Source organism: Oryctolagus cuniculus, chromosome 5 (genome assembly GCF_051225735.1).
Source record: "Oryctolagus cuniculus isolate XC-2025 breed Fujian yellow rabbit chromosome 5, ASM5122573v1, whole genome shotgun sequence".
NCBI lineage: Eukaryota > Metazoa > Chordata > Mammalia > Lagomorpha > Leporidae > Oryctolagus > Oryctolagus cuniculus.
Genome location: NC_142871.1, coordinates 170,399,191 through 170,455,238, shown reverse-complemented (window position 1 = coordinate 170,455,238; position 56,048 = coordinate 170,399,191). Strand labels below are relative to the sequence as shown.

The window sequence follows — 56,048 nt, the reverse complement described above, 5'->3', positions numbered from 1 at the left end:
AGACAGGTCGATAATGACTGGGGGCTAAGGTAGACCATTGGGAACAACACAGAACTGAGTCAAGACTGATTAGTTTTTCCCTAGAAGAAAACATGGGTAAATCTTCATGAAATTGTGACAGAAAATATGATTAGAAGAATGATAAGAAAACCAAACAAGAAATGTTACAAATGTGGATAAATATTCTCATAAAATCATGTAATACCTTAAACAACATGCAACATATAATCTAAATGAGTGCATAGATCCAGATGCTTTGGCCCCACCCAGCCAAGCATAGGATCTTGAGTCCTTGACCTCCCCAGGCAGACTCAGAAGAGCAGCAGTGAGAATAGCTCCAGCCAGATCCTCTCCATCATAAGGCTGTGTTTATGAGATCTTAGAAACTTAAAATCACTCAAAAAAAAAAAAAAAGAGAAACTATAGAACTAGCCAAAAATGTATCATAGAATAAAGAAATCAAGGTTCAGTGGAGATGGACATTTAAAAAATATATTACAAAATCTGTCTCTTGCTTTGTGGATGGTTTTTCATACACTTATAATTGATGTGATAACTGTGGACCATGAATTCTTCATATTCCATTAAACTTCTATTTCTTTTTTTAATCTATTTTTTATTTATTTGAAAGGCAGAGTTACAGAGAGGCAGAGGCAAAGAGAGAGAGGTCTTTCATCTGCTGGCTCACTCCCCAGATGGCTGCAATGGCCAGAGCTGTGCTGGTCCGAAGCCAGGAGCCAGGAGCTGCTTCTGGGTCTCCTACATGGGTGCAGGGGCCCAAGGACTTGAGCATCTTCTACTGCTTTCCTAGGCCACAACAGAGAGCTGGGTCAGAAGTGGAGCAGCCAGGACTCAAACTGGCACTCATATGGGATGCCGGCAGTGCAGATGGTGGCATTACCAGCTACACCACAGTGCCAGCCCCACTGCCTTCTATTTCTAAATACCTGAAATCCAGGCTGCCCCCAAATACCATCTGTACTTTAAATAATGATCAATCTCAATATATGGGGCTCTTACAAGGTTTTGAACACCAGGCTGGTCTTGGAGTCAGGAGGTCTAGGGCACTGTCTTCTTTACACATCCTTGTGAGCTCCTTTAACACATTTGTCTGTAGCAAACAACTGATTTATATTTGGTATCTGTAAAGCTGCAATGAAATACATGGAATGCTCACATAAATGTTATTATGAAAATCATTCATGTCTGTGATTGTCTTCCTTCCCACACTTTGTAGTTTTAGAAATTTGACGTCTTGTGTATGGAAGGTATTCTCATCTATATCTTCACTATCCCTGCATAAGGCTGCAATCATGGGAGGCTCTTTAGCTATGATAATAATCACATATATTGTAATTAATTAATCTATTTATTATTTGTTTGAAAGCAAAGAGACAAATAGAGAGCTCCCACCTGCTGGCTCACTCTCTAAGTACCTGCATTAGACAGCAGCTCCTTGAGGAAGAAAGGACCCGGTTTCAGGAGCTACTGGCCAGTCCAGCCTACAGAGCCAGCCCCCTGCTGGCCATCGGGCAGCAACTGGCCCACCAGCTACAGCTGGAAAGCAGCAGCCAGCTGTGACCAGCACACCAGTTTGTCCTGAGTTCCGCAGGACACACACGGACCGTGTCTCAAGCCTGGAAGAGGGAAAACACAACACCCCTCCTGGGAGCACACACACACACACACACACACACCCCTCCTGGGAGCACACACACACACACACCCCTCCTGGGAGCACACACACACACACACACACACACACACCCCTCCTGGGAGCACACACACACAGAGAATGCCTCTCCTGGGAGCGCGTGCACACACACACACACACAGGTCTCTGACAGCTGGGCTGGGGGGCAGGAGGCCTGGCTGTGAGGGGCTGCAGTGCACTGTGGGCTCACTTCCTCATCCCAGAGGCCCCTACACTCACAGCCCTCCCAGGAGAGGGGTGCCGACGTCACGTGTCTGGGAAGGCCGCCTGTGGGTGTAGATGTCTCATCCGTGAGTGGTCCAGGGACCTGTTGCTGTCACTGATGGAGAGAGCACCTAGGGGCAGGGCTTGCTGCTTGGCTGTCTTCCGGTGGCCATGTCTTGGCTTTCAGCTCCACTGCCTGCAGTGGCCCGGTCGGCTCCAGCCCACCCAGTTGCCTCAGTCACCAAAGTCCACCCCATCATTGGCTCCTCGTGCCCTTTTCTGGACTCCCTCTGGCCTCGGTGGTGCTGAGCCCCAGCTGCCTCTGCTGACTATGGCAGAATGCCCTCCTGGTCCAAGGGGATCGGAGCAGACCCAGCCTGGCCTTGGACCCTCCTGCTGAGTCTGAGGGGGACAGCATTCCTTGTGTCCCTGAAGCCTCCGTCAGCCAGGAGACAGTCCACTGCCTGACAGAAGCCCTTAATGAAGCAGCATTGATGACAAGCCCATGACTGCGGTGAGGTAAGCGTCGGGCCCAGAGCCAGGCCTGGTGCAGAGCCCACAGTGTGCCTGGAGCGGGCTCATCTGAGCTGTGTCAGCCCGTGCAAACCAGAGTCCACATGGGTCTGTCCTGGGCCTCTCCTGGGGCTGTCTCCAGATCTGGGGTCAGCACCAGGGCCCCTGAAGGCTCGTCCTTGGCTGGGTTAGTGTTCTGAGAAACACCCCCACCCCACCCCACCCCACCGGCTTCCCAGGCTCCAGGGGACTCCAGTCTGACCGTGGCTTGTGCCCACCTGCTCCTGACACTTGGAACCAGAACTCATGACTCCGGTGTAGAAACTGGTGCCTCCCCTCGGGGGTCCTTCATGGGAGAACAGACCACGTGCGGCCAGGATGGGGCCTCAGCCAGGGGATATTGCAGCCGGCCCCTGCGGAGTCTGCTGGGCGTCGACAGGCCTCGCCACCGGGTGCTGGCCACGCTGTGTGGAATGGCCCTGGAGGAGCAGGATTGCTGGGCAGAGAGGCCTGGGAAGGAGCCCACGCTCGCTCTGCCTGGGCACAGACATCCCAGGACGGCGGGGACACGGGCTGGGGACTACCGTTGTGCGTTTCTAATAAATCCGAGAGGGGCTTTGTGGGGAAAAAAAAAAGTAAGTACCTGCATTAGAAAGAGCTGATAGGGGACTGGCAGATTCAGCCGATGCCTGGGTGCCTACATCCCATATGATCCTCAAGTCTCCACTTCCCATCCAGCTCCCTGCTAATGTGCCAGGGAAAAGAACGGAAGATGGCATATTACTTGGGCCTCTGCCACCCATGTAGGAGACCTGGATGGAGTTCCTGGCTCCTGGATTTGGTCTGGCCCAGACACAGTTGTTGCAGCCATTTGGGGAGTGAACTGGTGTGTGGAAGCACTCTCTCTCTCTCTCTCTCTCTCTACCTCTCTCTGTCATGCTGTCTTCCAAATAAATACACGAATCTTTTAAAAAAGGAGCTGATAGAGCTTAATAAAATTGGCTCCTCGGTAGTGTTTAATCCATTATTCAATGTGTGTTCATCTTCTCACACGTACGAAGCAGACACTTGAGAAATCCATTGTTTGTTAGGAAATTTCTGACACCTAAATTTCCTCTGTGTCTGTACAGAAGCTCCACAAACAGAGGCTGTGTGATTGTGACCCAGTTGCACACTGGAGTTCGCAGGGAGTGCACACAGCACACACAGGGGCTCTAAGAACTGAGCAGGAGCCATGTGAGTGAGGGACTGTGTCCCCAGCCCCAAGCAGGCCTGGCTGAGCCCAGTGGTCAGAGAGGTCCAGACAGCAGCAGAGGCCGCTGGGCTGTGCAGCTCAGGAGTGGGTAAGGAAACCCTGGGTCTGCCATCAGATCAGCTCCACTGGGCCCTCCTCCTCCCACCTCCACTAACCTGGCACAGCTGCTCCTGTGGCTGGGACAGTGTCACCTGAACGTGAGGTCACTGTGTGTCCATGCAGGGCAGCACATTCCCTTGCAGCAGGGCCTGGGCTGGGCTCTGAGGAAGGGGGTGGGTGGGTGGGGATGAGAGCAGTGCCCCCAGGCAAGTCTGCACTGCAGGGGGTGCGGGGTGTCAGCCTGGCTGCTGCCTTCTTGCTGTCTGCTGGACAGATGAGAAAGAGGCCATCTCTGAAAGGCTTGAGGGCCCCAGAGCTGATGGGTGATCCTGAGACCAAGGCCACACGGCACCCAGTGAGCTCTGGACCGTAACTGCAGAACTGGAGCATCCAGCGCAGTGGCATTATGATGCTTTGGAAGTGAACATTTAAAGAGCTGGACACACAGAGAAGGGCAGACAGCTATGGGCTGTAATCCTGATTCTCTGCATGCAGCCAGCACTGGGCAAGGAAACAGTGGCAGCACCCAGGAGCCCCTTTTCTTCTACACAGGATGGCCCCTGATTCTAGCACTCAGTGGCTTTTCCACAATGTAGAGTACTTTTAAATGTTCAGAAAGTATATTTGTAAGCTGCCTTTAAGATAATATATTAGAAAAAAGCTATTCTAAGGAGTAGCGACCTGTAAACACAGCTGCAGAATCTGTGGACCTTTCTTCCACATTACTTTCCAGGCTGGTGCAGATAAAAGACACAATGACAGTCCCAAAACAACTTGTCAGCACAACACTACTTGAACTTTGCCTTCCCAGAGCACAGATTGGCAGATATAAGTGCTTGTGGTAGATGGTTAAAAATTACAATCAAATTATGAAAAACCTCTTTTTGCTAATTCACACACTGATGGATATTAACTGACTTTATATCAGTGCAGCTCAAAAATACACAAAAAACAAAGTCAAATGGGAAAAACAGAAATGCAAGTTTATCTTCATATACATCTTTAAGACCTTTCTACTCACGATTGACATTGGATAACACTAAAATGTGTTAGCAGATTGGGAACTTCGGTGAAAGTTGTACAATTAATCAACTTGAATTCTGTTCTTGACACTTTTTTTAGAAATAAAAACAAATGGCAAGCTTATAAAAGGTTGAGAGAGTCACCATTTCTAACTTTCAGAGACTGCTTCCCAGCTGGTCCTGAGCTTCAGTGGTGAGTGGAGGGGGTGGGATGAGAACATAATCAGGTCCCAGGAACCCAGAGCCCTCTGCACCTGCTCCTCACCCAGCTGCCTTCTGCTCATCAGGGCAGGTTCACCACAATTAGGACCAGGAGGATTCTGGGCTCAGCAAATGAGGGCCCAGCAGGGAGAGGGCAGAGCCGGCCCCAATGTTCCACAGCGTGCACAAGGAGCCTTTTCCCCTGGCAGAGCCAAACTCCTGACACTGACATGTTGACAGCAGTGAGAGTGTCCCTGAGCGCTGGGACTCAGGGAAGGATAAAGAGGCCTGGCTGTGCTGCTCTCCACAGCTCCTGCCAGAGCCCCTGCACACTGCTCAGGTGAGTGATGCTGAGTGCCAGGGGGGCTGCCCCAGGCAGGGCTGGTCAGGGGCAGGTGGGGAGAGGGGGGGTCTCAGCTCCCCTGTGCCTGTGGAAGAGGAAGGTGTGAGGACCCAGGGAGAGCATGGGGATCCCTTCCCAATGCACCCAGCAGTGTCTGCTTGTCTGGCCCTGGAGGGAGCTGCTGTGCAGCAGCACCACTGATGCTCTGAGCCCAGGGCTGCTGGGTTTCCCAGGCATGAGGGAGGCTGGGGGCATCAGGCAGCAGTGGGCTTTCAGCCTGCAGTGGGGAGCTCTTCCCCCAGGCTCCCTGCCCTTCTGCACTCTCCCTCCCAGCACTGGGATTTTTTCCATTAAGTGTGTATCTTCCTTATGGTATCCTTAAGTCTTTTTAGGATGGAACATTTTTGGCTTATTTATTATGATTTCTTTTTCTGAATTTTTCCCTTCATTAGGCTTTCAACATTGCAGAGTATGTAATTATAGAGACTTCAGAAACGCCACAACCACTGTGAAGACACGCAATGACACTGAAAATTGCATCTAGAAAATCAGTCTTTTCTTCTTGCAGGGCACTGACATAAGCTTTATATACATGTGCTCATTTAGTCCTCACAGTGGATCCAGTTGGTACAAAGCATCATCCCATTTAGAGATAAGAACATTGGTTCTTAATGAGACCAGGTAGTATTTCCAAGGTCTTACGTATGATTGTTCTTGGGAGAAATGAAGAGTAAGGACAGAGTAAGCAGGGAAGAAAGGAAGGAAGGAAGGAAGGAAGGAAGGAAGGAAGGAAGGAAGGAAGGAAGGAAGGAAGGAAGAAAACAGAAAGAAAAACTTGCATGCTATCCCACCCGGAGGAAGAGCAGGACATGTGCCTTAGCCCAGCCAGTCCTACCTCAGCTATCCTCTCCCTCTGTGTTACATACCTGCAGAGAGTTTGGGGAGATGGTAAGCTACTCCTTATGGTGAAGTACAATTCTTTTTTTGGAAATTCGCCATTCACATATATGTGATTTGTTAGTACACTTTGTATTTTTATTAACACATATCAATTGTACAGATTTGTGGGGTCCAGCATGACATTTCAATACCTGAATACAATGTGTAATGATCAGAGCATGCTAATTATGATGTCCAAATACTTCATATATTTATCATATCTTTGTGTTAGGAACATTCAAAATGCTCTCTACTGCCTATTCTGAAAAAGAAGATCAACTGCTGTCATAGATATCTTGCTGTGCTGTAGAACATTAGAAGTTACTCCTCTTCTTCCCCATTAACCTTTCTCTCTCCATCCTTGCAACCCTCTACAGCCTTCCCAGCCTCTGGTAACATCGCTTCTATTGTCTATTTGTTTGAGATGAACTTTTTGGCTTCCACATATAAATGAGAACATGTGGTGTTTTTCTTTCTCAATAATCATTTCAGGGCTGGTAATGAGGATGTGAGAGGCACCAGCACTGCCCAGTTGGGTTGGTTTTTGAGTGAAAGCGATAAACGGGGAAGGTCCTTAGGATCATGCCTAAGGATCATGATGGAGTGACATTATTCATAGTCAGTGGTTTTCTAGGGAACAAGTCCTCGTGTACATAAATGAAATATAGAAAGTTCTTGTGGAAAGGCAGATAGATACAATAATACAGAGTTTACATTTAAAGTGATATTATCACTATCTCTGTATTAACAGAAGCAAGACAAATGCAAGAAAGAGACCAAGGAAGAGATGAGAGGCCTGCTAGGAAAGAAGAGAGAAGTATGGGCTTTTACTTATTTTAGACACTGTTGTCTTCACTAAACCACAGACCTGAAGTTGATAACCTCTTTTTCTTCATATACCTCAAAAGGTTTTCCTTAGCTCCATCCATGAAGGCAGAGATGACTTGGAATGACCTTATCAAGAGAATAATCTTCCTTTCTCTCATTTGGCCTGGAATTGTGGGGAACTTCCTTGTGCTTGTGAAATATGTACATATGTTTGTCATGGGTCCTGAAAAAAAACTCACAGATGTTATCCTCATCCATGTGGCTTTTTCAAATTTAGCCATTATTTGCACCACAGGGGTCAGAGTCATAACCATAGTCATTTATTTCAGTAACTTCCTAGGTGACATTGGTTGCAAAGCTGTGATTTACCTGAACAGGGTGGCTCGGAGCCTCTCCATCTGCACCACCTGCCTCCTCAGCGTAGTCCAGGCTGTCACTGTCAGTCCCAGGACCACCTGGTGGAGAAAACTCAAACCCCGCAGTGCACAGCAGCTTCTTCCCTACCTCCTCCTCTTCTGGGTCGTTAGTCTTCTCATAAGCTCTAACCTGCTCCACTACATCACAGCAGTCAACAGCGTGAATGAGTCTGGAGTTAGAATGTATGCTGAATATTGCTACATGCTACCAGCTGGGCAAATAGTCAGGTGGCTTTTCCTCTCCCTCATGGCCCTTCGGGACCTCACCTTTCAGAGTGCCATGGGCTGGAGCAGTGGGCACATGGCTCTCCGTCTGTACAAACATCACAAGCGCGTCCTCTACCTCCAGAGCTCCAGGACTGCAAAACATCCCAGCCCAGAGGTCAGAGCTACTCAGAGCACTCTCGTTCTCATGACCTGTTTCCTCTTCTCCTATTGGACAGATTTCATTTTCTCCTTCTACACAGGGTCCACCCTGACCAGGGATTCCACAATTTTAAATATTAAAATACTTCTAGAACTCAGTTATGCCTGTCTCAGTCCTTTTGTTCTGATTAGCAGAGATGTTCACTTTGTTGAATGCTGGAGAGCTCACTGAGGAATGCAGGTAACTTGTTCTGTACTGATTCCTCCAGGTACAAAGATATATTTCTAGGGATTGCCTTTCCTGACATACATCAAAACATTAAATTCATCAGGGCTAATGCAAATAGACTTTATTTTAAGAATAAATCTGGTAGCAGGCAATCTAAGCTGGTTCAGTGCTTCCAGGAGCCTAGAAAGAGAGATCTTGCCAACTTCCCATTCTGCCATACCTGCCAGGTGACTTTTCTTTTATGGCTTGCACAGTTGTTGTTGTATTTTAATCAGCATTCTGATCATGAAGGAAAAAATAAAGTAACAGAGAAAAAGTGTGTATTCACACACACACACACTTTAGGAAAACAAAACCTTTTTTAGAAATCCTCAGCAAATATTTGAATATAATGGTAAAACTATACTACTTGACAACCTCTAAATGTAAGCTTGATTGAAGAACATTGTTTTCTACTGGCACGTGTTCTTTTACTAGTCAGGCTGCCAGCTCTCTGCATGGAGACGTACGTGACTCATGACCCTGGCTCTCACGAGATCAGTCATTTTGGAAGGAGAGGAACAAAGAAAAACGTGAAAACTGTGATCCAGGGATACATGAATCTGTCTTCAGAAGCTACTATTTATCTGAGACATATCTTCAATCAATTTAAGTTGTTGTAATAGTGATTGACCCAAAGTGACAATGGATTATTTAGTCATTAATAACTAATGCAGATTATTAGGCATGAATTATCAGAAAATGAAGTTTCAATAAAAGCCAGGATGGAAATATGCATAGATAGGAAGATATGAAATGGAGAGGGGAATGTTGTGTGCGGTGAGAAATTACAGAAAAGGACTGGCAGACTTGAAATTCCAGGAAAGAGCAGCACATTGTGATGGTCACAGTGAGACTTCTTGTGTGAAAACTGGAGCACAAAGAGTGGAGCTTGGGTATCTGGTGCTGTGCTCTCTGGATACTGAAAGAATCTTGGTATCAGACGGAAAGCATGGTTTAGGCCAACAACTCAGGTTCCAGCTTTCCTCTGTCAATGTACTGTAAGAGTAATAAACCTCATTACACTTTACTTTAAAAAAAACTTTTTGTATTAACAACAATACTAATGCATATTTATGGGCTTCAGTGAGACATTTCAATGCATATATACAATATGTTATCATCAAATCTAGGTCCCCTTCTTTGACATTACTCGATGATTATAGCCCTGGAGCTCCTTTCTTCTGTTTGCCCAGAAAATATGTCATAAGTTATTGTGAACTGTACTCACTCCACTATGCTGTGTAACACTAGAAATCTATTCCTTCAAGGTAACTCTGATTTGGCCTCATTTACTCATATTCCCTCTGTGTCCCCATAGATCTTCAGTCTCTAGTAATTACTATTCCGTGTTCAGACTGAGTTTTTTTACCTTCTACATCTGATGTAAAATGCTGTATTTGTCTTCCTGTGTCTGATTTATTTCACTTAACTTAATGTCCTCCAGTTCCATCGATTTTGCTACCAATGACAGAATTTCATTTTTATGGCAGGATAATATTCCATTGTGTATACATACTACATTTTATTCACCCATCTATCAGATAATAGACACATTGGTTGATTCTGTATCTTGGCTTTTTTGAAAAGTGCTGCCATTAACATGGTGGAGCAGGCGTCTCTATGCTACAATGATTTCATGTCTTTTGGATGTACAGCCAGTAGAGGGATTGCTAGATCAAATGGCAGTTCTATTTCTAGTTTTTATAAGAATCTCCATGCCGTTTTACATAGGGGCTGCACTAATTTACATTCTCACCCACAGTGAATGAGTTCCCCACTGTATTACTTTTGATCTCATGGACAATCATTTCCTTGAGGTATGGGTAGTTTATTCTATGCTGATATGATGCCACTTCTAATGACACTACCTTCAATTGTCATAGATTTGAGCAGAGACAAATAATCCTTGATCGTAAGCATGTCTTGAATTTGAACTTGTGGCTGAAATCAACCACAAGAAAAGATTTCATCTTTGTGAATCAAAATAATGATGCAGGAAATGTTTGTAACTCTACATATCCTTTTGAGTGGCTAAGACAACTCAGAGTTCAACCTTGGAAAATTCCAAGATAACTTATACCTGTGCCCTATTAATTTCACAACAATAAAATATTTCTTAAGTTTCCTTATCGCTAAGCTTTCCATAGTATTACTTTTATTCTATACAAAATTAGATATCTAACAGTTGAAGAAGAAAGGCTAAAAACATATTTATTCCTCCTTTTCCCACATAATCTGCATTAATATTATTTCAATGAAATTAAAAAGTGATCAACAGAGAAATACAAAAATAATTAGCAATATATTGGGTAAAACGGTTTCAAGAAATTCTTGGAAGACAGAAAGCAAATGCCTCCAACAGAATGTAACAGAGAAGACAGCATAGGCTCTCGTGTGAGAACAGGAGGGGATTGATAGGAAGAAAGCAGCAGTCACAGCTACAAACATGGGGGCTTAGGAGTTGCAGTGGGGATAATGGTAGAGGCCCAGGTGGGCAACTGTGAGTCAGTAAGTAGGGAGCTCCCCACTTATTCTTCAGATTGGTAGGAACTCTGTGTTAGCTGCTTATCTCAGGAACCTATGGAAAAAAATAACAAACTTTTAGAACTAGTCGTTCCTTGCAATCTTATGAAACAAATATTCTAACACCCCCTATATTGAAGCAACCTAATTCTCAATAAATATTTAAGTTTCTTTTAAGTTATTTTTTTGATTTGGGCTGACATGGTGGCTTAGCAGGTAAAGCTTCCACCTGCAACACCTGCATCCCATAGGGGCATGTGCTGGTTTGAGCCCCAGCTGCTGCACTTCAGATCCAGCTCCCAGTTAATGCACCTGGGAAAGCAGCAGAGGACGGTCCAAGTGCTTGGGCCCCTGCACCCATGTGGGAGACCCCAATGAATTTCCTGGCTCCTGGTTTCAGAGCAGCACAGTTTCGGCCATCGTGGCCACTTGGGGAGTGAATCAGCAAACACAAGATCTGTGTGTGTGTGTGTGTGTGTGTGTGTGGTGTGTATATGTGTGTGGGTGTGCATGTGTCTGTCTGTCTCTCCCTCTCTGTAACTCTGCCTTTCAAATAAATAAATAAATATTTAAAAAATATCTTTGGCTTAGTATCCTTAAGATCCATAAAGGAGGTAAAATCAGAAAGTCTGGAAGAAAATAAGGGCAAAATACAAGTGTTACCCTCCTCTACCAAAAACTATGATCCGGGAGTTTCTGCTTTAACAACCGTATCATATTCAGTTGAGTGAAGATCAACACAGGGAACAGTAAAAACTAGGAAATGTTATAGGGGATTCCCACAGAAATCTGAAACCTCAAAGGGATATAATTGTAGAATAAGTATGAGTGATAAAAATAACCCTTTATTACAAAATAGGGTCTAAGAAAAATGGGTGGAGTTGTAAGATGAGTTCAAAGTCTAAAAAGAGATAATTAAGAAAACAGGATTGAGCCAAGGTACCTGAGAGAACACATTTTGATGGAATTTACACATAGTATATATTGTTCTAATGCTAAGGTTAATGATAATCTCATGAAATTTACACAAGAGAAATGAAAAAAAGATCCTAAAATGAGACATATCATGCATATTAGATCATACCAGAAATTGGAAAATAGCTATATCTGTACATCATCCTTGTGGTGCAGTGGGTTAAGCCATTGCTTGTGATGACTGTACCCCATACTCAAGTGCCAATTCAAATCATGACTGCTCCACTTCCAATCCAGCTTCCTGCCCATGTGCATGGAAAAGCAATGGAATTTGAGTCAGTTTCTTGGGCCACTGCCACCCATGTGATACCAGGATGGAGTTCCTGGCTCCTGGCTTCATTCTTGTCCAGTCCCAGCCATTTGGGGAGTGAACTGGTGCATGGAAGATCTCTCTCTCTCTCTCTCTCTCTCCTCTTCTTGCCCTCTGTAATTCTGCCTTAAAAATAAATAAATGAATGTTTTTAAAAAAGAAAATGGTTACACTTGAATATTAATTAAAATGATATTGATAGGTATTTTCACTTCTGGATGGTTTTATGATGTTTAAGAAACTTATTTTAGCTTATGCTAGAAGCCATAAAACATTAATAATGGCAGCAGGTGTATGGCTTAGTGATTAATATGCCATATTATAAATAGGTGAAATGTATTTTCTCGCCATCTAAGGAAGGCCATGGAAGACCCTAGCACCCCCCCCCCCAACCAGGGAAAGAAGAGATGACATGGATGAGGTAAGGCATTGGGACTGAAGTGGGGTTTCCCAGTAGCAGCAGAGAGAAGGACAGAGATTCAGAAGAGGGAAGCGTCTGCACAGTTTTGGTCCTCAGTGCTGCCCAAGCTGTCTGAGTAAACAGCACAAGGCCATCACACCCAAGAACCATCACTGATGCCGCTTCTGGTGCACAGGGGCTGCCACAGGCACTATGTGAATTAGAGCCCCCGCCATTAGGTTGCTGAACAGATTTCAATCTATTTGTCTTCCTTCCCTATCACTTTCTAGCCAAAGATCCTGTGACATACTTGTACACATCTCTGAAGGCCTCTTTGGGAAAAAGATCTGAAAATTAAACTTGGAAGCTCTGCCTGGGTCCAATCAGAAATTCAAAAGAGAAAGACTCTTGTCTGTCATCCTAATGAAGGCTGTGCTCAGGCTGGAGACCAGCGAGTGTTTCCCTCTTCTCCCAGTTTTCTGCCCAGCTCCACTGGAATTTCTGCACAAAGCTCAATTAAAGAATGAGAAGGATCCAGGTCCCACACCTATTAGTATCTCAGGCGTCGGGGGAAAGCTTGTAAAAATGAACAAATGCGGTATGAGGGGGAGATAACCAGAGATAAGTGGGCAGAGAGACCACAGGTGGTCAAAATGCAAGGAGCTGAGGCTGAAATACTGACCAGCATTTCTCGGGAAACAGTTTGCTAGGGATTTTGGACTCTGTCAAGAAAAAGCTTGTAGAATACAAGCCCGACGGAATTTGCATTACAGAAAGACAGCTGGTAGATTTCTACTGTCTAGCTACTCCCTGCTGCACCACAGATTTCAACGGGAGTTGGGTGGCAAAGAATTAAAGGCTCCCAAACGCGTTTGGGACAGTCGAGGACAGTCACGAAACCGGGGACTGGAAAACGATGCTCCAGGTGAGGCTCGAACTCACAACCTCGGCATCCCTCGCACGAGCACTGCCCTATAAGTACCGCGCGCTACCGATTGCGCCACTGGAACACCCAGGTCCCCTCATGTCACTCTTCACTCGGTCTACTCCAGAGCCCAGGGCGCCGTGACTCGCATTCCGCTGTCCCAGAGCCCTGGCACCACCCGAGTCCCCGGCCGAGTCTCCCCAGGTGCGCTCAGGGCCCCGGGCCGGGTGTCCCCGGGCGCGCGGGAAGCCGGCCTAGCTTGGGCTTCGGTCCCCACAGGAGCCACCGGCTGGAGGCGCCGAGCGCGCTCTGCCGGCGAGAACGAAATCGGACGCGTCCTGGTTGGGGAGCAGGCAGAGCGCGGCCGCTGGCTCGGGGGTCTCGGGCCTGGGGGAACGGGAGTCCTCGGGGGACCAGGGAGCCCCTTGAGTGGGAGTTACCAAAACCGCCCTCCCGTCCCACCCGGCAACGTGCTGAAATCTCTCAAGAGATAATAGTTTTTTTTAAAAAAATAGAGTACAGAATGCAATAACACCTGTAGCCCTCCTGCTGTGGTTCCATCCCTAAATTTCCTGGTCTTCCTAGGTGCTAGCTTATTCCCTTTGACCAGGTCCTCACCTTTGCCCTGGGTCTCAGGCCCCTCTTAACCAATTTCCTTCTCTTGGCTTCCACGTGGGCAACTGGTTTTAGAATCCACACGGTGAAACGAAACATTATTTTTCTTTCTGTAGCTGGTGTGTTTCACTATGCATATGTACATCCAGGTTCATCTACCAGGTGGCCGCTTCTCCCGCGCCTGCTCCCTCCCTGTGCCCCGGCTCTCTGGGACCTGAGGGAGGGACTCACCTGGGGAAAACACCATAAACCAGCCAGATTGCGTCTCCGCGGTTCTGCGCATCTTTTAGATGAAAGTGGGCTTATGAGCATTTGTTTTCCAGAAACATGACGTTATAAGGAGCTGTGTAGAAGTTGTTAGGTCCGAAAACGCCCACCGCCCCAGGAACGACTCCAAGAGACTTTCTCTCATGCAACCAGCAAAGGGTTAAAGATTTATTGATCCAACATGTTGGGGCTCTCTGAACATACCAGAACAGAGGAGCCCCAGGAACTAAAGTATAGGGTTTATAAAGGCAAAACCTGCAAAATCGGGAGGGGGGAGAGAATACACGGTTGCTAAGTGGTTGCTAAAATCTTACAATCAGCAATTATGACCTTAAGACATAGACAAATCACATCTTCATTATTAGCCCAGGTAACCCAGGTGCAACCTTTCTACTTTTAAGCTTGAGCAATCATGCTAGGGGGTTTTTGTGCTCTGCCAAGGGTGATGTGGTGCACTGCTATTGTCCGACTATTTGAGATCATAGTTTCAGACCAGAGTCTCATGATGGGGGGGTTGCTTTCCCAGAATGGAGTCTCAAGTGCCCCAAAATGGAGTCCCTACTGTCAAGGGGCTACTTCAAAGTAAGCACGCGTTTTCACTAGAGTGGGTGTCGTTCTTGCAGGTGAGAGATGTGGATGACAGTGAGAGATTGTACAGAATCAGCAGGATTTTCTATCCCAGTCTCCTTTTGTGTTTTCAAAGTAAAAACTGTATATAAAAAAGTACTGACAAAGTATATGGAAAGTAAAATTAAAACATCAATTAATTTTGGTGCAAAAACTTTTAAAACAATGCATAGTCTTCATATCTACACAATGAAGTGGTTCCCTTAGTCAAACTAATAAAGTGCCCATCTCACGTGGTTAGCATTTTGCACATGGGGTGCAGCACAGGACACTGTACTAACCGCAGTCGCCTTGCTCTGTGTGGTTCCATCTCTGGGTTCTCCTCCCAGGAACAGCAACTTGGTACTCCTAGGCCAGCTCCTCACCATATCCCTGTGTCTCTGCCCCTCAACCACCTTTCCACTCTCAGCTCCTGAATACGCAGCTGGCTTTAGAGTCCACAGACCTGGGAAATCATGCACTGTTTTTCTTTCTGTGTCTGGGGGGTTTCACTTTGCATAAAAGCAGCCACATAATTTGTGTTGTTGTAAATGGCAGAATCTTCTTTTTAAGAATGGATCATATTTCAAGGATGTGTCTCCCAGGACATTTTTGAAGCTCTGGCCCTGACCATATTTGCTTTATGTGTCCTCAGAGGGTAGACACTTTGTTCCCATGTCTTCCTTTGAGTGGTGTTGCAAGCAAGAGTCTTCTGATGAAAAACCATAAGCATTAAAATTGTGTTCCTCTCATTTTCCTCTGGCAGTTTGCAAGAACCTTTTTCTTTAGCAGTTTGATAGTGATGAGCCTGGTATAATTTCTTTGTTTACGCTGTTTGATAAGTTGAAATTTTTGAAACTGTCAGATGCTATCTTTTGCAAATCTGGGAAGCTTTTAGCCATTGACGATGCAAATAGATTTTCACATCACCATTCTCTCTTCTGATACAAAGAAGACATATTGTGTATTTGAAAGGCAGCGTTAGCTCTGAGAGCTGTCTTCCATCCAGTGCAGTCTCCCACATCCATGGCAGGGGCCCAGGCACCATCTTTCCTAGCTTTCCTATTTTCAGGGAAATGGAGCAGCATGGACTAGAACCAGACTCTTACATGGGATGCCTCCATTGCAGGTAGCAACCTAACATACTGAACCACACCCCTGGTCCTGGTTTTATCCAATTTTTAACAACTGGGTGTTATTACCTTCTCATCATTGGTATCTATGCATTGCCATTCCCACAGGAATTAGGATTTCCCAGTTATCCATATGCTGAATAATGTGGGATGTAGCTGGGCGTCCAGCACTGTTTCCTCTGTGTCTTTTATCCAGGGTTGCTACTATTGTTTTTGCAGGCAGTGCACAGGTGTGTGTGACTTGCAAGTGTCACCAGCTCTGTGTTGTGATTCAATGCCCACTCCACTTTCAAGCTTTGCAATGTTTGGAGAGATTTCTGGAGTGTGTGGGAGCCAGTGGTCAGTCCTCAGAGTCCATAGTGTGTTGTGTAGCATGAGAGACTCATGTCACATGGCAGAGGTCTGCCCAGGAGTCCCCAAGGGAGTCCACCTTGTGGATGTTTGCACAGCCACAGCAGGCCCCGTGGACTTAGTGCTCCACTTGCTCACTTCCTGTTCAGGAAGCTGGGACTGCCATCCAGTGTGCAGGGCTTTTGCAGCCCTGTGCTAAATTAGGGGCAGTTACCAAAGCAACCGAGGAGCAAAAGGACAGTTGAGTATCTTAGGCTTTTGTGACCCCAGTTCTTCTGACCCAATAGGGGAAAAGCCCCAAGTATGCACCTTACAGCCTTGTCCTGTGAGGTAACCGCGAGTCCTATCTTGTTGTGTCCAGGGGAGTGTTGTGGCGGGTATTTTCTGGATTTCTTCAAAAGCAAGCTGTGGAGAATGTGGGCATCGATCCCACCACCTCTCACATGCTAAGCGAGCGCTCTACCACCTGAGCTAATTCCCCGGCTGACTGTAAACTCTCCTTGGTTTCCCTGAGTCCTGGCGGCTGCACATCTGCACATCTGCGCCTTGGGCTGCTCCCGGGGCCGGCTGGAGCGCAGAGCAGGTCAGCCCCTCTCACCACGACCGGGACCCCAACCAGGGAGAGTCTACCCACAATGGCCGGGGTCGGGCGAGGCCAGCGCCGCCTCCGTCCTGCAGGGGACACGGCCCGACGAGGGGGTGGGCGCCGAGACACGCGGTGCCGCCGGAATCCCACGGCGCAGCCCCGCGTGTTCGGGAGAAGACGCCGGGGAGCAGCCACTCGCGGGGCTGCACTGAAGCTCGGGGTGGCCAGGGCGGGGGCCACCTCCCGGGTGAAAGAAGAAAAGGCAAAAGCCGCTGCTCCCGCCCGGTTTCGCACCGGGGAGCTCTCGCGTGGGAGGCCAGCGTGATGACCGCTACACCACGGAAACACCGCCAGGAGGACGTCTGTCTTCCCTGGTGGCTGTGTGGTGACCACTTGGAAACGCGCTCTTTTAGTGGACAGCGAGCGCTGTGTATGAAATGCGCGTGACCGGGTCCTCCAGGCTGTGCGCACTCGCTGCCCACGTCCTGTCTGTGGAGAACTACAGCCTGCTCGCCGCGGTCCTCACACGACGTCCGCGTCAAGGCCAGCCGCCGTGCTGGGCAACAGGTCTCCTCATTCCCGGACCCGGACCCGCGTGCTTTGACCCGCACCTCCTCGGATCTTCACCCCCACCCCACCCTCAGCTGCTCCCGGCGCGCGGTACCCAGCACGTTTCTCTCTGCTTCTGCGAGTGGGACTTTTCAGATCCCACCCCTGAGGGCAATCACGTGCCTTCTTCTCTGTGGTCCTGAGTTAATCCATCATGGCGCCCTCGGGGCTCTTCCATGCTGCTGCAGTGACAAGTCTCTCTCCCTCCCTCTTCCTCCCTCCCTCTCCTTCCTTCCTCTCTCTCTTTCTCCCCCTTTCTTTCTTGTTATTTTAAAGGCTGAATTGCATGCCTTTGTGTGTCTATACCACATTTTATTTTTCCATTTACTAGCTCATGGACAGTGATATTGAGGTCATGTCTAGACTATTTTGAATAAAGCTGTCTTGTACATGGATGCCCCAGTATCTCTCGGTAAACAGATTTCATTTCCTTTTAGTGGGTGACCAGTCGTGACATTGCTTGACCCATGCAAATTCTGTCTTTATTTTGGTGAGGAAGCATCATACTATTTTCCATAATGGCTCCACTAATTCATTTTCCACCAATAGAGTGCAAGGTTCTTTTTAATTCACACCTCCCCAAGCACTTGCTAAGTTGTACTTTTTGATGATAGTCATTCTAATAGATTTGAGATCATATTTCACTGTAGTTTTGATTTGTGCTTCCCTGCTGAGCTTTTCTAAATATACTTGTTGCCTCATCTTTGGTAAAATGTCCCTTCAGATTCTTTGCCAGGTTTTCATCAGATTTTCTGTTGAGTTGGGTGAGTGTCCGACGTGTTAGTAAAATGTTACCATATTATCTGGAGTATGACCTTAGGCTGTGGCTGCACTGCCATTTTGTACAATAAGCTTCAATCCTAAGCCCAGCCTGGCTTACTAGAAGTCAGGTGACAAAATGGCCCAAGCACAAGTGTCACCCCCACCCTAACGGGATTCACTGCTCCCACTTCCTCACCTCTGCAAAGCTTTATAAGACCTGTTCTTACAGGCTGCTATTCTCTCATGCATGGGAGGCATCCTGTTGGGTTTCCCCCATCCCACAATAAACCTTCTTTATTCCAGTGTTGGGTGTATTTTGCGATTTGTCTTGTGGTGACCTTTCACTATATATATATTTTTTTTGACAGGCAGAGTGGACAGTGAGAGAGAGAGAGGAAGGTCTTTTGTTGGTTCACCCCCCAATAGCCGCTGCAGCAGGTGCACCACGCTGATCTGAAGCCAGGAGCCAGGTGCTTCTCCTGGTCTCCCATGTGGGTGCAAGCACTTGGGCCATCCTCCACTGCATTCCCTGGCCACAGCAGAGAGCTGGCCTGGAAGAGGGGCAACCGGGACAGAATTCTGCGCCCCGACTGGGACTAGAACCTGGTGTGCCAGTGCCGCTAGGAAGAGGATTAGCCTATTGAGATCAGGCAAAATTCATTGGTGAAGCCACTAAACAGAGATTCTGAATTTCATTTTTATTTGAGAGACTGGGAATGGCTCTGAAAGTTTGTGGGTTGGTTAAGGAATCAAAACTGCACCAAGTATGGACTCTTCTAAATTTAGTCAACTATCAGACCTTAGGGTACCACAAAGGAAGGTGTCCAAGGCCTAAGGGAGACTGCAATGGCCAAGACAATTTAGATTAATAGATCTGCCCTTGCACAATAGGGAGTTCCACAGGAAGTGCTTTTCACCATAGCTGCACCAAATACAATCAGAGGACAGTCCCAGGATCCTAGAACAACTCCCACCTCCATTACCACCTCCATTGCTCACAGACAGTAGATTGGTCTGACTCATGAAATCTTTGGGATAATGGCACCCTTAGAACTGAAATGGAAGCATCGAGGAGATCACCTGAGCCTTTTATCTACTATGAAGATTTTTGCATTTCCTTGAGAGGTGGTGCTGATAGGGGAATGCATTGTCAACACTGGCCCCAGAGCCTTAACTTGGGACAAAAGTCCAGCTGCCCCCTCTGAGGCTCGAACTCAGGACCTTCAGATTATGAGACTGACGCGCTGCCTGCTGCGCTAAGGAGGCAAGGCCTGTAAATCTCTGATTTGTATACACAGAAAGCATGGTTGTCTGACTTGAATTCTGCCTTGAATTGCTAGGCCACGTGCTCACAACTCCTCACTTAACTCTCACTTGAACCACTTCAGAAACTCAGAGCCCCTGCAGTAAAGGGGAACCCAGGCTCCCTGGGGACTCTGCCACAAACTTTCACTGATGAGCTTCTCAGTCTTCCTCATGGGAAATGGGATCACTTACATGGGGGGGGAGGGGGCTGTGCACTGGCAAAGAGATGCAAACGGACACTGACCTGAATTGACCCCGATGCCTGGGGACCCAAAGAGTCTCTGAGCACTACCAGTCAGACTCAGAACTCAATAGGGTCAGGGGATCCATGCCTCAGGGGTGAGGTTTATTGCAAGGTCACTGTCACTTGATAATCTTTGCTCCCTTGTAGGTAATGCGCTATTTTTCTCAGACTGCTTTGGGAGCTTCATTGTCTTAATTTTCAGGAACTTGATTATGATTGACCTGGATATGGACCTTCATAGGCAACCTGCTTAGGGTCCTCTGAGCTTCTAGAAGCTGATCTATCTCTTTCACCAAGTGGGAGAGGCTTCCAGCCACTGCGACTTCAAATCTTGTGGAAGATTTCACAGGAAAATCGATGCAGAGTTCATCTTCCTATGTCGATGGTGTTGCTGAGAAGCAGTCTAAGTATGCTAGAGGTGAGAGGTAGCTGGTGTGCTTCCCGCTGAGCAGGGTGTCCTGCAGATCAAGATTTCCAGTTCCAGGGCCGGCCCTGGGGTAAGCCGCCACCTAGGATGCTGGCACCCATATGGGTGCTGGTTTGTGTCTGGCTGCTCCAGGTCTGATTCAGCTGCCTGGGGAAAGCAGCAAAACATGGCCCAAGTGTTTGGGCTTCTGCCACCCACTTGAGAGACCCAGACAAAGCTGCTAGCTCCTGGCTCCTGGCTTCCACCTGGCCCAGCTCCAGCTGTTGCTACCATTTGGGAAGTGAACCAGCAGACGGAAGCTCTCTCTGTTTCTGTCTCTCCCTCTTTCTCTGTAATGCTTTCAAATAAATAAGTCTTTTAAGCAGTATGTTTCCAGTTTCTCTTCCATGCCTCCTACTCTTTAGATTTGTTTAGTTATTATTTTATGCTTGAGAGTCTAAGTTCAATCAAGTTTTAGCAATCCAACATCAATAAAGGAATTACCCAATTATGCTTATATGGGACACCTACATTCTAGCACACCAACTGTAACCACATTTTTCCACTGAGCTATTCTCAGCTGCATATTCATCTCGACACTTCCTGTCTATTCTTGTTGCTCAGTAAACTCTTCATGGCTCGGTTTGAATACACCACTGTTAATTTCATTCCCAGACACTTAATCCCTTCCTCTGAGTCAAACCTCAATGACTACTTCAGGCGGTGCTGATTTGTCTTGTTCTCCATGTCAGGTACATGGGAGAGGCTGCCATGGGAAAGTTGTGATATTGAGACCAACCTCGTTACCATCTCTCAAATTTAGCAACATTATATCTTCTGTTGTACCTCCCTCCTCTTTGGTTCACTATACACACACATATATTTAAGTAATTTTTATTGGTGTATCATTCCTGGTTAGGCTCTTATTTCCAATTTTTATATCTTTAATTCCTACTCCTTTGTACTTCAGAGCTGTCACTTATTATGTGCTCTCACTCCCTATATTCCATATTTTTGAGTTCTCACACTCAGGCAAACTGCATAGGTTTTGAAGACAGGATTGCAGTGGTCAATTGGGTGAAAGCCTCCAGGGAGAAGCCTACACTTGAGGCAGCAGGCAGTGCTCTCCAGGAACAAGAACAGTGCCCTGCGGGACCCTGGGAGAGGTGTGAGCGGCCACTGAGTGACTCAGGGAATGCCTACAGCACAGCACCATGTCCTACACTGCACAGAGCTACAATCCTTACCTTTCCAACTTTTGTTTGAAAAGCATCAGTTGCTGTAACTCTTTCAAATAAATAAATAAATAAAACCATCAGTTGTTAGCAAGATCCATAAAGGATTCCAGGTGCATGACCAATACATTCTTCTAACACCAAAATAAAACTTCCTTTAATTAAATAAAAATGAAATTAATTGATTAATTAAAGTAAAACTCCTGTCTCCATCCCTCCATCGCTGGGAGCGCTCCCACCCGGTTCCCGCCGCCTGGCACTCAGGGCCCCGTCTGCCACGGCGGGAGATCCGCCTGGACGTCACGGCCCTTGCAGGAGTGTGGCAAACACCGAGAAAGGGGCTACGTGGAGTGAAATCGGGGTCACAGCGGCAAGATGTCCTCGGACGTCTGCCAAATCAATGCCATGGATGCAAGCTCAGGCCTGTTACAAAACGGGAGAGAGGGAAGAGAGGGAAGCGGCCCCGCCAGGAGGCTCGGACCCGGAGAAGTGAGCGCGAAGCTCAAGCGGGCAAAGGCCACAGAACCAGAGGGAGCGCACGCTGCAGCCGCCTGTGAACCGTTTGCCAGCCCTAAAAGCAGGGCGCCGACGAGGGTGGGATTCGAACCCACGCGTGCAGAGCACAATGGATTAGCAGTCCATCGCCTTAACCACTCGGCCACCTCGTCCCCGCGCGGGGCCACTCCCGAAGGCTTGCCTGTCACAGGGCCCGCGCCGCGGCGCTGAGCGCGTCCGGGCCGGAGGACGCCGCGGTCCAGGGTGGCGACGCGGGGCGCTGACGGCGGAACCCGGAGGAAGCCGGAGCAGGCCGGAGGCTGCAGACGTGGGCGGCTCTTTGCTTTGGAAGAGACAGAGAAGGCGGGAGGCTGGGTCGAGGCGGCTCGTGGCTCCCCTCCACCTGCCTCTGCCTGTTAACCCAGCGCCCCCGGTCCTTGTGGAGACGGATTCGGCCTGGACCTGGAGTCCCCTTGGAAGGCGCCCATCACCTACCACGCCGCAGCCTGTGGAGGGTCCAGGGCCCTTGTAGCTCCTCCTTTCCAGGTGCGCTTTTCTCAGCGCTTGCGGAAGCGGCTCTTCCAGGCCCAGGTTTCTCCCCGTGTGCGCAGAGGTGCATACCGTTTTATCCTCCACGTGGCTCTCCCACTCAAGGGGCGCGGCTCACGAAGCACAGCTCTGGGAGCAGAGAGTTGTTCTGTAAAGACTGGTCCTTTCCACATGTATTGCTGCGGTCAGCCATCTGGTAATGTCGCACGCACGCACGCACGCATGGGTTTTTTGTACTATATTATAATCCAGTGATACAGACGTCCTTTTAGTTTAAATGTTTCCATCGTAATGTTAGGGAAACGGAGGGAACGTGCACAATGAATTCATAAGCTTAGATTTGTGAAGGCATCATCAACACGTCCACAGGTGGTTAGTTGTGTCATAAATTGCTCGTGAATGTTAATAATCGACAAAAGAATTAAAAGATGGCCGAAATAATTTTTAAATTAATCTGTTGACAATTAGGTGTTGCTTTTGTGCATGAAAAAGTTTCTTTTTACCCTGAAAAGTACAAAATAATAGAAACATTTATATTAGCGTATCTATATATTATTTACCAAGATGTCTTTTCCCCTTTCTGACAAAATGAAAGAGCACTGCTTAGAATAATGTGAGCTAATCAAAACAGCTGCAGAATGGCAAGCATATTTAACCACTGTTAGTAACCTCTCCCTTTATATCACAAAGAGGTAAATCTTCATATTAGCTGCTATGTAGTTTAGAAGTCCTTTAAAGCCCTATAGCTTAACAGCCTTGTCCTCAAAATGTTCTATTAATGATTCATGGGTTAATGTTATGGGCTATTGGATCCAGTGTTGAGACTTCATCAAGTTATGGTGCCTGAAGGTGGGCCCAGTGGGAGTTCTTTAAGTCATGGAGGGCAGTTCTCAGAAGGTTGGTTATATAAGCCAAGCCACCTTGGGCCTGGAGTGTGTGTTCTCTGTCTCTCTCTCCTTCCAGGCTGGCCATGTGATCTTCCCTCTGCATATCTTCCCCATCCATTGCATTCATCAGACAACAGACCAGTGGGGCACCAGAACCATGTATTCATTTATTTGAAAAGCAGAGTTACAGAAAGAGAGGACAAGGCAGCAAGAGAATTCTTCCTCCTCCTGGTCCACTCCCTAAATGGCTGCCTCACCTGGTGCCTGGCCAAGCAGAGGCAAGGAGCCTGGAACTCTACCTGGCTCTCCCCCATGGGTGGCAGAGGCCAAAGCACTTGGGCCTTCTGCTACTGCTTTTTCAAGTGCATTAGTAGGGAGCTGGATCAGAAACCAGCCCTATAAGAGGTGCTGACATCACAGGTGCATCTTAACCCCCTGAGCCACAATGTGGGCCTCTATTCTCATTTTAATAAGACCATTTTGATGAAAATAATTGGAGAATATGTTCAAACAGAGAGTTAGTGAGATTCTTTGGTGAATAAGGAATCTTTGGGCAGAAAAGAGCTTACCAAATTTAAGAGAAATAAAAGCTACAAGCTAATTTTATTCTCTTTTTATATTATCTATAAACAATTTGCAGAAGGATTTCTATAAGCTTTATAAAAGTGACATCCATGGACATTAAGCCCATTTTTAAAAATACCTTAATGTATTGTATTCCTTTTGAGGATGTTTTATCTGCATAAATTTTATTTTTTCATTTAAAATTTTTCATTTTCTTTGAAATGGAATCAGAGAGAAACAGATTGATATGGGGAGATGCTTCTGTATATCCTTAGACCCAACTCTATACCCCAAATGTTTATTTTAGCATATTTTATATACACTGGCAGAAAAAAATTACATTGGATTTAGCAATGAATTAAGGAAAAATCACATAACCCTCTCAATTGGCACAGAAAAAACATTTCACAAAACTCAGTGCCCTTCATTACAAATACCCTGGGAAACCAGGGGTTAGGAGAAAAATACCTCGACATATTGAAGGCCACAATTGCACACCTCGGGCTCACATCATCCTCCAGGGTAAAAACTAAAGCTTTGCTTCCAATAAGAAGAACAAGACAAGGTTGCCTACTTCAGGGGCCTGCACTGTGGCATAGTAGGTTAAGCCTCAGCCTGAGGTGCTGGCATCCCATATGGGCACTGGTTTCTGTCCCAGCTGCTCCTCTCCTGATCCAACTCTTTGTTAATGGCCTGGGAAAGCAGTGGAAGGTGGCCCAAGAGCTTGGGCCCCTGTACACACATGGGAGACTCATAACAAGGTACCGGCTCCTGGCCTCAGCCTGGCCCAACCATGTCCATTGCAGTCATTTGGGGGAGTGAACTAATACATCTGAAAATAAAATAGTATAAAAAAGAATAAAATACTAGGAATAACCTCAACATAAAAGCAAAAGAACTTGTACACTAAAAACTACAAATCATTGCTAAAAGAAATTAAAACAATAAATGGAAAGACATCCCATCCTCATGGGTGGTAGACTTAATATTTTAAATCAGTCAATACTATGTAAAGCCAACTGCAGATTTAATATAAACTCTATGAAAAAATCCCAACAATATATTTGGCACAAATAGAAATATCCAATCAAACATTCATAGGGAATCTAAAGTTACTCTGAATAGCTGGTTTGTGTCCCGGTTGCTCCACTTCTGACCTAGCCTTCTGCAAATTTGCTTGGGAAAGCAGCAAAGGACGGCTCAAGTACTTGGACCCCTGCCACACACATTGAGATCTGGATGGAGTTCCTGGCTCCTGGCTTCTATCTGGCCCAGCCCTGTCATTGTGGCCATTTGGGAAGTGAACCAGAGGATGAAAGATCTCTCTGTCTCTTCTCTGACTTTTTTAATGCTGTATTATTCTCTAAAATAAATATATAAATACATATTTTTAAAAATTTGAAAACAAGTTGAGAAAGTCTCCACTGCTGACTATACAATACTCCTTCCCAGTTGGTCCTGAGTTTGGTGGTGAGAGGAGGGGTAGAACGAGAACATAATCAGGTCCCAGGAACCCAGAGCCCTCTGCACCTGCTCCTCACCCAGCTGCCTTCTGCTCATCAGGGTAGGTTCACCACAATTAGGACCAGGAGGATTCTGGGCTCAGCAAATGAGGGCCCAGCAGGGAGAGGGCAGAGCTGGCCCCAGAGGTCCACAGAGTGCACAAGGAGCCTTTTCCCCTGGCAGAGCCAAACTCCTGACACTGACATGTTGACAGCAGTGAGAGTGTCCCTGAGCGCTGGGACTCAGGGAAGGATAAAGAGGCCTGGCTGTGCTGCTCTCCACAGCTCCTGCCAGAGCCCCTGCACACTGCTCAGGTGAGTGATGCTGAGTGCCAGGGGGGCTGCCCCAGGCAGGGCTGGTCAGAGGCAGGTGGGGAGAGGGAGGGTCTCAGCTCCCCTGTGCCTGTGGAAGAGGAAGGTGTGAGGACCCAGGGAGAGGATGGGGATCCCTTCCCAATGCACCCAGCAGTGTCTGCTTGTCTGGCCCTGGAGGGAGCCACTGTGCAGCAGCACCACTGATGCTCTGAGCCCAGGGCTGCTGGGTTTCCCAGGCGTGAGGGAGGCTGGGGGCATCAGGCAGCAGTGGGCTTTCAGCCTGCAGTGGGGAGCTCTTCCCCCAGGCTCCCTGCCCTTCTGCACTCTCCCTCCCAGCACTGGGATTTTTGTTGTTGCTTTAACTCAAGTGTGTCTTCTGTCTGCTGTCCTTCAGTCTTTTCAGGATGGCATATCCTTGGCTTCTTTATTATGATTGTGCTTTTTCTGAATCTCCCGTTCCTGAAACCAACAATAACACACAGAACCTAATAGAGATGTGAAGAAAGCCACAACTAAGGTGAGGACCCAGAGTGACCCTGACATGGTGTCTCCTCTTCTTCAGGGCACTGACTTAGGCACTGCATTCATGTGCTCCTTATTTTTCACAGGACACCTGGCTGGTATAAAGCACCAGCCTGTGTACAGATGGCAACTTTGGTTCTGAGGGAGGCCAGGGAGTATGTCCAAGGTCGTATGTAGGAATGCTCTTTGGGAAATGCAGGGTAAGGACAGAGTAAGGAGGAGGAAAAAAAAAAGGTTCCATCTGAACCACCCAGAGGAAGAACGGAACTTATGCCTAACCTTTGCCAGTCCTACATCAGGCCAGGGGCTGGGCCTGTCTCTTCCATCTCTCTGCCTTAGTTACTGGATAGGGAGCTTGGAGTATGTGAGCTTCTCTGTTTGTTCAAGTGTAATTCTTTTGAGAAGCTACCATTCACATATATATGACTCAAGTATGTATTTTATTTTTATAGGCAGATAGTAATTGCTCAGATTCATGGTACAGCATGACATTTCAACACTTGACACAATGTGTTCTGATCAGGGTATGATGACTGCCATATGCAGACTTCTACAGCATCATCATTTCTTTGTTTGGGGAACATTCAGTATCCTTCCACTTGCAATTCTGAAACATACTTTGAATTGCTGTCAATCACAGATACATTGCTATTCAATAAAACACTAAAAGTTACCCCCTGCTATTCACCTGCACCCTTCTACCCACAACCCTTCTCTCTCCACCCCCTAAACCTCCATACACCCTTCCTGGCCTCTGGGAACTGCTTTTCTATTCTCTGCTTGTTTGAGATGTACATTTTAGCTTCCTCATATGGCTGAGAATATGTGGTGTTTCTTTTGTGCCTGGCTTATTTCCCAATACTCATTTGAGGGGTGGTAGCAAGGATGGGAGACAGGCAGCACAGGCCAGCTGGGTCAGCTGTTGAGTGTGAGCCGTGAAAAGAAGTTCCTCAGGATCATGGCTTAGAGCTGACAGAGGACCTTGCACTTGTGCAGTGATTGGGGAAAAGTCCTCATGTTCATCTGGACATGAGGGACACACAGAAGGCTCTTATGAAAATGCAGGTGATGCACTAACATAAAATGTGCATTAAATTGTAGTTATTACCATCTCTGTGTCAACAGAAGCAAGACAGAAAGAAGAAAGAGGAGGAAAAGAGAGGCCTGCTAGGAAAGAGGAGGGAATATGGACATGTGCTTACTTCAGTTAGTGTTCCTTTCACCAATGCAGAGAAAATGTGCAGACCTGACCTTGGTCAACTTGACTTATTTGTGTTCCTTGAAAGGTTTCCCTAGTTCTGTTCCTGAACTTAGAAGATGACTTGGAGTGATGTCATCCAGAGAATGATCTTCCTTTCTCTCACTGGACCTGGAGTTGTGGGGAACTTCCTTGTGCTTGTGAGATATGTATGTACATTAGTCATGGGGTCTGAGAAAAAACCCACAGGCCTTATCCTCATCCACTTGGCTTTTTCAAACATACTCATTATTTGCACCACAGGGGTCAGAGACATAACCACTGTCATTTATTTCAGTAACTTCCTAGGTGACATTGGTTGCAAAGCTGTGATGTACTTGAGCCGGCGCCGTGGCTCACTAGGCTAATCCTCCACCTAGCGGCGCCGGCACACCGGGTTCTAGTCCCGGTTGGGGCGCCGGATTCTGTTCCGGTTGCCCCTCTTCCAGGCCAGCTCTCTGCTATGGCCAGGGAGTGCAGTGGAGGATGGCCCAGGTGCTTGGGCCCTGCACCCCATGGGAGACCAGGAAAAGCACCTGGATCCTGGCTCCTGCCAGGATCAGCGCGGTGCGCCGGCTGCAGCGGCGGCCATTGGAGGGTGAACCAGCGGCAAAGGAAGACCTTTCTCTCTCTGTCTCTCTCTCACTGTCCACTCTGCCTGTCAAAAAAAAAAAAAAAAAAAAAAAAAAAAAAAAAAAAAAAGCTGTGATGTACTTGAACAGGGTGGCCCGGAGCCTCTCCATCTGCACCACCTGCCTCCTCAGTGTAGTCCAGGCTGTCACTGTCAGTCCCAGGACCACCTGGTGGAGAAAGCTCAAACCCCGCACTGCCTGGCAGCTTCTTCCCTACCTCCTCCTCTTCTGGGTCTTTAGTCTTCTCATAAGCTCTAACCTGCTCCACTACATCACAGCAGTCAACAGCGTGAACGGGTCTGGAGTTAGAATGTATGCTGAATATTGCTACATGCTGCCAGCTGGGCAAATAGTCAGGTGGCTTTTCCTCTTCCTCATGGCCCTTCGGGACCTCACCTTTCAGAGTGCCATGGGCTGGAGCAGTGGGCACATGGCTCTCCGTCTGTACAAACATCACAAGCGTGTCCTTTATCTCCAGAGCTCCAGGACTGCAAAACATCCCAGCCCAGAGGTCAGAGCTACTCAGAGCACTCTTGTTCTCATGACCTGTTTCCTCTTCTCCTATTGGACAGACTTCATTTTCTCTTTCTACATAGGGTCCACCTTGACAGGGATTTTCACTATATCAAATATTAAAATACTTCTAGAAGTTGGTTATGCCAGTCTCAGTCCCTTTGTCCTGATCAGCAGGGATGCTCATGTTGGTACATGCTGGAGAGCTCACTGAGAAATGCAGGGAACTGCTTCTGTACTGACTCCACCAGGTTCAAAAATATATCATAGGTACTGCCTTTCCCTGTATTTACAAAACATTACATTCATTAACATTTCTGAAAGCAGACAATGTTTGAATAAGAAGTCTGGTACCATGCTATCTAAGCTGGGTCAGCAGAACCAGGAAGCTGAAAAGATCCACACTTCCCAGTCGCCCATTCTGCCATCCTTGTCTTCTGGCTTTTGTCTTCTTGCCTGTGCACTTGCTGCTGTACTTAGCATTTTGAGCATGAAAAAAGCCGAGGCAATAACAGAGAAATGTGACTATGGATTTATACACTCTATGATTCTTTCTGTTTCTGCATCTCTTTGTCTATAAGAAAACAAACTCTTTCTGAAATCCCCATAAATATTGGAATATATTGTAATTTTATTACTTGGCTGCTTCTAAATGTAAGGTTGATTGAGGAATGTTCCTTCCACAAGATAACCCAGTCGGGCTGCAGCTCTCTGCACGAAGTGTGTGACTCACGGCCCTGGCCCCCATGAGATCAGTCACTTTGGAAGGAGGGAGAGTGAGAGAAGAAAAGAGTTGAAGGCTATTCCCACTGTGATCCTGGGATACACGAACCTGTCTGCAGAAGCTTCTCTTGATCTGAGTGTTATATCTTTAATAAATGGAAGGCACTGGCAGAGCCGTTGATCCATAACAGAATGATTGATTATTTGGTCCTTCATAACTGACTCTGACTCTTAGACATGAAGGGTCAGAAGAAGCGGCTTAGAGTAAAGGAAAGGCCAGGCTGCCTGTAGATGGGAGGCTATGAGCTGGAGAGCGAGGGGAGAAAGGACAAAAGTTCGGCCCAGTCTTGAGGAGCACATTGTGATGGTCCCAGTGAGACTCCTTGTGTCCACGTGGAGCACGTGGCGTAGAGCTGGGGTATCTGCTGTTGTGCTCTCTGAACGCTCCAAGAATCTTGGTATCGAATGGAAAGTACGGTTTCGGCCAGCAACTCAGGGCTCATAGATCACCTGCCTGCTGTCTTTCGTCAACGCACTCTAACAGTAATGAAGCACACTCTACTCTACTGTTTTTCAAAAACTTCTTGATGACAAATAATGTAGAATAATTAACAGTAACAGGTATGGGTTACTGTGCAACATTTCAATGCAAGTATACATCAGGTACTAATCAAATCAAGGTACCTAACATTCCCCTTCTTGGACATTACTTTAGGCTTGGGGGCCTGGAGCTCCTTTCTTTCATTTCCCAGAAAATATACCCTAGGTTATTTTGAACTGTAGTCACCCCTCCATGCTGTGTGATACTACAAACTTATTCCTTTGATGTAACTCTTACCTGTTACCACTATCTGTTACCCATACTCCCTCTGAGCACCCATATCCCTTCTTGTTTCTAGTAATTTCTATTCTGTATTCAAGTTGAGTTTTCAGCTTCCACATATAAGGAATAAGCAAGTGGTATTTGTCTTTCTGAGTCTGCCTTATTTTTCTTAATGTCCTCTATAACCATTCATTTTGCTGACAATGACAGGTTTTTACTCTACTCTAAGGCAGGATAATGCACCATTGTGCATGTACACCACATTTTCTTCACCCACCCATGTGGTGATGAACACCTTAGTTGACTCAGTATCTTGGCTGCTGTCAACACTGCTGCAATAGACACATGGTGGAGCAGGATTTCGTGTCTTTTTGGCTACATACCCAGTGGTTGGATTGCCTGATCAAAGAGCAGTTCTACTTCTAGCTTTAAAAGAATCTCCATACTTTTTCCATAGTCAGTGTACAAATTTACAGTTTTTACAGGACTCTCTCAGTGTGTATCTTTTGACCTCATGCACAGTCATTTCCTTGGGGAAGGGTGGTTTGTTCTTTGATGATAGCAAACCACCTTGCTTGCAGTGACACTGCCTTCAGTCTGCATAGACTGGAGCAAAGTTAGGTTGCCAGCACATCTTGAATTGGTGGCAGAAAACAACCACAAGAAGAGACATAAACACAGACCAATTCCTCTTCATGGACCAAAATAATGATGACAGGAAAGAAAAAAGACAGAGTCTCATTTCATATGTAACTGAACAGCTCTTCCCCATTTTAAAAGAACTCTAAGTTCACCCTGGGAAATCTCAAGATGACTTATACCTGTGCCCTATTGATTCCACAACATAAAATATTCTGCAAGCTTCTTTATTTCTGTTTTCTAGAGAATTGCTTTTATTTTGTAGAACACTAGATAGCTGACAGTTGAAGAAGAGCTTTATGCCAGTTCAGACCTGGGACTCTAGTCCCAAGGGCTCAAGTCATTGGGTTCCTACTCACCTATATGGGAGATCTGGTTTCAATTTCTGGGTCCTGGCTCAAGCCTTGGGTGTTTTGGCATTTGGGAAGTGAATCAGCAAATAGAAGCTCTCTCTTGCCCCCTCATTTTTTTCACTCTCTTCTGTTGAATAAAAGTTTAAAAACATTTTTAATTAAATTCAACAAATACCAATATCACATGAATAGTCAAAGGAACATGGGACAGATATAACAAATAGGAAATAAATAACAAATAACAGAACAGTAGTCTTAAATGTCAAATGGACTCTGAACTGAGAAGCAGGAAAGTAGAATTAAAACTTCAGACTCAGAAAGGCAAATACACCATCTTGGTCTTACGCTAAAACTTAAATGAAAACCGGAAGTTAACGAGGGTCAGTGTGTAGGAGGGCGCAGGTGGTCCAAATGAAAGGAGGTGAGGTTGAAATACTGACCAGCACTTCCAGTGCGAGTGTTTCTAAACACTTCGGAATTCTTCAAGAAAGAGCTTGCAATAAAACAGCTATAGACACGATGGGATTTGCATCTTTCTGGATATAATGTAAGTAATGCTGCGGATTTGCACCCTTCTACTGGGTAGAGTCAGGGACAAAGCCGAGACCCAGAGGGAAGCTACTCCTTGCAGCACCACGAATTCGGACGGGTTGGGTAGCAAAGAATTAAGGCTACCTGAGAACTGCCAACGAATGGTCCGGAAGCTGGGGGTTGAAAACGATGCTCCAGGTGAAGGTCGCACTCACAACCGCGGCATCAGGCCCACACCCATGCTTTCTAAGTACCGCGCGCCACCGGAGTGCCCAGTCCTTTTCACCTTACTCTTTATACCGCCTCCACGGAGGCACAGGGCGCCGTGACTCGCCTTCCGCTGTCCCAGAGCCCTGGCACCACCCGAGTCCCCGGCCGAGTCTCCCCAGGTGCGCTCGGTGTCCCGGGCCAGGTGTCCCGGGCGCGCGGGAAGCCGGCCTAGTTTGGGCTTCGGTCCCCACAGGAGCCACCGGCTGGAGGCGCCGAGCGCGCTCCAAGGACCGGGACGATATCAGACGCGTCCTGGTTGGGGAGCGAGCAGAACTCAGCCGCTGGCTCGGGAGTCCCGAGCCCGAGGGAACGGGAGTCCTCGTGGGACCAGGGAGCCCCTTCAGTGGGAGTTAACCAAAATCGCGCTCCAGTCCCGCTCGGGAACGCGTGGGAATGCCGGGCGCCCACCGCAGGGACTGGAGAGGGCGGCCGCTTCTCCTACGCAGCCGTCGGGGGCCTGAAGACAGGGACCTGCTCCCAACCTGCGCCCCCGCCCCTGGGACCTTAGGGTGGGGCGCACCTGGGGAAAGCGCCGGAAACGGGCCAGGTGCGTCTCCGCGATTCTACGCGTCTTTACCGTAGGTGAACGTGGTTTTATTTTGTTGTTTTGTTTTGTTTTGTTTTTCCCAGTAACGTGTGAATCATAAGAGCGCTCTAGAAGTAACTACCCGCGTTTTCTCGGAGTGTGGGGGTCATTCCTGAGAGTGGGCGATAAGGTGTAGAGAAACGAAGCATAATAAACGGGGCTTTTATACGTCTGTTTTCGTTTTTTTTTTTTTTAATAAAACCTATATAAGAGTACTTCATAAATTTTATGAAAACTGGAGGTAAAGAGATTTATATTGGTGCAGAATTTTTGAGACTGATGCATAAATCCGCAAATTAATAAAATGTATTGCCACCCCACAGGAAATAGGATTTCATAGTTCTCCACATGCTGAATAATGTGGGATGTAGCTGGGCCACTATGAGCGTCCAGCTCTGTTTCCTCTGCATCTTTTATCCAGGGTTGCTACTATTGTTTTTGCAGGCAGTGCACAGGTGTGTGTGACTTGCAAGTGTCACCAGCTCTGTGTTGTCATTCAATGCCCACTCCACTTTCAAGATTTGCAATGATTGGAGAGATTTCTGGAGTGTGTGAGAGCCAGTGGTCAGATCTCAGAGACCATAGTGTGCTGTGTAGCATGAGAGACACATGTCACATGGCAGAGGTCTGCCCAGGAGTCCCCAAGAGGGTCCACCTTGTGGGTGTTTGCACAGCCACAGCAGGCCCCGTGGACTTAGTGCTCCACTTGCTCACTTCCTGTTCAGGAAGCTGGGACTGCCATCCAGTGTGCAGGGCTTTTGCAGCCCTGTGCTAAATTTGGGGCCAGTTACCAAAGCAACCGAGGAGCAAAAGGACAGTTGAGTATCTTAGGCTTTTGTGACCCCAGTTCCTCTGACCCACTGGGGGAAAAGCCCCAGCACCATATAGCGTTGTCGCGTGAGGTGGCCAAGAGTCCTAACATGTTGTGTCCAGGGGAGTGTTGTGGCGGGTGTTTTCTGAATTTCTTCAAAAGCAAGCTATGGAGAATGTGGGCATCGATCCCACCACCTCTCGCATGCTAAGCGAGCGCTCTACCACCTGAGCTAATTCCCCGCCTGCCACCGCCTTCTCTCGTTGGTTTCCCTGAGCCCTGGCGGCTGCGCATCTGCACATCTGCGCCTCCGGCTGCTCCCGGGGCCGGCTGGAGCACAGAGCCGGTCAGCCCCTCTCACCACGTCCGGGACTCTACCCAGCGAACGTCTACCCTCAATGGCCGGGGTCGGGCGAGGCCAGCGACGTCTCCGTCCTGCAGGGGACACGGCCCGCCAAGGGGGTGGGCGCCGAGACACGCGGTGCTGCCGGAATCCCACGGCGCAACCCCGCGTGTTCGGGAGAAGACGCCGGGGAGCAGCCACTCGCGGGGCTGCACTGAAGCTCGGGGTGGCCAGGGCCGGGGGCCACCTCCCGGGTGAAAGAAGAAAAGGCAAAAGCCGCTGCTCCCGCCCGGTTTCGCACCGGGGAGCTCTCGCGTGGGAGGCCAGCGTGATGACCGCTACACCGCCGAAACACCGCCAGGAGGACGTCTGTCTTCCCTGGTGGCTGTGTGGTGACCACTTGGAAACGCGCTCTTTTAGTGGACAGCGAGCGCTGTGTATGAAATGCGCGTGACCGGGTCCTCCAGGCGGTGCGCACTCGCTGCCCACGTCCTGTCTGTGGAGAACTACAGCCTGCTCGCCGCGGTCCTCACACGACGTCCCCGTCAAGGCCAGCCGCCGTGCTGGGCAACAGGTCTCCTCATTCCCGGACCCGGACCCGCGTGCTTTGACCTGCACCTCCTCGGATCTTCACTCCCACCCCAAAAGGCTCCCGGCACAGCCGTTCCCTTCATTTTCTCGGGACCCTGTGGCACGGGAGGGGCCGTCGGAGAATCTGGCGAGCACAGCTCTCCGCGGCCGCCGTGGCTCCGGGGCTGCCCCGCGGCGTCGGCGTGGGAAGAACACCGGACTCCTGCGGACTCCCCGGACGCCTGCGTCGCTGGGGTGGTTTTCCAGAGGACGGGTCGCCTCGCTGTCGCTCGACGTCCCAGGAGCGAGGAAGTGAGGAGTGGGGCCACTTCAGCTGCTCCGGGGGCTGCGGGGTCAATGGTTTCCTGCAGGGTAGGCAGGGAGCGCGCAGGTGTTCATCCACTCGCAGTGCACCCTGGGAAGGAAGGTGAGGCCGCAGGTGCGTCCCCCAGAGCTGGTTTTCCAGAGGCCGCCAAGGCCAAGGCTGTTCCAGGGGAGGCCCCGGGCTCAGAGGGGTCGTTGGCAGCCACGCGCTGTCTTCGGTGCCCCCACCAGGGGCGCCATCTCGCTCAGGGATTGCTGTATTCTAAAATATTACTTAGAAATGTTTTCCAACAAAAGCTGCAAGAATATTATAGCGCCAGGAACATCGGTTTCCCATACTGTTAATATTTTACTCCATTTTCTATATATTTGGTGGTTTATTCATGTATTTATAAATGGGAATATTAGTATTTGTGTTACTCCCAGTTTACTCTGGTTGCTTGTTCTGTCTAAACTCTATCCGTTGGAAGTAAGCCCCCAAATGGCGGTCCCATTAGGGGAGTGGGTAATGAACATACTGCTCTTGGAGGGGAGAGCATCTACACACAATTTTTTGTTGTGCTTTCTGCATTTATTTCTTTATTCAGCCATCTATTTATATCAGCATGTGCTCATAGAGTTTTTTCGACCAGTTTTATTTTTTAACATTTATCTAATTTAGAGATTCCATTTTTGATTCTTGTCCTTCCTCCTTGCACTTGACTTTTTTTTTTTAAAAGAATTATTTATTTATTAGAAAGGCAGAGTTACAGAGGTTGAGAGACAGAGACAGAGATCCTCCATCTGCTGGTTCACTCCCCAAAGGGCCGCTAGCCCTAGCCGAAGCCAGGAGCCAGGAGCTTTGCAGGGTCTCCCATGTAGATGCAGGGGCCCAAGCACTTGGGCCATCTTCCACTGCTCTCCCAGGCTCATCAGCAGGGATGCTAGATGGGAGGCAGAGCAGCAGTTTGGAACCAGCGCCCATAGGGATGCTGCAGCCACAGGCAGCATCTTAACCCGCTAAACCAGAGCGCTGGCCCCTAGACTTTGGTTAAAATCCAATGATACCTGATTGTTTTTGGTTTGAGAATTTCCATTGTGTATATTTGGAACTGTTGGAATGGGAATGAAAATGCTTGGGATTCGGTCCCCTAAGGAGCCACAGGCTGGAGGTGCTGAGCGCGCTCTGCCGGCGAGAACGAAATCGGACGCTTCCTGGTTGGGGAGCGGGCAGAGCGCGGCCGCTGCCTCGGGGGTCTCGAGCCCGGAGAACGGGAGTCCTCGGGGGACCAGGGAGCCCCTTGAGTGGGAGTTACCAAAGCCGCGCTTCCGTCTCTCCGGGGAACGCGCTCGGAACGCCGGGCGCCCGCCGCAGGGACGGGAGAGCGCGGCCGCTCCTCCTGCGCAGCCGTCGGAGGTCTGAGGACCCGGACCCGCTCCTTCCCTGCGACCCCGGCCCTGGGACCTGAGGGTGGGCGCACCTGGGGAAGGCACCGGAACCGGCCGCTGGCGTCTCCACGGTTCTGCGCGTCTCCACGGTAGGTCAAAGTGGTTTTTTTCGGAAGCGTGTGAGGTCATAATGGCGCTGTCGGAGCGTGCGCGTTTTCTCACAGAGTGGGAGAATGGGGGCGTTCTTGTGGGTGGGCGCTGTGGACGACAGTGAGACATGATGCCGCACAGCGGGACTTCCTATGCTGGCTTTTTAAATTAAATAAACAAGCTGTATGTCCAAGTGTACTTCAGAAAGATGTGGAAAATGGAATTAAAACAGGCCAGGCAGGAGACTCAGCATAGAGGCAGAAGACTGAGCGCGCTATCTGGTTGAGGCCGGGGGTTTTTTAGGGCATGGGTCTTGCCTCCCCACCTCTGCTCCTCTTGGAACAAAGGACTTCTTGGATGTAAATAGAAAAACTCCTATCTGACTTTCCCCCCTGAAGTTATCAGACAGGAGGAAGCCTGGCTGGTGCTGCCCTGGGTTAGAGGAAGGGTGAGCAAGACCCCCTGGAGGATCAGGATTCAGAGCAGGGTATTTGAAGTGCAGATACTGGGCTGCATCTGGAAGGTTATCAGGCAGAAGGGGCGGGACCCCCACCAGGCAGGTTATGGGGTAGAAGGCAGAAGGGTGGGATGCAAATCCTGGGCTGCCCCTGAAACGCTATTGGGATGACTTTGAGATGCATATGCTGGACCTAGATGTCTTCTCTTTAGGCCTTTGTCACACACACATAAGCTCATATCTGACTTCCTACCTAACAAGACACGCTACAGGAAGAGGGCACAAAAGAACCACTGAGTGTGCCCCGCTGTTCTGTGACACCACGGTTCCTCTGAAACAACTGGGGAAAGTACAAAACATGCACCACTGGGAAGTCTGTCGCTTGCCACGTCTTCCCCCTGCCCCCATGGCTTGCTATCCAGCGGTGCTTTCAAATGGATATTTTCTCAATTTCTTCAAACTCCAGGTGCAATCATAAAAGTTGAAGAATTGGGTACCCAGCCTACCACCTGTTGCGTGCTAACCCAGTGCTCCACCACTTGAGCTCATTCCCCCCAACTCCAGGACAAGAAAGCTTGGGCTGTGACTGTCACCCACCTCTGCAGGACAGTGATGCAAACGACAGGGGGAACCAGGGAGCAGAAGCACCATTCACTGTGCCCTACTCATTTCTGATGGCGCCCTGGCAAGTGCTGTGTTCTGCCAGCAGGCCGCCAACCAGAAAAAGCAAACGGGTGCTGCCTCAACTCCCTCAGACTTGAGGTCAAAAGCACAGTGTGGAGAATGTGGGCATCGACCCCACCACCTCTCGCATGCTAAGCGAGCGCTCTACCACCTGAGCTAGTTCCCCACCAGGCAGCAGGCTTCCTGTTTATTTTATTGGGCCATCCGCGTCTGCACGACTTCGCCTAGAGCTCCGGGAAAAACAAGGGCATTCGCAGAAAACCTGGCCCGGACCGAGGGGGCATCTACTCCAACACCGCCAGGGCGGGAGCAGGGACGACTCACCTCGAAAAGGGAAGGGAAAAGTGTGGGGCGGCCGGACCTCAAGGGTCAGACTTTCTAAGGGTCCTGGGGCTGATAGTGTTAGGTAGGAAGTCAGTTATGAGCTTCTGTGTGTGTGACATAAAGGCCTAAAGAGAAGACATCTATGTTCAGCATATGCATCTGCTGACAATATTTCAGGGGCAGCCCGGTATTCACATCCTGCCCTGCCCCCTTCTACCTGATAACCTGCCAGGTGGAGATCCCAGCCCCTTCAGCCTGACAAATCTTCCACAATCTCCCAGATGCAGCCCAGTATCTGCATTTCAAACACCCTGCTCCAGATCCCCATTCTCTAGGGGTCCTGCTCACCCTTCCTCTGAACCCAGGATGCCACCAGCTAGGCTTCCTCCTGTCTGATACCTTCAAGGGAAAACTCAGATAGGAGCTTCTTAATATTTACATCCATAAAATCCTTTGTTTCAGGAGGAGATGTGAGAAGACAGAGACCCATCTCCTTAAAAACCCCCGGCCTCAACCGGACTGGGCGCTCAGCCCTCTGCCTCTCTGCTGAGCCGCCCACCTGGTTTGGCCAGGTGTACTTCACTCAACCATATAACCTTGCTCCTTTCTCCCCACCCCCCCAAGTCCCAGCGACTGCACTTTTTCCCAGGTCCTGTCTGGAGAGGTGCCCATCCATCCTTACGGATGTCCCTTCCCTAATAAACCTTGCTATTTTACCTCCCACTACTCTCTGTCTCACGCCTGAATTCTTTCTTGCGCGAAGACAGGAACCCTGCAATTTCTCCGGTAACAATAGGAACACGGTCTTCAGTGCCCACGTTGTTTCCGCCCGGTTTCGAACCGGGGACCTCTCCCGTATTAGGCGAGCATGATGACCGCTACACCACACGCTACGGATTTCTATTCAATTGTATGAATTGGATATTTTTAAAAATCTATTCTCAATTGAGCACTACAAGTTGGATATTTTTGGTACATACAGGCTTCTGGCTTGACAGTTCTTTTCTCTCAGCTTTTCTTCTGACCTCCACATTTTCTGATGGGAAATTAAAATTGTGCTCACTTTTCTCAGGATGTTTTCCACTTTTTTTTTTTCTTTCTTTCTTTTTTTTTTTTTTTTAGCAGTTGTGGTGAGTTGTGGCAGCAGCGACGAGAGTGAGGAGGCTCAGGAGGGCCCCGTGGACCCCGAGGGGGCTCTGAGGAGGACGTGGACGGGCATGGGGATGGGCACGAGCACGAGCAGGGCCCTGGCCGCTGAGCAAGGCCCCGCAGGGCTGAGGGCTCTGAAGGCAGCCCCGGCCCGGGCTCCTGGCCTGTCCCAGGCCGCCTCAGGCTCCTGCTTCCCCAGAAGAGGATCAGCCCCTAGGCGCGGACTGTTGGCACGATCCCCGCTCCCAAGAGAGTGTGTCTCCTGCAGGAGCCCAAGGCCCACGGCCGGGTCGAATCGCCCGTGGCAGGCCTCGGGGTCGGCCCGTGTCCTGAAAGAAGAAACTCCAGGAGTCTGCCTTCGCCCAGCAGAAGCTGACCGGCTAGACCCTGGGCTTCCAGATGCTGCAGCCCGTCAGCGTGGGAGCAGCCTCGGAAGGGAAGGGGCTGGGCCGACGGGCAGGAGCCCAGGGGCACGCGTTCGACCTGTTCCGGCGGCGGATGGCGCAGGTGCACAGGCGCAAGGGGCCAGCGAGGACTGCGGCACCTGGGAAGCGCCCGCCGGTCGCTGCGGCTCGCTGTCCCCGGCTCACCAGTCCCTGCAGTCACAGTGGTAGTGTGTTTGGTGGTCGGTCAAACCTGGAAGACATTCGTAATGTCGCAAATGGAAGCCCTGTTTCGTGTTCCAAGAATCTCAGAAGTTGTGAATGTCGTTAGTCAGACACCAGTTAGAGTAAACGACAAAAATGGTGTAAAAGTAGAAAAGCAGACCCCTCCGGTACCGTGGGAGGTGTTCTCAGTCCAGGTGGGAGACCGCCCGCCCGAGCTAGGAAGCCAGTGTGATGGTCAAAGCGCCCTAAAGAATTCTGGCGGTGAGTCCAGAGAAAAGCAGGCCAGGGCGCTAAGGCCACGCAGAAGGGCCAGGCGGCTGGAGCCGGCTGTGAGCTGGGTCGGGAGTGTGGTGAGGACACTGCGCCCCCTACAGGCCGCAGGGCAGAACTTCTGCCTGCTCCAGGTTCACTGTCAGCGGTAACAATTCCATCTGTTTACACTATAAACCAGTATTACAGCTTTGTCTTTGTCTTCTTCTTACTTTCTATTCCTTTGCTGAGACTTCCAGGCTTTCTTTCCGTGTCAGGAGAGTGTGTCTTTTCATGTTGGAACATTATCACATCTGTTTGATGGTTTCTGTCAGATATCCTAACACCTGTGTCTTCTCATCTTCCACGACGATGGCTTGTTGATTCTCACACAAAGTAGCACTTCCTAGTTCTCCCTATGCTGAATAAAGTGGGATGTATCCTGGCCAGGTTTACCGTCTTGACACTGTTTGCCCTTTAAGTCTTTGGCCCAAGTGAATACTATTTTTTTCAGGCATAATCTACCCCCCTCCCCCCGCCCCCCGCAAAGTGTACTGAGCAGAAGCTGATTTCAGAGTGGAGCCAGGACTCCGACTCTGGTACTCGGGAACTGAACACTTTGATACGGGATGCAGGTGTCGCAAACAGTGTTTTAACCACTGCAACAAATGCCACCCTTGGGCTCTCTAGTTTGTTCCATTTGTCCGCATGTCTGTTTTCATGCCAATACCATGCTGTTTTGATGTCTATAGCTAAGTAATGTATTTTGAAGTGAATCTGTACATCAGCTTCAGTGGTATGGACACTTCAACAACATTAATTCTTCCAATCCATGAACACAGAATACCTTTCCATTTATTTCTGTCTTCTTCAATTTCTTTCATCAGTGTTTCATGTTTTTCAATATGCAGGACTGTCATCTTCGTTAATCCTAAGTATTCTAATATTTTTAGTGCTTGTTAATGTAACAATTTTCTGGACTTGTTTTCAGATACTTTTTTGGTGTAAAGAAACAAAACTATTTTTTGCATGTTGATTTTGTAACAAATTTTTTCTAAATTCATTTATTAGTTCTAATAATTTTTGGATTAATTCTTTGGGATTTTCTACATATAATAATACCATGTAATCTGCACAGTCTTACTTGCTTTTTTCTAATTTGCATGCCTTTATTTGTTTTTCTCATCTCATTGTTCACAGCATTTCCACTTTTTGAAAAGAAGTGGAGAGGATGGGAATTGTTGTCTCGTACTAAATCAGATAAAATCTCACCATTTCCTGGTATGGTATTATGGATTCTCATGAACAGCCTTTATTGCGTAGAGTGAATTTTCTTCTATACCTATTTTGTTGCAAATTTTTTTAAAATCGTGAATAGATGTTATACTTGATCAGATTCTCTTTCTGCACCTATGGGCGCGTGGTTTCTAACTTTCATTTCTGTTCGTGTAACAAATCACTTAGACTTGGATATGTTGAGTCAAACAGGTATCTCTGAGATAAATCCCACCTACTCACAGTGGGTAACCTTCTTGGTGCTGTAGTTGAGTTATTTTTTCTATTTTTGTGTCTATGTTTATTTGTAAGTTTTTCTCTTGTGATATCTTTTCTTGGTTTTGGTGTCAGGGTGATGCTCGTCTCATAAAATGAGTTTCAAAGTATCACTCTCTACTATAATTTGGAAGATTTTCAGAAAGATTAGCATTAATTTTTTTAAAGGTTTAGTGGAATTGAGCTGTGTAACCAGCTGGTGATGGGCTTTCATGAGGAAGTGTTTGATTCCTTCAGTCTCATTTGGTCTTGATCTGGTCAGGCTATTTCTTTTTATTCAGTCTTGGGAGGTTGAAGATTTCTAGGAATTTATGTCTTCTGCATTATCCAATTAGTTAAAACAATTCTTTATAATAAACTCTTATCCTCTTTTTCATTTCTGTGACTTCCATGTCATGTCTCCACTTATTAAATTTTTTTATGATTCTTCTCTTTTTTCTTAGTTATTGAGCTACGCATCTTAAATTTTGTTTATATTTCATAAAAGAAACTGCTCTATTGATTTTTCTAGTTTCTATTTGATTAATTTCTTTTTTCTAAAGATTTATTTATTTGTTTGAAAGGCAGGTTACAAAGAGGCAGAGGCAGAGAGAGAGAAGTCTTCCAACCACTGGTTCACTCCCTAAATGGCTGCAATGGCCAAGCTGGGTAGATCTGAAGCCAGGAGCCAGGAGCTTCTTTTTTTTTTTTTTTTTTTTTTTTTTTTTATAGGCAGAGTGGAAAGTGAGAGAGAGAGAGAGAGAGACACAGAGAGAAAGGTCTTCCTTTGCCGTTGGTTCACTCTCCAATGGCCGCCGCGGCTGGCGCGCTGCGGCCGGTGCACCGCGCTGATCCGATGGCAGGAGCCAGGAGCCAGGTGCTTTTCCTGGTCTCCCATGGGGTGCAGGGCCCAAGCACCTGGGCCATCCTCCACTGCACTCCCTGGCCACAGCAGAGAGCTGGCCTGGAAGAGGGGCAACCGGGACAGAATCCGGCGCCCTGACCGGGACTAGAACCCGGTGTGCCGGCGCCGCAAGGCGGAGGATTAGCCTAGTGAGCCGCGGCGCCGGCTTGGAGCCAGGAGCTTCTTCCTGGTCTCCCACTTGGGTGCAGGGGCCCAAGCACTTGGGCCATCCTCCGCTGCTTTCCCAGGCCATAGCAGAGAACTGGGTCAGAAGTGGAGCAGCTGGGACTCGAACCAGCAGCCATGTGGGATACCAACACTTGCAGGAGGTGGCTTTACCTACTGTGCCACAGCACTAGCAGTTTGATTAATTTCTCATATTGTTTTCCTCTGTTAATTTAGGCTTTGGTTTGCTCCTTTTGGTTCCTTGAAATGTTGTTATGTTTGGGGGCTTCTTTTTTTAATGTAGGCATTTATTGCTATACACTTCCCTCTTAATACTCTTTTTGCTGTATCTCATAAGTTTTGGCAAGTTGTGTTTTTATTTTTTATGAAGATGTTTTAAGGACTCCTTTTATTATTTTTGATCCAGTGTCCAAGATCATGTTAGTCACTCCCAGGTGTTTGTGAATTTTCCCATTTTCTTGTTATTACTGATTTCTAGTTTCAATCCATTGTGTTTGGGAAAGATAGTTGACATGATTTCTACCCTCTTGAGCTTTTTCAGACTTGTTTGTGACCTAGTGTGATCTGCCCTTGAGAATGTTCTGTGTGTGCTTAAGGAGATTGTGCTTCTGCTGTCAGGTGAAAAGTGTGCCCATAGGTCCGTTTAGTGCATAGTGTTAAGCTCCTTGTTTCTTTATTATTTTTCTATCTAGACATTATTGGACGTGGGGTACCGAAATCTATTATTGTATCGCAACAGATTGGTCAGCCTGATGGTGCTGTCTAAGTACTTAAACTATCTCCACTCTTCTTCAATCATTTCCTTTTGCTCTTCTGGTTGAATGTGCAGAAACACACACCTGTAGCACATACGCGTAGTCACACACCAACATGCACAAATGCAGACACAGACACGTGCAGATATACGTGTACTCACACGCACATACAGCCTGGCACACACGCATGTACACACACGCCTCACTCCAGGTGAACAGGTATTTCCTTCACAAGGGAAGTCCTATACCCAAGTAGGTTCCTTCCACTCACTCCTCATCCACTTCCCTCAGTGAATATGTGTAGTTTCTGATGACTTCATCCAGTGTGAGCTTATCTCTCACATGCTTTATGGCTGTTACCTGTAGGATTTTTTTTAGTTTGGGCTGTCCTCACGGAGAACACGCGCCTGTAGTGTGTAAAGCAGGGGAAAGTGCTGACCCTGTGTGTCAGGAATGGTGGGATCCAGGCACACATTCTCCAGGTTTCCTACTCAGACCTCACTCAGTTCTCAGGTGACGAGCCCTCTAAGCTCTTGGAGACTGAGTGGCCATCAGACGTTTGGACACCACAGTCACAGGGACGCCTCCCTGCTTTGTGACGTGTGGGCGCCCACGCCTTGACCTTAGAGGTACAGATCCAGCAGCCTGCTCTGTGTCGCCCCCTACCGTCACCCCGGGGTACTCCCAATTGTCTGTCACCCCGTCTCCACCTGCAGCCTGGTCCTGAATGCAGGGCAGAGCCACCAGGGAAAGTCCTGGCTTCCTGGTCAGGAGACTGAACCCCAGAATGACCAAGAAACCCCATGGAACAAGAACGACCAAGGGAGTCACCGGAAAGCAAACCCACAGGCCTGTCTTAGTACTACTGGGTGCACCGTGAGTTACGGTCAGAGGTTCTGGTCATAAACAACTCACCATGAACTTAGAGACCTGAACCAAGCCAGGGCCACCAGCTAGGCCAGACTGGCCCCTGGACACACACACTCCACAAATCTCCAAATAGAACTGTAGTCTTTGAAAACAGAGCTGGCTTTGAAACCACAACATGCAGAGCTTAAACTTGGAAGTTTAACACAAGGCAGTCAAGTGCCTGTGAAATCCAACTATGCACTGTTATTCAAAGTTTTACAGGAGACACAATGTTATCACGTTGAACTAAAATATCCAGTTTATAATAATCCAAGATTATTTAACATATGAAGAAACGGGAAAATCATAATTTTCACAGAGGTGGAGGAGCGAGGCCAGGGTCGGGGTGAGGGGCCGGCACTGTGGCCTAATAGCTAAGCCTCTGCCTGTGGTGCTGGCTCCACTTCTGATCCAGCTCTCTGCTGTGGCCTGGGAAAGCAGTGGAAGATGGCCCAAATGCTTGAACCCCTGCATCCGTGTGGGAACCCAGAGGAGGTTCCTGGTTCCTGTTTCCTGGCTTCAGATCGGCCCAGCTCTGGCCCATGTGGCCATTTGGGAAGCGATCCAGCGATGGAAGATCTTTCTCCGTCTCTCCCTCTCTCTTCTGTAAATCTACCTCTCAAAAAAATCTTATTTTTATTTTCATGGAGGGAGGATAATCTACAGACACCAATATGTAAATTAAAGATGTATTTATTTGAGAGGCAGAGTTATGGAGAGAGAGACAGATTCTTCCTGCTGGTTCACTCCCCAAATGGCTACAGTGGGGAGACTCATTAGTTACTGCAATCTTATACACACACAGACACAGACACAAATCTTTACTTACCTATTTATGTATGTAAGAGGAGAGAGACTGACAGAGAGCGTTCACCAGCTGATCTACTCCCCAAATGCTTGCATTAGAAAGTGCTAATGGTACTTATCATAGTGGCCCCTCGGTAGTGTTTAATCCATTAGTCAATGTCTGTTCATCTTCTCACATGCAGGAAGCAGACACTTGAGAAATCCATTGTTTGTTAGCCTGGCTGCTGCCTTCTCCTTGCTGTCTGCTGGACAGATGAGAAAGAGGCCATCCTGAAAGGCTTGAGGGCCCCAGAGCTGATGGGTGATCCTGAGACCAAGGCCACACGGCACCCAGTGAGGTCTGGACCATAACTGCAGAACTGGAGCATCCAGCGCAGTGGCATTATGACGCTTTGGAAGTGAACATTTTAAGAGCTGGACACACAGAGAAGGGCAGGCAAGATAAGGGACCTCCTCAGTGGGCTCTAAGTCCTGATTCCCTGCATGCAGGAAGCAGCACCAGCACCCAGGGGCCCCTCTTTTCTGGACATGACACCCCAAGGCAGCCCTGGACTCCAGCACTCAGTGACCTTGTGTGAGAAATGTAGAGTACTTTTTGAATGTTCAGAAGAGGGGGCCAGCACTCTGGTGTAGAGGGTGAAGCTGGCCATATGGGCTCCAGTTCAAGTCTTGGCTAATGGCCTGGGAAAGTAGCTGAAGAGGGCACACAAATGCTTGCGCCCCTGCACCCACATGAGAATTCAGAAATCGTACCTGGCTCCTGGCTTTGGATAGTCCCAGCTCTGGCTGGTGAGGCCATTTGGGGACTGAACCAGTGGATGGAAGACCTTTTTCTCTGTCTCTCTCACTGTCTGTAACTCTACTTCTCAAATACATAAAATCCTTTTAAAAATTGCTAAATTATAGTAAACTAGGGGGAAAAAAACCTCTTTTTTGTAATTCACACACTGATGGGTAACTGACTTTTGGGAATCATTTGGAAAAAAACCCCAAGGTAGCCCCAAAAAATACAAAACTCAACTCAATGAGAACAACAGAAATGCGAGTGTATCTTTCTGTGCATACTTAGGGTTCTCTACTCACGACTGACTGAGTATAATTAAAATATATCAGCAGAAAAGTCAATAGACTGTGAAACTGGACATAAACTGTGCAACTAACCAACCTGAATGCTCTTCCTGATACCGTTTTTCAGAAATTAAAAAATGCTACAAGCTAAAAAAAAAAAAAAAGTTGGCAAAGTGTCCACTGCTGACTCTACAATACTCCTTCCCAGTTGGTCCTGAGCATTGGTGGTGAGAGGAGGGGTGGGACGAGAACATAATCAGGTCCCAGGAACCCAGAGCCCTCTGCACCTGCTCCTCACCCAGCTGCCTTCTGCTCATCAGGGCAGGTTCACCACAATTAGGACCAGGAGGATTCTGGGCTCAGCAAATGAGGGCCCAGCAGGGAGAGGGCAGAGCCGGCCCCAGGGCTCCACAGAGTGCACAAGGAGCCTTTTCCCCTGGCAGAGCCAAACTCCTGACACTGACATGTTGACAGCAGTGAGAGTGTCCCTGAGCACTGGGACTCAGGGAAGGATAAAGAGGCCTGGCTGTGCTGCTCTCCACAGCTCCCGCCAGAGCCCCTGCACACTGCTCAGGTGAGTGATGCTGAGTGCCAGGGGGGCTGCCCCAGGCAGGGCTGGTCAGGGGCAGGTGGGGAGAGGGAGGGTCTCAGCTCCCCTGTGCCTGTGGAAGAGGAAGGTGTGAGGACCCAGGGAGAGGATGGGGATCCCTTCCCAATGCACCCAGCAGTGTCTGCTTGTCTGGCCCTGGAGGGAGCCACTGTGCAGCAGCACCACTGATGCTCTGAGCCCAGGGCTGCTGGGTTTCCCAGGCATGAGGGAGGCTGGGGGCATCAGGCAGCAGTGGGCTTTCAGCCTGCAGTGGGGAGCTCTTCCCCCAGGCTCCCTGCCCTTCTGCACTCTCCCTCCCAGCACTGGGATTTTTGTAGTGTTTTAACTTAAGTGTGTCTCTTCCTTTGGTGTCCTTTACTGTTTGGGGATAGGATATTGTTGGCTTCTTTTTTATTATTTCATTTTTTCTGAATTTCTCTTCCTTAGACTCACAACATAGCACAGTACCTAATTATAGGGAATTGAAAAAGTGTGACAACCAATGTGAGGACAATGACACTGACAACCGTTCTAAAACACCTGTCTTTTCTTGCTGCACTGCAGACATCCACTCACGTAGTCCTCACTGTGGACCCAGCTGGGACAAAGCACTGACCTGTCCATAGATGAGAAGGTAGGGTCTGAGGGAGAACAGGTTGTATGTCCAAGGCCATACCTAGGAACATTCTCTCAAGAAACAGAGCAAGGACAAGGCAAGCAGGAGGAAAAAAGAAGTTTCTCACTGACCCCACCCAGAGGCACAGTTGAACACAAGTCTTAGCTCTGCCAGTCAGTCCTGCCTGGGGTGAGGCTTGGCCCTTCTATCTCCTCCCTCCGTATTAACACACTTATCACTTCTTTGTGTTGGGAACACTCAAAATCCTCTCATCCAGGTACACAGAAACATGCAATTGATTGTTGCCAGTCATAGACATCTTGCTGTGCTATAGACATTAGAAGTTATTCCTCCTATAAAGCTGCACCCTTCTACACATTAACCTACCTCCCTCCACACCTGTACCTCCCCCGCCCACACACACACCTTTTGCAGCCTCTGGTAACTGCTTTTCTGCTGTCTGCACACTTGAGATGACATTTTCGTTTCTACACGTAAGTAAGACTATGCAGGGCTTGACTTTTGTGCCTGGCTTATTGCCAGCTCTCACTGAGGACTGGTAACAAAGATGGAGAAGAGACACACCAGCACAGTCCAGTGGAGCAGGTTGTTGAGTGTGAGCCATGAAAAAGAAGGACTTCAGGGTTACAGCTTGGATCGACAGAGGTCATTGTCCCTTGTTCAGCAGCTGTCTAGGAAAAAAGTCCTCATGCCCTTTTGGACACAAGGGACACAGAGTAGGCTTATTTGGGAAGGCTGGTGATGAACAAATACAGAATTTACATTTCAATTTTAGTTATCATCTTTGTGACAAAAAGAAGGAAGCAAGCAAGGAAGAGATGAAAGTCAATTTCAAAAGAGAAAAGAACTATGGGCGGTGTACTTTTTTCAGACCCTGCTATTAATCTAAACACAAAGAAAACCCACAGACCTGAACTTGGTCACTTTTACGTCTTTGTACTCCTCAAAAGGTTTCCCTCATTCCGTTGATGAAGTTGGGAGATGACTGGGATTGACATCATCCACGGAATGATCTTCTTTTCTCTCACTGGACCTGGAGTTGTGGGGAACTTCCTTGTGCTTGTGAGATATGTACATACTTTGGTCATGGGTCTTGAGAAAAAGCCCACAGACCTTGTCCTCATCCACTTGGCTGTTTCAAACATACTCATTATTTGCACCACAGGGATCAGAGACATAACCCCTGTCATTTATTTCAGAAATTTCCTAGGTGACATTGGTTGCAAAGCTGTGATTTACCTGAACAGGGTGGCTCGGAGCCTCTCCATCTGCACCACCTGCCTCCTCAGCGTAGTCCAGGCCATCACTGTCAGTCCCAGGACCACCTGGTGGAGAAAGCTCAAACCCCGCACTGCCTGGCAGCTTCTTCCCTACCTCCTCCTCTTCTGGGTCTTTAGTCTTCTCATAAGCTCTAACCTGCTCCACTACATCACAGCAGTCAACAGTGTGAACGGGTCTGGAGTTAGAATGTATGTTAGGTATTGCTACATGCTGCCAGCTGGGCGAATAGTCAGGTGGCTTTTCCTCTCCCTCATGGCCCTTCGGGACCTCACCTTTCAGAGTGCCATGGGCTGGAGCAGTGGGCACATGGCTCTCCGTCTGTACAAACATCACAAGCGCGTTCTCTACCTCCAGAGCTCCAGGACTGCAAAACATCCCAGCCCAGAGGTCAGAGCTACTCAGAGCATTCTCGTTCTCATGACCTGTTTCCTCTTCTCCTATTGGACAGATTTCATTTTCTCTTTCTACATAGGGTCCACCTTGACTGGGGATTCTACCATATTACATATTAAAATATTTCTAGAACTAGGTTATGCCAGTCTCAGCCCCTTTGTCCTGACCAGCAGGGATGTTCACTTTGCTGAATGCTGGAGAGCTCACTGAGGTGGGCAGGGAGCTGCTTCTGTACAGACTCTGCCAGGTACCGAGGATGTCTCTAGGGATTGCCTTTCTCTGTATGGATCACAATAGTAAATTCATCAAGGCTTACAAAAATACACTTTCATTTAATAAGAAGTCTGTACCAGGCAATCTAAGCCTGTTGAGGGGTTCTAGGAAGTGGGCAATCCAGATTCTCCCCAGACTCCCATTCTGCCATCCCTGCCATGTAGCTTGTGTCTTCTTGTTTGCACAGTTGGTGGTGTAGTTTAGTCAGCATTCTGATCATGAGGAAAAAGTGGAAGGTAACAGACAAAAACAGACTACTTGTATTCTCTCTCTCTCTCTCTCTCTCTCTCTCTCACACACACACACACACACACACATACACTCTTTAGGAAAACAAAACTTTTTTTTAGAAACTTCCAGTAAATATTTGGATATATTGTTAAACTACTAAATAGCCACCTCTAAATGTAAGGTTGATTGGGGAGTGTTGTTTTCTACCAGCACATGTTCCTTCCACAAGATAACCCAGTCAGGCCGCAGCTCTCTACCTGAAGTATGAGACTCGTGACCCTGGCCCTCTTGGGATTGGTCACTTTGGAAAGAGGGAGATGTGCGGTGAAGACTGTTCTTTTCTTGATCCTGGAATACGTGAACCTTCTTCAGGAGCTCCTCTTTATTTCAATTATGTCGTTAGCAAACACAGGCTGTTGTCAGACAATGTAATAATTATTCACTTGCTTATAACTGCACCTACCCATGCAGTTTATTCTTCGTCTCAGCTCTCAAAGTGTGCTGTGTAGGATCAGAGGCACATATTCACAGGGCAGAGGTCTGCTAAGGAGTTCACAAGGGTGGGTTCCTTCCGGGTGGGCTCCCACAGTCTCAGCAGGACTGATGGCCTCTCTGGGCTCCATTTTCCCATTTCCTGACCAAGAAGCTGGGGCTATCAACTGGTGGCTGTGGCCTGCCCTTTCCAGGACTGTGATGCATTTTTGGCCATGCTACGGGAAAAATCAGGGCACAAAACACCCAGTGAGTGTGCCTCACCCGTCTGTGACCACAGTTCTGTGCCCTCTGAACCAAGAGGGAAACAAAGTACAAAAATAAGAGGATGTGTGGGGGCCATCCCAGCCCTCCCTTGCTCTACATGAAGACAGAACAAAAATTAAATAGGTTGGGCATTGTGACACAGCTTGTTAAGATACCACTTGGGCTGCCTGCGTCCCATTCAGTAGTAATGGTTCTTGCTCCACACTTCTGATTCAGTTTCCCTTTAATGTGTCTGGGAGGTGGCAGATAATGTCCTGAGTACCTGTGTTCCTGACACTCAGATGGAGTTTTTGGCTCCTGACTTTGGCCTGGCCCAGCCCTATCTGTTATGGGCATTTTCGGAGTGAAATAATGGATTGAAAACGTTTTTTTACTCTCTTGCTCTCTTTTTCTCTCTCCCTGTCACTCCACCTTTCATAAAAATACATAAAGAAATACTTTTTTAAAATAATACAATAAAATATAAAAGCCCTTATCTGTAAGACACTTTGCCTAAGAAATTTAAGGTGCTGTGTTTGCATTTTACTCTGAATACTGCCCCTGCCCTCCCCTGTAAAGGGGGTGGGGGAGACGAGACCGGTAATGTGTTGATGACTGCCAGACAAGCACATGGGGGTTCATCTCCTAACTGTATCAACTCTTATACATTTGAACAATTTTCCTCAGAAGCTTATAAATTTGACATCTCAGCCACCCAAAAGACTGAAAGCGAATGTCTCTTTCTTTAAAAAAAAAAAAAAAAAGTTTATTTTCATCCACATGAAAGGCAGGGCTTTGGCTGGGCCAGGCAGAAGCCAGCGGCCAGGAACTCCATGGGGTCTCCCACAGGGGTGGCAGGGGCCCATCATCTCCCGCCTCCCAGAATGCATTAGCAGGAACCTGCATGGCAAACAGAGGCACCAAGGCCGGAACCAGCACTCTGATAGCAGGTGCAGGCCTGCTAAGCTGCAGCGTCACTCACTGGGTCACACAACAGCAGCCCCAGATTTCTTCACATGGATTACTCTGCTCACATGATTGAAACTGCTGTCCACCCTCTTACATTGTGATGTGGATGCTGAAGGGGTTGGATGGTATGAGGCTTCCGATCTCTCAGACAGAGATGCTATAAAGGGTCTACTCTTCTATTTACTCACACTCATTATTGTATTGATCACATAAGTGATCAAAGAACATTGTCTATGCATAATTTCAATTAAAAAAAAAGCCCTACCCTACAAGCCTACTGTAAAATTAGGTAGGGAAAATACATGTAAAAATGAGCCTTGGGGTTGGCATTGTGGCACAGGAGGTGAAACTGCCACCTTCAGTGCCAGCTTCTCACATGAGGGCTGGGTCATGAGCTGGCTGCTCTGCTTCTGACCCAGCTCCCTGCTAATGGTCTGGGAAAAACAACGGAAGATGGCCCAAGTGCTTGGGCCCCTGCTACCTCTGTGGGACCCGGGAAGAAGCTCCTGGCTCCTGGCTTGAGCCATTGCAGTCATCTGGGGAGTGAACCAGCAGATTGAGGATCTCTTTCTCTTTCTCTCCCTCTCTCTGTAACTCTGACTTTCAAATAAATAAATCTTTAAAAATGAACCTTTATATAAATGATTTTTTTTTGGACAGGCAGAGTGGACAATGAGAGACAGAGAGAGAGAGAGAAAGGTCTTCCTTTGCCGTTGGTTCACCCTCCAATGGCCGCCGTGGCCGGCACGCCAGGCTGATCCAAAGGCAGGAGCCAGGTGTTTATTCTCGTCTCCCATGGTGTGCAGTCCCAAGCACTTGGGCCATCCTCCACTGCACTCCCTGGCCACAGCAGAGAGGAAGAGGGGCAACCAGGACAGAATCTGGTGCCCCGACCAGGACTAGAACCCAGTGTGCCGGCGCTGCAAGACGGAGGATTAGCCTAGTGAGCCGTGGTGCCAGACATAAATGATTCTTTAAACCACTATCATCAATATTGTTAGAAATTGGGTCCTTTGTCTCCTTTTTAAATATCATACCAACATTTCATAATGAGCATAACTCTGGTGATTCTTATCATCTCAGGAGGTAACCTGAGACACTAACTAGAATGAGACTGGACATTTAAAAGCATCTCTTGGGACAGTATGAAAACTTAGACACAGAGTAACGTGTATTCTTGTTCCAGTGTTAAAAGCAGCAGCACACATGCTGGGATACCACTGACAGGTTTGAAACTACACTTCTATTTATTGCAAAGATACAGAATACGTAAAAGTCTCCTTCTCTATGGTTGACCAATAGTACAAATATATTTCAGATTCTGATTTTCTGAAGTTATGCAACTACTCCATTTAAGGAACCTTAAAGACATTCATTAGGAGGTATACTTTATTTCAGGAACAAACGATGCCCTAAGTTTTCTGAGGCAATACATAGGAAGAACTTAAAAAGAGAACTTGCATAGATCAAGCAACCTCAAGACTGGTTACCTACCCAAAGGAAATGAAATCTGTCAGTGAAGAGATCCCTGTCCTCCCATCTTCATGGCAGCTTTATTCCCAACAGCCAAGGCAGGGACACTAACTTATTGCCCACGAGCTAGTGAACGGAGAAGAAAGTGTGGTATAGACACACCATGCATGCCAGTTAGCCTTTCAGAGAGGTGGAATTCCGTCATTGCACCAGCATGGGTGAACCTGGGGGCATGATGTTCAGTGCAATCAAGCCGCACAAAAACACAGAGGCCACGTGATTTCTCTCACACGTGGGATCTAAAAAGCCCCACTCCCAGGAGCAGAAACTAGACTTGGGAGCAGATGGGGGTGGGGATGGGGTTAAAGATCTGAGGCGATGTTGGCAAAGGACAGACAATTCTGGTCACAGAGGAGGAAGTTGAAGAGATCTGTACAGTAGCATGACTAGAAATTCTTGAAAACTGCTGAGAAAATAGACGCCATTTGTTCCTGCCACACATGAAGCATGTGAGATGAGTGTGTGACCTAGTTTTTTTTCCAGCCATTCTACTACATGTACATGTATAGGAAGGCATCATGCACATTACATATAGAGTTATGTCAATTTGAAATAATATTTTTTTAAAATTTTATTTTAATTCACCAGAGAGGCACAGAGAGAATCTCCATCCGCTGGTTCACTACCTAAATGGCCATAATGCCCAGGGCTGGGCCAGGCAGAAGCCAGGAACCAGACACTTCACCCAGGTCTCCCATGTGGGTGGCAGGAGCCCAAGCACTTGGGCCATCATCCACAGCCTTTTCAGGCACATTAACAAGGATCTGGATCAGAAGCAGAGCAGCCGAGACAAAAACCATTGCCCATAGGGTTGTGGGCATTGTGGTGTAGGGGGTTAGGCCACAGCCATATACCAGCCCCTAAAATGGAATTTTTTAAATATTAAACACATACCCACAAATGAAGATAAGTGTACACTGTGTGCCATTTCCATGGTGCACTGATCATCATGCTTGCCTCTAGCCAGGTGTCCCTAGTTTAAATGCAGGTGGCTGCAACATGCTCTTTTGTCCCCTCCCTGGGCACTGACAGCCCGGTCCTGTTAACATCCAGATTAGGCAGGCTCTTTTAAGTGGCTGCTCCCCGGCTTCTCTCACCCAAAGTCTGCATGGTCAAATTCCATTGAATTTCGGAGGTCCACTATTAACCAGGGTCCATTCTCCCCATTTGCTGTTTCCCCCTCTGCTGGTAGAGTCCTCCTCGAGATTGGCCTGGCCACTTTAGGGTAGATGCTCTCTGGTTTGAGTCCTGGACACTCATGAACACCCTTGACATTCTCTGATCTCCAGGCTGGCCAAGGAGCCCTTTCAGTGGGAGTTACCATAGCCGCGCTCCCGTCCCGCCCTGGAACGCGCTGGGAACACCCGGCACCTGCTGCAGGAACCGCAGAGGGTGGCCGCTTCTCCTGCGGAGCCCTTGGGGAGATGGGAACACAAGTCTTCTCATGTCTACACAATTAAGTGATTCCTGCAGACTAATAAAGTGGCCATCTCACGTGGTTAGCTAGCTTTAGAATCCACAGACCTGTGACATCATGCACTGTTTTTCTTTCTGTGTCTAGTGGATTTTAGTTGCATAAAAGCAGCCACATACATTTATTCTGTTATTTCTTTTTAAGAAACTCTGTGTCTTCTTTTTAAGAATGGGTCATATTTTAAGGATGAATACTAAATCAGGAGGTTTGACAGATACTTTGTTCCCATGTCGTCCTTTCAGTGGTGTTGCAAGCAAGAGTCCTCTGATGAGAAACCATAAACATTAAAATTGTATTCCCCTCTTTTTCCTCTGGCAGTTTGCAAGAACCTTTTTCTTTAGCAGCTTGATAGTGATGAGCCTGGTATAATTTCTTTCCATTTACACTGCTTGGTGGATTGAAATTTTTGAATCTGTAGGATGCTGTCTTTTGCCAAATCTGGGAATTTTGTAGCCATTAACCATTCAAGTAGATTTTCACCACACCTTCTGCTCTTCTGATACAAAAAAGACATATTATGTATTTGAAAGGCAGAGTTAGCTCTGAGAGCTGTCTTCCATCCAGTGCAGTCTCCCACATCTGTGGCAGGGGCCCAGGCGCCATCTTTCCTAGCCTTCCTATTTTCAGGGAAATGGAGCAGCATGCACTAGAACCAGATCTTACATGGGATGCCTTCATTGCAGGTGGCAACCTAACATACTGAACCACACCCCTGGTCCTGGGTTTACCCAGTTTTTAACAAGTGGGTTTGATTATCTTCTCACCATTGGTATCTATGTATTGCCATTCCCACAGGAATTGGGATTTCCTAGTTCTCCACATGCTGAATAATGTGGGATGTAGCTGGGCCACTCTGAGCATCCAGCACTGTTTCCTCTGCATCTTTTATCCAGGGTTGCTACTATTGTTTTTGTAGGCAGTGCACAGGTGTGTGTGACTTGCAAGTGTCACCAGCTCTGTGTTGTGATTCAATGCCCACTCCACTTCCAAAGCCTATTGAATGTTTTGGAGAGATTTCTGGAGTGTGTGGGAGCCAGTGGTCAGGTCTCAGAGTCCATAGTGTGTTGTGTAGCATGAGAGCCACATGTCACATGGCAGAGGTCTGCCCAGGAGTCCCCAAGGGGGTCCACCTTGTGGGTGTTTGCACAGCCACAGCAGGCCCCGTGGACTTAGTGCTCACTTGCTCACTTCCTGTTCAGGAAGCTGGGACTGCCATCCAGTGTGCAGGGCTTTTGCAGTCCTGTGCTAAATTTGGGGCAGTTACCAAAGCAACCGAGGAGCAAAAGGACAGTTGAGTATCTTAGACTTTTGTGACCCCAGTTCCTCTGACCCACTGGGGGAAAAGCCCCAGCACCAGATAGTGTTGTCGCGTGAGGTGACAAAGAGTCCTAACATGTTGTGTCCAGGGGAGTGTTGTGGCGGGTATTTTCTGGATTTCTTCAAAAGCAAGCTGTGGAGAATGTGGGCATCGATCCCACCACCTCTCGCATGCTAAGCGAGCGCTCTACCACCTGAGCTAATTCCCCAGCTGCCAGGACCCACTCTCGTTGGTTTCCCTGACCCCTGTCGGCTGCGCATCTACACATCTGCCCCTTGGGCTGCTCCCGGGGCCGGCTGGAGCGCAGAGCCGGTCAGCCCCTCTCACCACGACCGGGACCCCAACCAGGGAGCGTCTACCCTCAATGGCCGGGGTCGGGCGAGGCCAGCGCCGCCTCCGTCCTGCAGGGGACACGGCCCGACGAGGGGGTGGGCGCCGCGGCGCCGAGACACGCGGTGCCGCCGGAATCCCACGGCGCAGCCCCGCGTGTTCGGGAGAAGACGCCGGGGAGCAGCCACTCGCGGGGCTGCACTGAAGCTCGGGGTGGCCAGGGCCGGGGGCCACCTCCCGGGTGAAAGAAGAAAAGGCAAAAACCGCTGCTCCCGCCCGGTTTCGCACCGGGGAGCTCTCGCGTGGGAGGCCAGCGTGATGACCGCTACACCGCCGAAACACCGCCAGGAGGACGTCTGTCTTCCCTGGTGGCTGTGTGGTGACCTCTTGGAAACGCGCTCTTTTAGTGGACAGCGAGCGCTGTGTATGAAATGCGCGTGACGGGCTCCTCCAGGCGGTGCGCACTCGCTGCCCACGTCCTGTCTGTGGAGAACTACAGCCTGCTCGCCGCGGTCCTCACAC

The 56,048-nt window shown here is 48.2% G+C and overlaps 3 protein-coding genes and 6 non-coding genes across 11 annotated transcripts; 3 read left to right on the top strand and 6 right to left on the bottom strand.

Annotated features, from left to right (window-relative positions):
- Positions 1-5,098: 5,098 nt before the first annotated feature.
- On the top strand, positions 5,099-8,132 carry ORYCUNV1R1565 (vomeronasal 1 receptor oryCunV1R1565). 2 transcript variants are annotated; one of them, XM_089332341.1, is made up of 3 exons: positions 5,099-5,348; positions 7,042-7,107; positions 7,199-8,132. In XM_089332341.1, exon 3 carries the CDS (start codon positions 7,218-7,220, stop codon positions 8,130-8,132), a length of 915 nt encoding a protein of 304 aa, XP_089188467.1. In that variant the 5' UTR covers positions 5,099-5,348; positions 7,042-7,107; positions 7,199-7,217. The 2 variants fall into 2 exon arrangements, with proteins under 2 accessions (XP_089188467.1, NP_001160724.1); NM_001167252.1 differs by lacking the exons at positions 5,099-5,348; positions 7,042-7,107 and having other exon boundaries at positions 7,230-8,132.
- Positions 8,133-13,296: 5,164 nt separating this feature from the next.
- On the bottom strand, positions 13,297-13,389 carry TRNAI-UAU (transfer RNA isoleucine (anticodon UAU)). The gene is made up of 2 exons: positions 13,353-13,389; positions 13,297-13,332 (listed from the first exon to the last, which is right to left on the bottom strand). It is a non-coding gene; the product is annotated as a tRNA-Ile (tRNA).
- Positions 13,390-16,684: 3,295 nt separating this feature from the next.
- On the bottom strand, positions 16,685-16,757 carry TRNAA-AGC (transfer RNA alanine (anticodon AGC)). The gene has a single exon. It is a non-coding gene; the product is annotated as a tRNA-Ala (tRNA).
- A 2,669-nt stretch (positions 16,758-19,426) lies between these two features.
- TRNAM-CAU (transfer RNA methionine (anticodon CAU)) lies at positions 19,427-19,499 on the bottom strand. The gene has a single exon. It is a non-coding gene; the product is annotated as a tRNA-Met (tRNA).
- Positions 19,500-22,009: 2,510 nt separating this feature from the next.
- TRNAS-GCU (transfer RNA serine (anticodon GCU)) lies at positions 22,010-22,091 on the bottom strand. Its single transcript has one exon. It is a non-coding gene; the product is annotated as a tRNA-Ser (tRNA).
- A 5,483-nt stretch (positions 22,092-27,574) lies between these two features.
- On the top strand, positions 27,575-28,853 carry ORYCUNV1R1618 (vomeronasal 1 receptor oryCunV1R1618). 2 transcript variants are annotated; one of them, NM_001167305.1, is given in 2 exon segments: positions 27,575-27,828; positions 28,205-28,853. In NM_001167305.1, coding segments are annotated over 2 exon segments (903 nt in total).
- A 4,691-nt stretch (positions 28,854-33,544) lies between these two features.
- TRNAA-AGC (transfer RNA alanine (anticodon AGC)) lies at positions 33,545-33,617 on the bottom strand. Its single transcript has one exon. It is a non-coding gene; the product is annotated as a tRNA-Ala (tRNA).
- Positions 33,618-47,967: 14,350 nt separating this feature from the next.
- Positions 47,968-48,870, top strand: ORYCUNV1R1604 (vomeronasal 1 receptor oryCunV1R1604). Its single transcript, NM_001167291.1, is given in 1 exon segment — positions 47,968-48,870. A coding segment is annotated over 1 exon segment (903 nt).
- A 6,461-nt stretch (positions 48,871-55,331) lies between these two features.
- On the bottom strand, positions 55,332-55,404 carry TRNAA-AGC (transfer RNA alanine (anticodon AGC)). Its single transcript has one exon. It is a non-coding gene; the product is annotated as a tRNA-Ala (tRNA).
- Between the last annotated feature and the right edge of the window lie 644 nt (positions 55,405-56,048).

Coding starts and splice junctions, on each gene's coding strand:
- ORYCUNV1R1565 (XM_089332341.1), top strand. CDS start 7,218: ATGAAGGCAGAGATGACTTGGAATGACCTTATCAAGAGAATAATCTTC.
- ORYCUNV1R1618 (XM_070073277.1), top strand. CDS start 27,575: ATGACTTGGAGTGATGTCATCCAGAGAATGATCTTCCTTTCTCTCACT. Junction 27,841..28,216: donor GCTGTGATGTACTTGAGCCG/GCGCCGTGGCTC, acceptor GTACTTGAACAG/GGTGGCCCGGAGCCTCTCCA.